Source organism: Nyctereutes procyonoides, unplaced genomic scaffold (assembly GCF_905146905.1).
Source record: "Nyctereutes procyonoides isolate TBG_1078 unplaced genomic scaffold, NYPRO_anot_genome, whole genome shotgun sequence".
In the NCBI taxonomy this organism is placed as follows: Eukaryota; Metazoa; Chordata; class Mammalia; order Carnivora; family Canidae; genus Nyctereutes; species Nyctereutes procyonoides.
In genome coordinates, this window is record NW_026575128.1 from 18841680 (window position 1) to 18913768 (window position 72089).

The following is a 72089-nucleotide window of genomic DNA, read 5'->3' on the forward strand; positions in this document are numbered from 1 at the left end:
ATAGCATAGACCATTGCCAAGATTCCAATATCATATATATGTTTTTCTACATATTTTAATTGTACATCCAGGGCTTTCCTTAAGACCATCTGGCAACACTTATTTTCTCTCCTTTCTTTTCATCAACACTAAATTGTGCTGCTTCCTATTTCCCTGGCCATGTGCCACCTTAAAGAACTAATTCAAGGTCTCAGGGCTTAACATGATACTCCTTCTAGATTACATTTGTTTTTGTTTTTCTAGATTACATCTGTGTTGTAAAAGTTGCCTATGGAGCTGACATCAAGGATTAACTAGGAGAGGGAATTACCAGCACAAAAACTCACCAAGGGAAGTGTTTCCTGGAGCCTCTCAAATCCACCAAGTTTGATGAATGGAGCTAGAAGAGGTTTTGTTTTGTTTGTTTTTTTTTTTTGAAAAACAAATTGTAAGTGTAAAAAAAAAGCCATAGGAGAAAAGTTAGAATTCTATAGAATACAGACATGCTCCAAAATGATGATAGCCCTGACATTTTGAGATTCAATAGAATGAGGATGAGGGGAGATGAATTAAGTTTTACTGACTTACTAAAAGTAATTTCAAGAAAAAAATTCCCTGAAAATGTCCTTTAACATACACCCAACAACACACACATTGCTTAGAAAGATTGCAGAGGTTAATGACACCAGATGGTGGTGAGATGAGGAAGTTTTTCAATATAGCCATTAGCAAAGCAATTAAGAGTTGAAGTCAGGTTGGCCTTCTGGTTAACAGATGTACTGTACAAATGACTGTTAAGCTGTTAAAAAAAGAAAAGAAAAGAAAAGAATAATGGAGGTCCTCCCATGATATAGAATCTCTCAATGTAAATGGTACTGATAATTTAATGTCTTAAATACACATTGTGAGAACAACTTCTTAGTGGCAAGGCACAATGTACTTGAGAAATTACCAAAAATAATAAGCTCAATGGTGACTTCAACAGATTGGGTTCTTATGAATCCTCTGAAGTCATGAAATAGTCAGGAGACCACATAAGTGAATTAAAATTTTAAAAAAAATTATTTATGAGAGAGCAAGAGAGAGAGTATGTGCTGGGGGAGAGGCAGAGGGAAAGAACCTCAAGCAGACTCCCTATTGAGCATGGAGCCTGTCTCAGGGCTCCACCCCATGACCCTGAGACCATGACCTGAGCCAAAATCAAGAGCCAGACTCTTAACTGACTGGGCCACCCAGGCATCCCCAAATTTTAAAATTTTAAAAAGAGGATGGGTTGAATGAATGGAGCTTAATGGCAAAATCATAGGGTCAATCTCTCATTCTCACTGCAGCTGAACACTGGTAAGAACACTCCTTTAAGTTTTTTTTTTTTTTCTCATTTTCCAGAATATACACAGGCTTTCTCAATGTTTCTCACTGAATTAGGAGATCATTAACATTCCAGATTCATACTGACACACACAATTAGATTATTAATCCAGTGAAATATTTTTGTAATGAAAGGAAATCTACAGACACGCCAGCGAGAATTATGTCCTTGAATTGCTTAAAGACTAGCAGGAAATATCTGGTGTGCTCAGAAATACATTTGTATAGGCGGAACTGCCAGGTAGGGTCGGGTAAGTTGTGGGGTCAAACCTGCACTGTCATCTGGTCAGTCTGTAAATGGAGTGATGAACAATAGGAGTACAAGGGGGAGAGAAGTTTGTCTCATGTGGAAGACCAGGAAGGGCTTCCTGGAAGAAGTATTGTTTAAGTTCTACGCTGGTGGGAAGGATTTCGTTATACACATGTTGGAATGATTGGGAGAGGCATTTGGCCAAAGGAAACAGGCTGTTTTCTGACACCAGTGGCCCAAACTCCTGCACTGATCACAGTCCTGTGTGGCATGGTGAGTGTATTGTCATTCTCTGTGGGACTCCTTCACATACCTACTGCTTCCTTTGCCTCACACTCCCTCCAACCACACCCCCCACCCAGCCCTGCCCCAACACTTTGCTCAGCTAATTTACCTGCCCATCACCTACCCTCCATCCCAGCCTGGGGAAGGCATTACTCCAAATGAAACATTCTTTGTAGAACTCTGGGCAGATCTGTTATCACACTTCTCATACATGTTTCATACAGGTTTTCTGTACAATACAGCTTCTTTCAAAAGTGCCTTGATGTTTATAAAAGAGAGATCATAGATAGTGAGATTGCATATCTCTTTAGTTTTTTAAACTTTGCTTTTAGAACTTTAGGGTGTTATCTGGTTAAATAAATATGTCAAATCTGGCCTGCTCTGCCATTCATCTCCATATAGTGAGGATATAAAAACGTATAAGTTTCTGTTATTTTGAAATATACGGTGAGTATATGACAAGCCAAGGCGCTTGGACATTATCCACCCATCCATCCATTCAAAAACTATTCTCTTCATGCCAGGATCATTCCAGGCATTGGGGGTACAGTTGGAAACAAGACAGAAAAGATCTTGCAGGGTTAGCAGGGGGGAGATAAACATGTAAACAAACAAATAATCAAAAATATTTGGAGATGGTAGGTGCTATTGACAAAATAAAATGGAGTTTGTGGTAAGAGATGGGAATATGAGATGACTTATTTTAGGTGGTTTGAGAAGGCATCTCTAAGAAAAGGGCATTTAGGTAGAGAAACAGATGGCAAGAAGGAAGCAAGAATGAGAACTGAGAAAGAATGTGTGGGGACCAATAATACAAAATTTTAGAAGACAGTATTCAGATATTTCACTTCAGGGAGGAGTAGATCCACTGAATATTAGTGATACATATCATCCAGACTTCTACAGAGATCCCCCTTCCCTGCCTCCCTTTCCTCCTACCCCCAGAATCAACAACTCCTAATTAGAGGAGCAGGTCCTTGAAACTGGAGAGGTGAGATAAAGTTCATTTTAATTTCATTTCCCATTTCCTACTTAAATAACTCCAAAGAGTACCTCTTTGTTCTCTTCCCAGCCCTGAGCCTGTCAGGCTTCTTGCTCGCAAAACAGTGAAATTGACTCTGGTTAATTTAAGATGAAAATAGGTTATTAGAAGGTAATGGGGATTTCCTTCATCTGATGAAAATGCTGGAGAGTCAGCTTTAAAAACTGAGAGGAAACAAGGGGACCTAGCCAGCAGAGAACATAGCTAAATCCCCAAAAGGAGCATTTGCTTAGGGCACAGAGCTGGGCTCTGCCCTACATGACCTAAGGTCTTCTCACAGTGCTCTTGTCAGGATTAAATTTTAAGATAATACCACAATAGCTGTTGTTTATGTTGTTTTCAATTGGCCAACTGGATCTCTCCCTCCAGATTCAGATTCCTTGGCAGAAACCAAGGAATCTAGTCAGCTGATTCTAACTCCATATGTCAACATTTGGGTTTTCTCATCTGGAAATTGGATACACTGGTATCCATCTCACAGTGCTATTGTCAGGATTAAAATTTAAGATTATACAGACTACCACAATAGCTGTTGTTCCTATTTTGAGCCCTTGGGACACCCGTTCTTTGAGGTAACTAAAGTCCCCATTTACACCTTGATTCTGATTCTAATTGTTCCTGTTACCATCACAGGTTTCCATCCAGTTCCATCTTGCCAATTTATTGCTCTTTTCCTCCTTTATTTTCTCTTCTATCTCCTATCTCATATTCTGTGGGGAATCTCAATTTTCAAAATTACATATTGGTGTTTTTAAAACATTACTGGCCCATCTGAGAATTTTTTTCATTTTATGAGGGAAAAGAATGTTTCAGGGAGAAGTGTCAGGACTTTGGTTCTTCTCTGCCATATTTCAAAATTATGGCTTTGTTTTGTTCTTGGAGACAAATAAGTATTTTATCCCCGTTTTTCTTCTCTAAGTCCAGATTCGGCCTAAAAAATGAGGTTGCAGAGGATTATTCACTAGAACACAGTTTTTGAATCTTAGCACTACCGACATTGTGGGCTGCGTAGTTCTTTGTTTGGGTTGGTGTCTTGTGCACTGAAAGAGTTTAGCGGCATTTCTGGCTGCAATTATATCTCTCTCCTTTCCCCCACTCCAGTGTCACAACTAAAAATGTGTTTTGGGAGGTAAAATCATCTTGGTGGAGAGCAATATTCAAATGTCTTGCCCAAACTTAGGTGACTTGGATCACTTCCTTGAACAAACAAACTAAATTATTCCAGACCTAACCATAGGCTACATCTCAAACCTCATGCCTTGGTGATAAGACAAAATTAGCTTAGAGGGTATATATGGATCATGCCCACATAGTTTTTTTTTTTTTTAATGCCCATATAGCTCTATTAAGAACCTTCATTAAGCGACTGAAATGCATCCTTTTTATATATGACTTGTAAGCTCAGTGTCATTAAAATATCGTAGTTCTTTCATTGTAAAATATCATTGGCTGGAGGATTCATCTTAACTCTCTTTTTACTTGTAAAACATTATATGGAATGTTCACAATTTTCTTTTTAGCTTAATTAACCATAAATAGTACATAAATTTGCATTCCGCCTTATTGAGATTTTCAGGATTGCACTCAAACTATGAATCTAAGAGTAGTCTTCAAATGTTAAAATACATCAGAATCATTGTGGGAGCTTGTTAAAATGCATTATTCCTGGTTGTGCTCTTTATATTATAACTTCAAGGATAAGCAGTAGAGCCCAGGGATACAGTCAATTCTAGACAAGCCTCTCAGTGAATCCTGATGCAAGTAGTCCATCAACATACATTGAGAAAGATTGGTCTAACTGTTCTTCACTTTTAGAATATAAAGATTTTTCTAAATCACCCTTGGCCCTCTAAAGCCACATATACCATCCATTTTTACCATACCAATAACACACTGCTTTTCGTAGTCTTGATCATGATCTCAAGACATCCTAAATAGTACCAGGGATTCATCTGAACTTTCTATTTAGCTAAATTTGTAGTTTTGCTTCAGGTAATTAAATTATGTACCACTGGGAGTTAAATAGCTTATTTTATAAGCCAACTGGGACTTTTCAACAGATGGATGTTGGATGCTGTGGTGCTAGACTTTCCTGATGCTTGCATTGGCTAGACCAATCTTTGCTATCTTAGAAAATTCTCTATTCCCCCTAATATGACACTTTCTACCGCCTTTCAATTTATCACCTGGGGCAAAGCAGATGATCTTCTGGATATAAAATAATTTTCATTTCAAGACTGCATAATAATATCAGTTTTAGAAGAAATTTTAGCTGACAGTTGGAGATTTGAGTTTAATTTAAAATTCACCCGACTGTGATATTACTAATGCAAAGTGCTTATTGAGGTGACAATGGATTGATCAATAGCTCATACACGTGTCTGGTCATTGACACTACTTATCAACTTGCTTTCTCCCTGGTGGCTGGACAATTTCACTTGATATTGACTTTAAGATGCATCTGGATTTTAGAGCCAATCAAATATGATAAAAGGCATTTTGCCATAAAGAAGCAATTCCTGTGATTAGGATTTTAAGTCTAAGCTTCACATTGTTAATCAGTGTACTTTTAAAGAATATTAAAATGGTCAGGCAGCTTCATCTGAATTGGGGAATTGTGTCTCTTATAGAATTTTTTTAAAACAAGAAATTTTACTTTTGCATGAAAGAAATAGTAAAATTTCTGAGTTAATGAAGCTTCTGTTTATATCACACATATTAGTATATATGAATGATTGGCACATTCTTAGTAAGTGTGCTTTTTTCTAATTAAAAAAAGCATAAGCTAATTCAATAAGCATCAGTCAGAAGATACAGAAACAGGTTTATCAGACAGAAAGCTACAGAATTAAGTCTGTAAACAAAGTTAATAAGAAATTGGTTGGCTGTATTTGACTTTAGAAACGTGTGTTCCACGCTGGTAACCCAAGAATATATTCCAAAATGGATTATTTCTATCTATACTATGTGCCAGTGCTTCTTTTATTCAGTAGGTTAAGAACCATCTGACAACTTGCTTTTACTCCACAGAGAGTACAAATCAGAGGCACAGAAGAAAGCGCACAGGTTTCCTTACTCTGGACTGCTCATCTTATAAACCATCATCATCATTATTATTATTATTATTATTATTATTATTATTATTTATGATAGTCACACACACACACACACACACACAGAGAGAGAGAGATAGAGAGGCAGAGACACAGGCAGAGGGATAAGCAGGCTCCATGCACCGGGAGCCCGACGTGGGATTCGATCCCGGGTCTCCAGGATCGCGCCCTGGGCCAAAGGCAGGCGCCAAACCACTGCGCCACCCAGGGATCCCCCATCATTATTTATCCACCCAAGCTCTCTGAAAAGTGTTACTAGAGAACATAGGTCGACAAGAAAGCTGAGAGTAACGGACTTCAAAGGATGCTCATGAAACATCTCTGAAGGCGATTAGGTAAGTGGTATCATAGTTTCATTAGGAGCGGCCCGTCTATATCGGAAAACATTTCTTCTGATCTGGCCAAACTACAAGAAGGCGGCAGAACCTCCACCTTGCAGAACCCCAGCAACACCAAGAAGTCTTCTGTGTGTGTTGTTTTTCCATAGAGTCTGGCCTCTAAGGTGTCATGATCAAGTGAGCATGGGATTTTGTCAAGTTCAGAGGCTCCTGAGATTTATCTTGGACTTGGAAAGCCTCGGTGCATCTGTAGCAGGAGGGTCGTGGAGCTGAGGGCCACAGCCATGGGTGATGGAGGTGAGAGCTCCAGCACAGCCTCTCTAGTGGCAGTGAGCATCCCCCTCACAGACCATAGCCTAAATGTAGCTAATGAGGGTCAAAACGATGGTGGTGAAAACTAGAATAAGAAAGAGAGAACAAATAAGAAGGAGGGACAAAATTGCTAAGAAAGGCTAGCTGGAACTTGTCAATTTTTAAAATGGGAAGGGAAAGAAAGGCAAGAAACAAAACAAAACTAAACAAAAAAATGCTTCCTGTTTCTATGCCTGGGAGACTGTGAAGATAGCAGTGGCATGAATAGCACTTGGAGAGTCAAGAGGATAAGCATTTGGGAGCTCAAAGATGTGGGAAGCTTTTGATTTATTAAATTTGAAGGGCAAGTGTAGTTGGAAATGTCCATTTGGCTCCTGAATAGAAATAAAACTCAAAGGAAGACTTGGGAATTTGCACAAAGATGTCAGTGGAAACTCCAGGGACAAAGTATAGGGATTAACGAAGAGGTGGCTAAGGAAAAAAAGGTTCCAAAATACTCACATTTAGCACACGGGGGGAAGGAAAGCAGGCCTCTTGAAAAGACAATTCCGAAAGTATGTTCAGAAAGTTGCATGTCAGAGAATCCCATTTCAAGGAAAGGGCTGGTCAGCTGTGTCAGTGATGGGAAAATCTAAGGCAGGTGACGATGATGAACACAGTAGAAAGGAATTAAAGCAGCTTGTGATTAGTTGAAGGCAAAGTTGGAGGAAGTTCATTTGGTGACAGTCCTCCAGGGATTGTGCCAATGACACCTTATATTTCATCTCCAGTTCAGCCTGAACAGATGGCACAAATGAGAAGCTCTTCATATGCAGGTTTCATCTGGATTTATAGCCCAGTTAGTCCCATTTCCTTATTTGCCTCCAGAAGGGCTGGAAGCAAAACCTGTCTGCATTCCCAGAGGAGGCAGCGTAAGGCTCATTTTTTTTAATTAAATTTTTATTTATTATTATTTATGATAGTCACAGAGAGAGAGAGAGAGAGAGAGAGAGAGGCAGAGACACAGGCAGAGGGAGAAGCAGGCTCCATGCACCGGGAGCCCGATGTGGGATTTGATCCCGGGTCTCCAGGATCGCGCCCTGGGCCAAAGGCAGGCGCCGAACCGCTGCGCCACCCAGGGATCCCCAGCGTAAGGCTCATTAACAAGATGTTTGAGATGGCTTTGCCTGCAGTTTTATGAAGAAACTTTATGAATTAGCAATGTAATATGTAGTGTAGTACATGCTCTTACCACTACAGATCCACATTTTGGTGCTTTATTTTATAGCTATATTTTAAATGAAATATAATTGGCTCTGAACTGTCAGATGTCAGTATCTTAAAGTAAGCTATTGAAAGTAAGATTGATAAAGTTACCTTCATCTCGAATATTAGGATATGGTTTCCTGTGAATAATACAAATATGGCACTTTCTTAATTTCTAAATCTAGCGAATCCCAAATACTACACTGACATCCCCTCTAGTCCATGCCAGAGGTTTGAAATAAAGTCTGAAATAAACACTTAATTCATTTCTATAAAAATATTTCAGGTTTCCTTTTTGATGTATGGCACTCCTCTGATTTTATGCATATGTCCTGAATGTTAATATTGCTATTTCAAATGTCTTATCATATTTTACTATATTGCATGATGTAGTGACAATTTATGAAAAATAGGACTACAGTTTGATTAATTATAGTCCACCAGTTATACTTCTGCCTTTGAATTAATCAGTGATTTCTTTTATAATAACCTCAGTATTCCTTTTACAGATTTTTTTTAATGGATCACTAATATTCCTACATTCCATTGAGTTATATCTAGTTGCAAATAATAGAACACTACATTGAATTAACCCCAGCATTCTTTTTTTTTTTTTTATTTTATTTATTTGAGAGAGAGGGAGAGAGATCACAGAGGGAGAGGAAGAAGCAGACTCACTGCTGTTAGGGGAGCCTGATGTGGGACTCTATCCCCGGACCCTGATATCATGACCTGAGACAAAGGCAGATGCTTAACCAACTGAGCCATCCAGGCATCCCAACCTCAGCATTCTTTAAAAGTCAGCAACAGAACCCAGCACAGGAATCTGGCTGGGCTCCCAGAATGATCTAGAACAAGGGCTTTGTCCTTTTCTATTCCACAGTTTTTTTCTGAGGACTAACTTCCTTTGCCACAGTCAACACAGGAAACATGGGGATCAATAGTGCCCTGATTTATGTGTTGTAATTCAGCCATCTAGAGAGAAAGTAATCTTTCTCTCTCTCAGTTCCAATTTTACAATTCTGAGGCAAAAGACTGGCTATTTTTTATCAGCTGTTATTCAGTCTTAGGTGAATCAACTGTGGCCAAAAAGTGGGGTCCAGAGAAGAGACTGGGATTTTTGACCCAACCTGTCCACTGTGGACAGGAGCCAGAGATATGTTGGACAAAATGGTTGCCCTGAATCTATAGCCATTATGACCATGAAGGGAAAGTACCTAGAAAAGTAGTATATGCTGTAAGAGTCTGTACTTACAAAGTGATGAGATAACCTGTTGATTCAGTCACTTAAATTTTTAAAAAATTGGCTGATTTGCCTGGAAGAAAACTATAACCGTAACTATCATTTTAGTCTGTTTAAATAAATTTATTTTGGAATATTTGTCATTTGGGGCACATGTGAACATACTGCAGTTAATTTTAATTTATTATTGGGGGACTCTTTTGGAAAGTTGGGAGAGCAGGGGGATGGATTTTTAAAAACACAAGACACCCAGTCTTATCCAGTCACTGTGATAAGCATGGGGAAGGGTGTAAGTGGAAGTCTATTAGCACTGCCTCTTCTGCTTTGCTTTTTCATGCCTGGAAACCTGGTAGGACACCTATGGTGCCTCAGTCACCCCTACAGATAGAGCAGGAAAAGAGAAACCTTTGCCTGGACTTCTTGTTGTATGACAGATAATCTCCTGACCTAATTTAAGCTGCCCTGTCATATTCTTCTGGCATTCACAGCTGACACAACCAATGGATGTAGCTATCACAACATTAAGAAAGTATAAAATACTGTAAGTCTGTACCTTGGTACCTAAAGGTTGCTATTTTCTACTATAAATCTTTGTGGCCCTTTAGGAGGTAATGGCCCCTCAAAGATGTCCACATCCTATCCCCAGAACCTGTAAATATGATATCTTACCTGGCAAAAGAGATCATGCAAGTGTGATAAGGTTAAGGATGTTAAGATGGGGAGATTATCCAGGTGGGCCCAATGTGATCAGAAGAGTCCTTTTAAGCAGGAGGTGGGAGGATTAGAGTCAGAGAGCTGTGCCTAAGGAAGCAGACAGAGGTCAGAGGAAAGATGTGACCCTGTTGGCTTTAAAGATGGAGGAAGGGACCACAGGTCAAGAAGTGTAGACAACTTCTAAAGACTGGAAACGGCAAGAAAATAGATTTTCCCCTGACATCGTCAGAAATGATATAACCCTATAGACACATTTTAGACTTCTGACCTACAGAATCGTAAAACAATAAACTTTTATCATTATACCACTTCGTTGGTGGCAATTTGTCACAGAAATGGTAGCAAACTAACACAGAGGCTTTAATGAACAGCAGTACAAACACACCGGACCCCTTCAAGAGTTCCCAAAGACTTGCCCAGCCTCCTGTCACCCGCCGATTCATTCGGGACACTGCAGGGGCCGTGTGAGGCTGTGTCCTTTCACTAGATTGAAATTTTCCTCTCTGATCTAATAAGATTGACATTATAGACCTGGAGGCAAATGTGGCTTCTTTTTATCCATAATTGGTTTTTGAACTCCGTTTCCTAGACGTTTTTGTGACGAGGTTGTATCTACTGAGTGGAAATTTCACTCATGTGACATTTAATAAAGAACTCTCTGAATGCATGATTAATTTTTGCATACCAGATATTACCTCATTATCAGATTTACAGAGAGTAGCAATGTAATTATAAAGCAGCTATTTTCAGCACACTCTGCCAGGTTATTGCTCTGCCAAATTATTATGCCCTGTGAAACAACACGTGGTACCATCGAAAACAAGTTGAGTCTCGTGAGCAATCAGTTCAGGTAATTGCATCCTTATTATTGACGGTTCCCTTAGGACTCTAGGGTCTTGCGATCTGCCCTGCTCTGGGACTGCAATTCATTAAGGTTTCCATCCCGAGCCAGTTTTAATTAAACTGTCCGCCTTTTCTCTTTAGCTCCCCACAGCTCATTTTTCTTAGCAGGTCTTAGTTGGTATAGAAATACGGCTGTTGAGTTAATCTGAGACCCCTCCTATCTGTCATTTTGAGGAATCTCTTCTCAGCTTATAAATTCAGCAGTTTATTTAGCTGAATGAGCATAAAATGTACCCGCTTCCACAAAAAGAAAACAAAAAGGAAAAGAAGAAGAACAAAGAAGAAGAAGAAGAAGACGACGACGAAGAAGACGACGACGACAACGACGACGTAGGAGAAGAGGAGGAGAAAGAGGAGATGGAGAAAATACCATTTAGTATCTCAGCTTGTATCTTTTAGAAAATAAAACAGGTACTTGGAGACATTCATAAGCTGATACCATGTTTGTGCCAACAATACTAGACGATGAATATAATATCCTGAGTATAGATCAACTTTTAGTCTCTTTGTTCTGAAATTAAACTGCCTGTGATTGATATGATATGACATATATGATAGATTTCTGGAAGATTCATAATTTTTCATCCTTTTTCCCATAGGATTCTCTTGACTGGCTATAATTATCCTTTATTTTATGCACAAAGAGGAATAGATTTGTTTGTTGCTTGTTCATTTTCACTGAGAAGCAGTAACATATAATGCATCTCTTGTTAGTTGCCATTATCAGTTTTCAGAAAATAACTTTGTTTTAGCAACACAGGTTCTCCTTCATTGTGGGTAAGAAAAAACAGTTTCTTTGTTCATTCAACAATCTAATAAATATTCATTGAGCATCTTCTTTGTGCAAAGCCCAATACAAGGCAATGCATAGAATATAAAATTGTCGAAAATAGGCTCGACTTTCAGGCAATTCACTGAGTTAGGTTATACATGTTAACTTTCTTCTCAGATTGTACAGGGACTCCTCGTTGCTACTGCATTCCTTATTACAGTGTTTGGGAGAGAAGATCTGTGAACAGGGAGTCTGAAGGAAAGGTGATTAGATAGAAGACATTCTCTAGCCATAAGGTACTATGAAGACAAAATTAATAAATTAAAAAAATTTTAAATACTCATGAATCAAAAATTGAAACATTGCCTTATAGGATTTAGGAACAAATATTAATTAAGTACATATGGAAACTATAGAATAAAGGATTGAACGGAATAAAATTACAAAATTGCTACATAATGTGAAGTGGTACAATATTTTAACTAAGATGTGAAAAGTTAAGGGTATCCATTCTAATTCCTGCAGCAACCAATTAAAAATTAATGCAAAGAGGTAGAGCTAAAAAGTCAATAGGTAAATTCAAATAGGATTCTAAAAATTATTCAGGAAAACAGAAGGACATACAGATAGTCAAAAATAAAATGGTAGACCCAGTCCAACTATGTCAATCATTTATTTTAAATGTTAAAGGATCCCATTGGGTAATGACAAATTTTATTGGGTAATGAAAACAACTGGATATGCATATGGAACACACCAAACTTCATTCTCTATTTCACATTATACACAAATATTAATTTGAGGCACATCATAAACCTACATGTAGAACCTAACATCACAAAGCTTTTAGAAGAAAAGATAGGAGAATACAGATGGGCCACAGAACGCATTATCAATTAAATAAAACTGTTAAGTTATACTGCATCAAAAACTTATGTTTATCAAAGGCACTATTAAGAAATGAATAGGTGGGCAGCCCGGGTGGCTCAGTGGTTTAGTGCTGCCTTCGGCCTGGGACCTGATCCTGGAGACCCAGGATTGAGTCCTGTGTTGGGCTCTCTGAATGGAGCCTGCTTCTCTCTCTGCCTGTGTCTCTGCCTCTCTCTCTTTCTCTCTCTCTCTCACTGTCTCTCACGAATAAATAAATAAAAAATCTTAAAAAAAAAGAAGAAACAAATAGGCAACCTATGTACTGGAAGAAAACATCTCCAAAACTGACCTCTAGGATATATAAACAGATTTTCTCAGTAATAAGAAGGCATACACCCCAATTTAAAAAATGGACAAAAGATTTGGATAGACAATTCATAACACTAGATATACAAATGGCCAATAAATACATGAAAATGCTCTTGACATCATTATTCATCAGAGAAATGCAAATTGAAGCCACAATGAAATTTCATTATATGACCACCAGAATGGCAAAAATTAAAAAAACTGACAACACCGAATGTTGGTGAGGATTTGGAACAACTGGAATCTTCACAGATTGTTGGTGGAAATATAAGTCTAAAATGTTAAAGAGTACACTTACCATGATGAGCACTAAATAGTGTACTGATTGGATGTCTATATTGTACACCTGAAACTGATGTAACACAGCATGTCAACTCCAGTGGAATTAAAATTAAAAACTTAACAAAAGGAGAAAAACAAGATTGGAGGATTTGTTTTACTGGATAGCAAAAATTATTGTAAAGCTCCACTAGTGAAGGGGAAAAAATTGACAAACATACCAACAAAACAGAAAAGAAAAAAACCTTGTATTTATGGACTCGATATTCAACAAAGTAGGCATTAAGAACACTAGAGAAAGTTCAATATTTTGAATAAATGATTCTGGGTAAATTAGACATCCACTTGGAAACAAAACAGAATTTTAACTTTCTGCCTCTCACCATACATAAAAATCAGTTCCAAATAGACTATAGATCTAAATATGACAGAGAATACAACAAAGTTTCTGTAAGAGAATATGTTCATGATCTAGGTTATTAAGTAGGAAATAAAAAATAGTAACCATGTAGGAAGAAATGAAAAATTTGGATCAAAATTACTTCCTTTCAACAAAAGACTTCCAGAACATGAAAATAAGGGAATATATTTGCAAAACAAGTAAGTTAAAAAGGGGTTGTTTCAAGATTATGATGAATTCTATAAAGCAATAAGAAAAGAATTAGGCAACAACATGGAAAAGTGAGTAAAAGACTTAAATAAAGAGAGTATTTCCAACAACATGGAAAAGTGAGTAAGAGAGTATTTCACTAAATAAGATATTCAAATGATCATAAACACATGATAACCTCATTAGTTGTCAGGAAAACACAGTTAGTATCATATTGGGCATCCTTGCAAACCCATCAAAATGCCAACATGAATACGACTGGTGATACCAGGTGTTCACAAGGAACGGGAACAATGGGAGCACACACAGTGCTGGGGAGTGTACACTGATACACCCAACTTCGGAAGACTATTTGCCATTATCCACTAAAGTTGAAAATATGTAACAACCAATGACTCAGCACTTCCACTTTCAGATATGTACCCAATATAAATACGTGCACATACATGGCTAGAGATGTATAGAATAAAGTTCACAGCAGCATCATTTATAATAGGAAAAAATTAGAAACCTCTCAAAGGTTCACCTATGGTAGAACAGTAGACTATGTGATATATTCATGTAGTGAAATAGTCTGTAGTGATAAAAAAGGAAGTAACTATAGCTGTATGCAACAATGACATGGATGTCAAAAATATAATGTTGAGCAAAAGAAGCTGTATACAAGAAATTGCATACTGTAGGCATTTATATAGCTTTCAAAAACAGACCATCCCTTCCTGGAGGTAGCCTGTATCCAGTGACTAGTCCATGCTGGACACCAAAGGACCCTTCCAATTCCAGAGCTTTCCACTGAATGAAGTGAAGCTTTGGTTGTGATTGTCACCAAGCTTCTCCTTCTACCCTAGGCTTTCTCAAGCTCAGCATTACCGTGTTTTTGAGCTGGATAATTCTTTTTTAGAGAGTCTACCCAATGTGTTACAGGATATTTAACACTATCCTTGGCTTCCACCCACTAGATGCCAGTATATTTCACATGTTGCTAAATATATCCTGGGGTGCAAAATCTTCCCCAGTTGAGACCCATGGTGCAAACCCCACAGATGTTGATTCTGAGAGCACCCCCCAATAAACTTCCTGTGTGCAAATCATTGAATCTCTGGCACACTCTGATAAGTTCTGTTCATTTAATAAACCATTTGCACATGTGTTTATTGGTAAATTATACCTGTACTATGTAATTACACATCACACATTATAGAATATAATTATAAAACATAAACAAAAACAATTGAAGAGAAGATAAAAGACATATAATTAGTAGTTCTAGTATTTTCCCTGCTCCCCAAAAGAATGTTCATGGAACCTCCTAGAAAGCTCAGACCTAGAGACCAGTGCCCTGGGAGGTGGGAGGGAACAGCAAAAAGAAATATAAGTAGAGGGATTAGTTTTAGTAGCCCTCTGAGGTAGGGGGAAAAAGGAGAGAATAGTTACAATAAAAACTTGCCAGGGTTGGGGGCAACAGATACATGGTACGTGGAAAAGTGCTCAACATCACTAATCATCAGGGAAATGCAAATCAAAATACAACGACATAGCACCTTGTATCTGTTGGAATGGCTATTGCCAAAAAGACAAGAAATAATAAGTGCTGGCAAGGATGTGAAAAAAAGGAACCTTTGTGCACTGTTGGTAGGAATGTAAATTGATACAGTTACCACAGAAAACATGGAGGTTCCTCAAAAAATTAAAAATAGAACTACCATATGATCCAGCAATTCCTCTTCTGCGACTTTATCTGTAGAAAATGCAAACACTCACTCAAAAACATACCCGCACCCCTCTGTTCACTGCAGCACCACATACCACAGCCAAAATATGGAAACAGCCTGTGTCCATCAATGAATGGATAAAGAAAATGTGGTATATGTGTGTATGAGTGTACACAGTGCACTATTATTCAATTATTACAAAAAAGGAAATCTTGCCATTTGCAACAACATGAATGGACCTCGAGGGTATTATGCTAAGTGAAATAAATAAATCAGAGAGAGAAAGACAAATTCCATATGCTCTTACTTACATGTGGAACCAAAACAGAAAACAAAATGCCCCTGAGCTCACAGACAGCCCAGTACCAGAAGTGACTGGATTGGGAGGTAGAGGTAATTATATTTAAACAAGGCCATTGAAAAACAAACAAACAAACAAACAAAAAAACAAGGCCATTAGGGTGGGCCTTAATCCAATCTCACCGGTGACCTTATAAGAAGAAATGAGGACACCGAGAGACACGGGTGGGGGTGGGGGGGCACGGGGGCACACACCGTGCTGGATGACCATGTGAAGAGGCAGTAAGAGGGTAGCCACCTGCAGATCAAGGAGCCACAGATGAGACCGAAGCTATTGAGACCTTGATTTTGATTTCTAGCATCCAGAACTGGGATGTTTCTGTTGCTTAAGCCACTCAGCCTGCGGTAATTTGTTAAGGCAGTCCTAGTAAACTGACGAAAAGTGGGAGCTGCCCGCCTCAGTTCTTTTTTTTTCTTTAATTTCAATTCCAATATAATTAACATACAGTGTTATATTAGGTTCAGGTGTACAATATAGTGATTCAACAATTCTATACGTTATTCAGGGCTCACCATGCTGTCTCTATGTTTCTTTTATCAATGCATCCCTCAAATTCCACGGTGGATTTATAAAATATATAATATTATATCAAAAACAAAAACAAAGGAAAGGACCAAAAGAAAAACTTACGAGTAATTTGGTTTGATTTTTTTTTTCCAGGTAGGCCTAAGTGGGGGAGGGGAACAAGATTAATAAGCTTAACTACCTAAAACAACACAGCCACCAAAAAATGAATATTTATTGTAAGAAAATGCTAAGCAAAACTAAAAGCCAACTAAAACAGGAAAATTATTTAATCTCCAAAGAAATCTTTAAAAATCAGCTTTATGCCAGTAAAATGTAAACCATTTTAGATAAAGTTGTATATTCCTAGAAAAATAGAACTTACCAAAACTAAAAAAAATATCCTCTATGTATTATATCCATTGAGCAGAATATCCATCTAGAAAAATAGAACTCACCAAAACTAAAAAAAATCTTCTATGTATTATATCCATTAAGCAAAATCCATTGTAAAATCTACATACAAAAAATAAATCAGCGGAAATGGATTTACAGGTGAATTCTTAGCAAACCAGATCGAAGAAAAACCTACTCAAAGAAAAACCCTTCAATAAAATTTGAAAAGAGGAAGCAAACATTCTCCAACTCAAATTAGTAGGAAAAAGCCAAAAAACATGAGAGGCCAACTTACAGAAGAAATGCAAAGAGCAAATAAACATATTTAAAAAGCTAGTAAGCTAAAATTCAAATTAAAACCATAATTAAATGCCATTTTTGCTTCTCAAATTTGCAGTTATTTTGTGGGTGTAGCGTGTTGAAGACGGGTAAGAGAACAAATTGTTACAAGTTTTATGGAGAGCGACCAGAGAAATTTGGCAAGATGTATTAAAAACATTTTTAAAAATATGTGTTTTAAACACAGTGATTTTTCTACTTACAGGAATGTATTTTCAGCAAGTAATCACAAAAGGGGGGCAAACAGGTATGTCTATTATATTAAGAAAGGAAAAGTTAAGATTATAATATTCTTGTATGAGAGAATGATTAGATGTATTTTAGTAAATCCATTCAAAAGGGTGGTTTGCACCATATAAATATTACATTTTCAAAGGATATTTGGTGAACTAGAAAAAAAGATGATGATACAATAACAGATAAACCCGGTAGAAAATGAAACTAGAGATGAAATGTAATCCCCACTTTGTATGAAAAATACTGAAGAGAAAGACATTAACCACAACAACACCTTTATGGAAGTTATTTTTATGTTCCAAGAACATATGATGTTTACTTTTTAAAATTCCTCTGTGGTTCCCAAGTTTTCTGCGAGTATATGTATTACTTTCACAATCAGAAGAAAAGCAAATATTTTTTAAGGTGTCAGGTGCACTTAGCCATAGTGTGAAAGGTTCTAACTGGAGTGGAGTGGGGCAGGAATAATGGGAAAAGTTGGACTGAACTACTGAAGGAACTCTGCAGGAGGACTAACAAGAAGCTATAGAAAGCACAAAATATTTATTGAGAGACATAGATTTTAATCTTGGTTCAGCCACTCATTAGGTAGGTCTCTCTTTGAAGCTGCTTTATCTATAGGTTAAAAAGTCTTCTTTGCAGGGCTCTTGTCTTAAATAGAGGAGCTTATATATTGTATATGCCTAGCACAATATCTAACATTGTGTATATTTTCCAAAAAACTTAGATCCTGTCCCTTTACTAATACCTGAATCTTATCTTTTGATCTCTTAGTTTTGATCTTTTGCCTAAGATCAAGTTGATGTCACCACTATTTCCACTATGGCCAATTAAAACTTAGTTCCATAAGGCCCTATCCTTGTAAGGTAAATTTAAAATGACATTTCACACAGCTAATTACAAAAATACAACTCCATCAGGCATAATTAAATGAGAGGAAATAATTCAGGCAAAAAGGACTAAAAAAATATATTAGCTGAGTGGACAATTATTTGACTGATCTTGCTAATCATTTCAAAGTCAAACCAGTTATACATGCAGACAAAGTGAATCAATTTATTAAATAGATAATATCCTAATTATCCATCTTGTCCATCAGTAATTTTTAAAATCACCAAAAAATTCCTAATGTTGTGAAAGGCAAAATGAGAATATTTTTTTTGTTGTTGAATTATTTCATAAACTGTTCTTACATGCTCCTATTTTATTCAAGATTAGGAATAGTTTCACAGAAGTATTAATAGAATCAATAAATAGTGATAAGTAATCAGTATTTGCTGTTGATAATTTTTTGTATTAGTCTTATGGAGTTAGTTATAAAGAACTTGAGGGAACACCAGGCACCATGTTTCTAAAATATCTGGCTTGTTTAAATATACACAAAACAGTATTATACATTTATACATAAATATTTTAGATTAAGGCAACTGTTTGTATGATGACTTTGACCAGCCTATATTTCTACAGTTTTAAACAAACCTGCTTTGTCATGAAACCTTGAATTAACCAAGAAAACAACTCAATGTGAGGAAAATGAATTCTGGTTTTGGGCGCATTATGTTCTGTTTTTCTCTATCACAAAGCTGAAGAATTGAGCTGCGATGTTTGCCTGACTGTTCTTTTCAGCTGAATGAAATGGAAAATCACACAAATTTAAACAAAGGAACAGCCTTGACTTTCTCAATTGCTTGGAAATGGAAGTGTTTATTCAAGCATTACATGGTGGCCCTGGCCCACAGAGCCCTTGATTAACATAAACTATTTCCCGGAGGTGTAAGAGAAGCAGCTGGAGGTGCACCTTTCTTGAATTGTCCCTGCTAAACTTCTCCATCCAGTCTGGATCTGCACCCAAAGGGTCTTATGGCTTCCACCCTGGTCTTCCCATGATCCGGCCATCTTTGTAGAATATGAATTAATTTCTTTCACTTCCTTACCTAAAATCCTCAAATGGTGGCCTATTGGGCTTAGAATAAAATCAGAATCCGTAGCCATAACCTACAAGGCCCTATAAGCTCTGGCCTCTGACTTCATCTCACAATCCTCCCTGCTTCTTCAGTGGGCTCTACTCATATCTCCCTTTTTTCTTACCGTTGCTCCAACACATCAAATTTATTCCCCCCTCAGGACACTTGCTCCTGCAGTTCCCTCCACCTGGAATGTCTTGCCCTGAGACTTACCTATTACTGTTTTGTTGTTGCTGCTGTTGTTTTTCGTTTTTCATTCAGGTCTGAGGTCAAATATCATCTCCTCAGACAGATGTTCTGAAACCTCCCAATCCAAAGTGGAACAGCCCTGTGGCCTAGGTACTTTCCCCTAGGCCCAGCCTTTTTTTCTCCGTAATACTTGTCACTAGCTGATATTACTTGATTCATTCATTTATTTTCTTATTTATGGTCTTTCTACTGCTAACTAAAATCTCATCTTCATAAAAGCAAGTATCTCGTTGGTCATATTCACTGCTGTGTCCTTAATATCTGGGGTAGTGATAAGCACATATTACTCAGTCCATAGATACTTGTGAAGTGAACAAATAAATTGAGCTGTGCAACGCAGCAACTGGCATTTTTTTATTTGCAAACAATAGAAACTAACTCCAGCCAATTTAGGCAGAAAGGCATTTACTGAAAGGCTATCAGATGGCTCACAGAAGAGTCAGGAGAGCTGGAGAAATAGGCTTAGAAGATAGGAAGCACAGGTACAAGCCCTGAATCACAATGAAAGGGACACCAAGCAGACCAGAACGATGCCACCCTCAACCCTACTAGTCTCGCCCACCAGATGTTCTACTATGGTTGTCCTCACCGTTGCTGCTACTGGATGTTGCTGCTGCTCTGAGCCCCAGACTGCACCCTCCTGCCTATGCTTCCTTACTTCTTTTCCATGCTTAATTTCCTTGCGGCAACAATCTTGGCTACCTGTCTACAGCGACAGTTGAAGGCAGACTATGAAAAAAATAGTTTCTAGCCTTTGGGATCTTTGTAGCAGAAGGTGGGTCTTTTCACCATAAAAATCAAAACGTGTGAGAGGCAAATCATTGCTTTTTATATGTTACAATGTGCCGTGACCTGGATACATGCATCTTGCTATGTAGATAGCCGGTCTTTCAATTTATTCAATAATCATATATTGAATGTCTTCTATTTTCTCTTTTGATAAATAATTATCGAGTCGATGAATGGTTAGGAAAGGTGACGACAATCTCAAGACTGGTTATAATTAATCCTACGAAATATAAAGAGCCAGGCAAAGGCCTAATGATCTCAGGTATCTATAGGTAATTTTAAACACTGATGAAAGGACATACCTCCATTGCAAGGCCACGGGTTCGTAACTATGTGATCTCCCTTTGTGAAAAGTCATCAGAGCAGAGAAAGAGATTGGGACTCTAGATCTAGAAGTTGTACACCCTCACTGAGTGATTATGGGCAGGTCTCTAAGCCTTGTTTCTTTACCTGTAAAATGAGAATATTAATAAAATTATATTTATTTTTCTATTACTACTTCACTAAATTTTTCTGAGGCTTGTACAGGACAATACACAAGTGTACCTCAAAGAACAAAGGATATGCAAAACGCATGTAAAGTATCAGTATTATAAATAACAACATCTATTGCAATTGGGGGTCATATGTGTCCTAATTACAAGAGCTGCCCCTTATTTATCCTTTGCTGGGTACTCCAAACATGCATGGCCCCTCATTCTCTCAATCTATCTGCCCCTGCCAGCCTGTCTGAGGACAAGTATCTTTCTTAGGTCTTTTCCAGGTCCTCTCAAGGAGCCCCCTCCTTCCTTCTTAGTCTCCTGCTTAGTCTCCTGCTATGGGGAGATTTCAGTTAAACTAGACATACTCTTGGTCTCCTTCCGTAGGGAGGGATTTAATTGATGAGTTTGGGGTAAGAACGTGATCTTTAAGACTGTTAAGTACTAATAAGTTGTTTTTGCCCTATATATCATGTTGGCCATTTTGTCCTATACTTGACAACATCCCTGCGGATAACATGCTCATTGTAATGTTTATTATCTATGTGGATGATTTTATTTATTGTAAAATCTTAGATCTTAGAGATTTGATTTGTTCATGCTATGGCTGGCTATATCACATAAGGAATGTTTTATGTATATTAAATCTAGGCAAATTTACCCTGAGAATATTTTAGTAGATCTACCTTTATTCATTATCAAAGGAATAAAGACCTTCCACTTGTGAACACTTTAAAATGTGCATTAATTTTAACTTGCTAACACGGTAAAACATGGGAAACGTGATATATAAAGAATGAAAACACAAGTCATGGTGCTTACAACACAAGAGAAGCACAGTGGGCAGATTTTTTTTTTTTTTAAAGGCTCAGCTCAACAGGGAATAGAAAAAAGAAAACACAAATGTCTCTGGTGGCTCAGGAAAGCCTGGCCTTTGTGTGTGATTCGGCAGATGAAAAGGGAAACTCCAGGCCACACAGCTCCCCTGGGATTTGAAGGAACAAAAGGAAAGCAAACACTCCTCTGCTTCCAGGAAGGACAGGCAGGCGAAAATAGTCTGTCTTTTCTTTTTGTTTCTTCTTCTCCCTTATTATTAAACCAAAAAAATAAATAAAAATAAATAAAGATTGGTGATGAAATAGAAATCCTTTTTAAAATTATTTTTGTTTGGGGTCAGAGTTTAGCATCTTTTAGGAGAATTACAGGAGAATTGATTTTGTTCCCCTCTTTTGAACATTCAGTAGTTAATCCCCAAGCAGATTTTGCTTCTTTCATGCTGCACTCGAAACCCCGAAGCCCCCCATTTCTTCTTCGGGTCACCTCTCCTACTGAGTAGCCTTGGTGGCCGCTGATGTGGAGTCACTTCCTTGTGTGACCCGAGGGCTCTCCAAGTCTTGTTCCAAGGCCCTCAAGTGCTCTCACCTGCCCACCCCCAAAGGGTGACCCAAGGCCCAGGAAGCATCACCCTGCCCTGCCCCACCTCAGCTCTGGGCCAGGCTCCTGGGCCTGCAGTGACAGGGCCTCTGAGATGCCAGGGGATGGCCGCCCATGCGCTCAAGGCCTCAGTCTCCAGCCCCCCGGACACAGAAGCTTCCGTCCCTGCTTCTGTCTCTCGGGCCTCACTCTAAGTAGCAGGACATGTGTGTGGGAGCCACATTCTCGTTCCATCCAAAGACACCTCTGCCAAAACAATGCCAGCTACTGTGTTCAGTCCCCTCCCTTCCTAAGCCGTGGCATGTGGTGACAGGCCCCTCTGCAAAATTCTTTATTTATGCCTCTTCCTGATGGCGCGAATCAGACGTTGAGATGAATCATCTAGAGAGAGCAGGCTCTTCTTGGGAAGTTCTGTCAACTGGATCCAATGCCTTTGACTGAAGAGCAACCATTCAGCCTGAATTGGCTGCTCTTGACCCCTCATGTCCTCAACATCCTATTCTTAGGCTTTGCTCTTAACCCTCTAGTTGTTCCTTTTTAGTATCCCTCTGGGCTCCTTTCCCTTTGTCTCTTGTTGTGGGTGTTGGCCAGTCTTCCATCCTTGACGCAGCCGTTAGCACGCTGTACTATGAATCATGAAACGCTCACAGGGATCTGAAGGTAGCATGAATAACTGAAGCAGGCTATATGCGACAAAAATATGTGGTTCTCTTGCTCTTTGATACGGCAGTTGCCTTTTCTCTCATAAGGAAGTAACAACAGAAAGAACATAAGCACGACCTTAAATGGCAGCTGATGTTCAGAGTCTTGGAGACCCCGGTTAGGAGTGCTTGAGTCTGAGGGGTAGAGGGGGGCAGCTGCTTCTCAGCTATAGTCAATGTCTGGCAGCAGATAATATGACCACTAGAAAAAAATTTCCCTTTCTCAAAAGAATTTGGAAATCCAGATTCTCTTATATAATCTTTTATGTGAAATCTCCAATATTTAAAATTTTGCTCAAGCATACCATATCCATATGCTAGAAATGAGCATGCGGGCCGAAGAGGACACATCTCCATGCCAAATGCAGTCAGTGGGTCACCGGTTGGCAGCTTCTTCACCACAGATTAGCAAAGGCAGTAGTTTTCAAACTGCAGAGTGTAACCCATTATTGGATCATGTAATCGAGCCTAATGGATCGCAGTAGCATTTTCCAATGAAATAGAATTGCATAGAAGAAAACAATTTAAAATGATAAAATATATCTCATTTAATAAATATGGGTATTATTACAGGAGACACACATACACATGCAATTTTTTTTTTTGTTTTTTGTTTTGGTTTTTTGAAAATAAACCTTTATTTTATACTTTATAAAAAGCAACGCAGTACCCCATAGACTGGTGTTAAATGTTGTCTACAGTGCAAAATCCATGTTCTAACATATATAATAATTGCCAGGAGTACAGTGCTCTTGTTGATCTTGTATTCAGTCAGGTTAAAACAATGGACAATAAAAGAATGAACACATTCTCATGTGCGTGATTCACTCTCGTCTGAATGCCGCAACTTGTGACTTCTTTGCTTTCTGTACTGCTAGTTATCCAAGATCTTGAAGAAATACTGAACCTCTAAGAGGCCATCGTCTGGTAGATCAGTACAGTGAACGGCATTCTGGATCTTAGTTTTACCAAAGATTGCTCTGAGGGTTCCAGAGCGTAAATGCCGGGCAATTTCAGGATCAGCAGGTCCACAGAATTCTCAAAATGTCTTTGTAGGATTATTTTGTTGAATCTCCATTGCTACACAAGGGCCAGAATATATTTCTGTCACCATCTCGTTATACTCAGATACTACTCCTTTATAAACTTCATAAAACTCCTCAACATTAACTCGATCCATGTTGAACATCTGCATAGCTGAGATTTCAAAACCTGCATCCCAGATAGCCATGAGGATCTTTCCTAGCAGTCCTTCACTGATGGCATGGGGCTTAATAATGCAACAGGTACAATTGGTAAATTTAGCGGTGTTTGCTGGTCCACAAACTCCACTTGAAGGAAAAAATAACTCCATTTCTCTGGCAGCAGAAGCAAAAGAATCAGGGCCATGATGCTGTCACTATTGAAAAAATTTTTTATGATTAGGTTTGAAGGTCACTGCCCAGGTGATGTTATTCCACTCCTTTACCTTCTATTTAAATGCTGAAATGATTGTAAAATGTGCATCTGCATGCTAGATTTTTTCTTGAACTTTAGCCATTTTTTAAAAAATGTTTTATTTACTTGAGAGAGAGAGACCACAAGCAGGGAGGAGGGGCAGAGGGAGAGGGAGAAGCAGACTCTGCTGAACAGAGGACCCTGGGATTATGACCTGAGCCTAAGGCAGATGCTTAACCCACTGAACCACCCAGGTGCTCCTTTAGCCACTTATTTTTAATTATCTGCTGGATATTATCACTTGGATAATCCACAGATCCCACAAACACAGTATAACAGAACGGTTAAAATAATGTGCCTTGTAGTCAGATCTCAGTTTGAATCTTAGGATTTCTTGGTCTGTTTCGTCATCTTTAAAATCAGGATAATCAAACCACCTGCATAGGGTTTATTATAAGAATTTGTCCTTAGAACAGTGCCGGCACATACAAAAAAAAAAATATTGTTTGAGCACCAAGCATATTCCAGACATTGCTGTAGACACTAGAGATTGATGAAAAAACTCTGCTCTTCCAAAATTAGACAGTGCTGCTTTTCAGTAGTTCAAGAAAGGAAGTTAAAATTAACAAAACATCTCCTTAATGTTTTACCCGATATGGACAATAATCCTTTTATAATGTAAACTATAAATACCCTTTTCAAATAGCCTCTGAAGTGTACTACCTCCTGACCACGAGGATGACTTCTCCCCATGGCATGTCAGGAGGTGTCCTCTCCTCCTGAGTGTCATGAGCTTCGGCTGTAATTTTGCTCTGTTAGAGAACTCGGGTGCAGAACAAGATGATGCCTGTCTTAGTCCATTAGGGCAGCCAGAACAAAGCACCGAAGAACTAGGTGGCTTATGAACAACGGAAATTTCTTTCTCACAGTTCTGGGGACTGGGAAATCCAAGATCAAGGTGCCATCAGATTCAGTGTCCTGAGAGCCTGCTTCCCGGTTGATCTTCTCGCTGTGTCCTTGTAGGACAGGAGGGGCAAAGGAACTCTCTGGAATTTCTTTCTTAAGCACATTTTCTCATTCATGAGGGCTTTTCTTTCATGACCTAATTACCTCCTAAAGGCCCTACCTCCTAATACCATCACACTGGGTATTAGGTTTAACATATGAATTTGGGGGTTGGGAGAGGACACACATACTCCGCCAAAGCAATATCCTTTCCCTTTGAGAAGCCTGCTGACGGTGAACACATACACAATCTGCGGTAACCTCCTGATGGAACTCCCTGCTTCCAGATCCATTCCCTTTTAAAACATCCATCACACTGAAACCACTGACTCCCTATAAAATAGATTCTGGCCATGACCCGTCACTTTCTAACCTTTTAATGATCCTGCACTGTCATCTGTAGAAGGGCTGGGCTCCTAGTGGGATTTGTCAGGCCCTTTAGGACTGTATCCTCACCTCTTAAGCATCATCTGATTTCGGAATTGGTCTTGTTGTCAATTAGGACAACTTGCAGTTTTCAGGACATTTAGCACTCTCCGTCAATTGGTATTGTCAGGAAGCCAAGCCTGTGATTGCGGTTGTTATGGTTATAGATCAGCTTCTGCTCCTCCAGGCCTCCTTCCACCTTCCAGATAGAAAGAGTAAGACGGTTGAGAAATGCTGCCCAGGGCTTGGACTGTGTCACATAGATATCTCTAACGGAGAGGGATACTGTGTACTTTCATTTCCTGATTTCTAGTAGTGGAAGAAGAGAGAAAGGATTGGAATTTGGGTGCTGAGTGGACACTTGTTTACACAACTGGAATGTTTGGAGCTGATTCACCCCTAATAAATCCTCAACTCTTTTTTTTTTTTAATTTTTATTAATTTATGATAGTCACACACAGAGAGAGAGAGAGAGGCAGAGACACAAGCAGAGGGAGAAGCAGGCTCCATGCACTGGGAGCCTGACGTGGGATTTGATCCCGGGTCTCCAGGATCGCGCCCTGGGCCAAAGGCAGGCACCAAACCGCTGCGCCACCCAGGGATCCCTAAATCCTCAACTCTTGAGAGTGTTTGTTCCTGCACTGAATCCACTTCGGGTCCTGAGATGTTCTGGTTCCTGGTATTTCTTCAGCCTGTCTCTTAAAGTTTTTCTTTTCATTCTCTGAGCTATGCTGTCTTTCCAATAAATTCAGTAAGAGTTAATTTTCATTGCTTGCTACCAACAAACCCTAAATTGATACCGTTTAATAAATAATTCCAGGTGTTTAAAAGTCCAGGCAGTATCAAGCTTATGAATATTCCTCTTTTTATAGTTGAGAATCTACTGAGCACTTAGTCCTGTCCATAGAATATCTCAGTGACATTTTAGGATCAAAATTTTAAAAGACTATTTTGCAGTTGTTGAAGTATCCAAAATAAATTTATGGAAATGTAAATATTCACTCAATGGAATATTCAGGTAAAATAAGTTTTCCCATTCCTGAGATCTACTCTTATTTGTACAAATTTAACCAGTGCTAGTGATAGCACTGGTTAAAAGATGGTGCAAATGGGTTACCAACACTTTGTTAAATGAAACTGATCATTATTTAAATAGTCATTTCATTAATCAACTGTCATTGACCATAAGATCCTTTTGATGATTTCTTCAACAAATCCAGTAGAAAAGTATTAGAAAAAGAAAAAAAAAATCGATGAGCTAAAATGTTTCAGAATATAAAATGGGACCAAAGAAAAATAGTAGAAGAGTATAGACTCTCAGTAAAAACTGCATTTGTAAAAATGATAACAGAAGATATCATAATGATAATGATGTCTGTAATAATACTGCTATTACTAGTTTAGGTAAATAAAGTCCTGTTAAAGTTGAATTTTAGAATCATAGAATCTGCTGCCTTGTTTCAGAGCTGAGAAAAGTGAGAGCCAACAAGGTAATCAAATGGACACTGTCGCTCAGCTAGTTAGCAGCAGAGCCAGGAAGCAAATCAAAGCAGTAACATGAATATGTGAATCTGGGGTATAAAGGAAGAAGCTCCAGATCTAAACAATAAGATTATTGAAAATCATCATTTTCCTCCTACTGAGGCCAATCTGCAAAAATCTTTGTCATTTATTAAGAATTGAATAAGAACTGAGCAACAGATTATTTCAGGTGAAAAATATTTAATGAGTGTATCTTTTGTACATGTATGTGTGTGAGCATATATTGTGTGTATGTTTAACGATAAGATTATTTATCATTAGGGGTAGAATATTTTCGATTAAAAACTAAAATTGAAAATTGGGCATATAACAGATGTAAATGTTACTATGGTGGCTATAAACAAAAACAGTAAACTCTGATCAGGTTAAAAGTATATGAAAGAAAATGCAGCATTTTTGTCTAATCTAAGTTGTTTACAAGAAAGCCTACAGCTATTCATGTTTTTTTCTACTGGAATTTAGAATGTAATTAATCACACACGATAAGCTGAAAAGAAAAACTGCAAGTATAGTAAAAATATAATCTTGTGTCTAGAATTTTGAAAATAATAACAGTTTCATACAAGAATTAAGCATGAATAATTAGCGGTTGTCAGTCAACATGAAACATATGCAAATATTTTACCAGAGGAACATTTTAAGGTAAAGTATAGTCAGTTATGACTCTTCTAAAAAAAAATTTTAATACCTCAAGCTTAACAACCAGGGCAGATAGCACAAAACTGAGTAATAGTGATTCATTTATCTCTCAAATGTTATTAGTGTGACTGAGGGAAGAGTGGTGACATGAAATGATGGGAAAGCTAGGGGCTTTTTTTTAAGTCAGAGATATAATTCAGGCATAATTACTTTCATGTTGGTTTTATAAAAAAACTTATAGGTACATTATAAGTAGTCATGTTCCAGGAAATGCAAATAGGAAAGAAATAATAAATATACAACACTTTAGTAAGTTGCAGACTTTTTTTTTGCAGGGAAAAATATTCTAATTGAATCTCACCTTGTTAGAAAGACATTATTTTGTGCAGTCATAGGTGTTCACAGGGAATAATGTTAGGAGTTGCATCAACTGGGGCTATTAGTTGTAAGCAACACAACTTACTGCAGCTAGCATAGAAAATGAATCTGTTGAGAGCTAATAATACATTCTATCTAATAAATATTGATTTTATTACATATCTCAGAGAATTGTTGGGGAAGCTGGAGAAACAGACTCAAAACTGGCCTCCAGGAACAATTCCTAGAACTGCACAGTAGAACGGGCCTGAGCAGAAGTCACCGCAGCCATAGCACCCCCGCAGCAGCAGAATGGATGAGCCAACCCAATAGGCTTCCTCCTTTGGTCATCTCCCAAGTTCAGTCCCATTTAGGGGAATCTGGTTCACAAAACCAAGGTCACATGCCTGCAGTTTAGCCACAAGGGAGTCTGAGAACGCAGGAAATTTTTGCAAATTGCCCTGGAAACAAGGAGCTCACAGTGTGGATAACTATCACATAGAGAGAGGGTGTTCAAAACATGTGGAAGTTTGGTTCACAGAATTCTAAGATGAATAGAGGTTGGAAGTTAATTTTAGCTTCTTATCCACTTGGTGCTTAATGATTTCTTTTGAGAATAGAATTATTTATGGCCACTGTTTCTAAGCAAGTTGAAGATTACTGTATCTCTAGATGTATGAATATCTGTGTATTTGCTCTCAGGAGACTTTATTACTACACTGTCCCAAGACTAGCCACCAAAACTATGTCGTCACTGGCAACATGCAGCTAGGGAGCACTTGAAGGCTGAAAATGTATTTTTTATATATTACTTAAATAAAATATTAATAAAATGAATTTCACCTGTTTAGTTTTTCTTCTTCTTCTCCTTCTTGCTCCTCCTCCTCCAAAGAAGAATCTTTGTCTTTTGCATATCATCAGTCTTGCTGTTTTGAGAATGCATATGTTGTTGTTTGAGGCCAATGAGAATTAGAATTGGCATTTGTTCCCACCTATTAGGAAATTCTCTTTTCTACCACAGTTGTTGAGAAGGTTAGGTGTATGTCTGAAGCTCTCAAAAGCCATCTTCTGAATTAAGAGATGAATTCGCCTGAGAAGGGGGACAATTGATCGGATAAATGGAACACTGAGGTCATTTCAAGCCCTGAACTCATACCAAAACTAGCTTTACTTCTGGGCTTTTTAGGAATGTGAATCAATAAATCCCTTAGGCCAGCTGGGGTTTAATGTTCTCATTTGCAATTAAAAACATCCTAACTAAAAAAAAAAAAACAAAAAACAAAACAAAACATCCTAACTGATACAATTATCAAAATCTCTATAGTGGCCTTACTGTATATTCAAATCATTACCAAAAGAATCTAGGAAGTAAAGCTCTTCTAAGTGTAAACCTATATGTATAAACTACTGTGAGTATTTTGAAAAGAAAGCACAGTTTCCAGGAATTTAGAATAAAATCTAACACATACAGCAAAATGAGTCTAATTTTATTTCTTTAAGCTATTAGAATACCAGAACATGATAACAGATTATTGAACAAGTCAAATAAATAGATTCAGCATACTGTTATTATTGAAGCAATTCCAGTCATTTATATTAGGGACTTTTCAACTTTTCAGCCATGAAATATTGTATTCAAAATAAATGTATGTGAAAGCATAATATACGAAAACAGAATGAATGTTAGTGACGTTAAACATCGCTCATCACAGATATTTATTTATTGTAGTATATTATTTGAAAGTTCAAGGTCAACATTTTAAAGCAATACACCAGCAGTTGCTAGAAAAAAAGCCAGAAATCTTTTGAAATTTTTTGCAAGACTCAGCTTGAAGTATTATTAGGGAGTTTGCCAATTTAAAAAGTCAGAGCAAAAATAGTAAGTAAACTACTCATTGTTATTACAGAAACATGGAGCCAATATTTCATTTACTATACTTAAAGAAGGAAAAGAGGAAAATTTAATAAAGCAGAAGAAAATTCCCATATTACTTGCATTTCACTTTTGATACCCCTGACACAAAGTCTCTGTAATCACGCTGGCTCTACCCTAACCTCAGCAGCCTGGGAACAGTTTAGGAATGTGGAAGTGGAAGTTTGAGGTCATTACAGACCAATAGTGGGTACAGAGTTGCCTATTCACATTGATGTTAATTTCTTATAATTAGAGAGCTGAGAGCTCACATGGTCGGATGGTTATGTTTATTCTCTTTGACTGTCCTCTTACCTTCATCTCATCCTGTCCCTAGTCCTCACCCCTACCCCGCACCCCCATTGCAATCTCTTCCCTCTGTGTCATTTCCATTGCCCTTACCCTTTTTCCCACTAAACTCTTTTAGCCGTGAGATTGGAGTAGCTGACACGGTCAGAACAATTAAAAAAAATGAATTATTTTATTTCCTTCAAATTAAAGGCCTCCAGAAGTGCTTTCAGAGAGTCATACTCCTCTGCATGGTTGGGTACCCTAAAGATGGTGTGGACCTTCAATCAACCTGCCTGCATAACTTATGTTCCCCCTGACTCCAAGCACCAAAATACTTGTTAATACATAGGAAGGAGACTCATGTACCTAGATGTTAGGTAATATATAGATATTAAAAAGGAAAATACGATGAAATTAATTTCCAGGGATCTACCATATGGGGCCCTGGTTATCATTTCAATAGCTAAAAGTTTTCACATTACTTCTAACTCTTGGGCTACTAACACAGATGTGAACATTAAATGCCTCTTTAAAAAGTCAAGTGAAGGGATCCCTGGGTGGCGCAGCGGTTTGGCGCCTGCCTTTGGCCCAGGGCGCCATCTGGAGACTCCGGATCGAATCCCATGTCGGGCTCCTGGTGCATGGAGCCTGCTTCTCCCTCTGCCTGTGTCTCTGCCTCTCTCTCTCTCTCTCTCTGTGTGTGTGACTATCATAAAATAAATAAAAATTAAAAAAAAAATCTTTAAAAAAAAAAGTCAAGTGAAAAATTTACTTGTTAAACAACTTCAGTATTATTTGTACAAATTTCTCGAAGAGAAGATCAGTTGCAGCTAATCATCACCTAATATTTATTGTGGAGCCAGAATATGCAAAGTATAAAGGAGGAAATCATCTGAAAACACCCACTCCAAGGAACAAAATCAAATCCATGCATAGCAGAGAATGACACACATAAAGCTGTCTGGTTCAACAAGCAACACCACTAATTGAGGATCTACTATGAACCAAGCCTTGTACTAGGTGTTGAGAACTCACACAACAGGAACAAAGATCTCCCTGTGGGGCATACAAAGAGAATTTCCCAGTGGTCCAGCCTTGGGATTGTACTACATTCAAATCAAGAGAGAATTTGATCTTTTCTTTTACTACCCACAAAAGTCCTTGCCTGTTTCAATATATGATCTAGGAAAATTCTCATTTTCCTACTTGCTTCTTTACTATATTCAAGACACCCTAAAGCTTCCAGGAACATCTCACACTTTGTCCCTGTAGAACCCTCATTCATTCCTACTCTCCCATTCCCTGCCATCTCGGCCTCGTGATTGCCTTCTCTCCCATTCCATACCTCACCTATAATGGCAGGTTTCATCACTTGTTGATGATTGTTTTGTGTTTAAGCAGATCGCAATTTCCAGAATCCTCTGGTCTAATGAAGAAGTAAGAAATATAAATACATATTTCAATCCTGCGGGAAAAGCATCAAAACAGAGATAGGTACAAATTTCTAAGAAGTGTGAAGGGGAGAATAACTCATGGTAGGCTCAGAGAGAGGGAGGTTAGGGGCAGGGACAGAGAGGGCTTTATGATCCAGAAATGCTATTTGCCCAAGTGAAAATACTGATGGTTCCAGGAACCCCTCCTGAAAAAAGCCTAGATTAATACATATGAAAGGACCAATTTTTGTCTCCAATAAAAAAAGCATTGAGTTTTTATTGAACACTTTTTCCTTTAAAAACATGCTCACCAGTTCTTGACAGTATTTGATGATTACCATACACATAGTTTCTCTGTGTTTATATTGATTGTCATGCATTAAGGTAGCCTTTTTCTCCATTTGCTGTCCCCTTCCACCACTTCCTCCAAAAATATTTGCAAAAGAGTATGCCTCTGTTAGGAAGCACACACAGACACATACACACCTACCCCTCAAAATAAAAAGCCATAAAATCTGTAACATCAAAAATCATGAACTGATTAATTGTATAAGGAACTACAGCAATATATGAGGATGAACTTAAGATGTAAATTTATAAATCTTCAAGAAGTATTTAGGCTCATCTCTTTAGATTTTCACAATTCTTCTCTTATTATATTTGGAAAGAAATAAGTATGGATAAACAAACAAAAACCTCTAGGGGACTGTTCCCATTCTTAAGTCATATCTTAAAAGCTCTGAAATTTGACCCAAACATGGCTATGGAGCCAGAAGAATAAGTGATTTATCACAAGTAATGGCTGTATTTTCAAACGCACTAAAACCAGAAATTCAAGATGTAGATTATACTGTAATTTTCAAGACTAGTAAGAAACCCCTCCCAATGGAGCAACATAGTTATTCAATTAGTTAAGGTGAATAAATATTATCCTTTAATTGATATCTCAGTCTGACCCAGCTGGAGCACACTGTTCTTTATCACACAAGGTACATTTCTTGCTATAAAATAATAAATTTTAGGAGATAGGGCGTATAATGGAAAAGAAATTGTTCCAGAAGAGATGTGTATAACTTGTAATCTTAAAAATTAATTTTGCCTGGGCTACATTCCAGTATTCCAGAACAATTATTACTAAAGGAACGCCACCAAATGGTAGGAAACAAGAGAATATATGTCTCTGCACACCCACTCCCACGCACAGCCTGGAATTTTGTCGGGATCCCAAGAAACCTTTTTTCTCCTTTCTAAATAGTAATTTCATTAAAATACATGTTCTACATGAAGATGTGAATGGAAAAATGGGCAGTGGAAATAAAGAGGCCAAGAAATGGAGTTCTAGAAGTCATCTAGTAAACAACTGCTGAGAAATGTGAACATTCTGGGACAATTAAGATATTGTCAGAAAATATTTTTAAGATATTTTATTAATATACTTCTGTGAAAGTTACAGATGCTGAAACCTAATTCATCCTTGAGATTTTATGGTTAGCTTATTATTCTATTTAAGAATCTAGCAAATAGGGCAGCCCTGGTGGCTCAGCGGTTTAGCGCCGCCTACAGCCCGGGGCCTGATTCTGGAGACCCAGGATCGAGTCCCATGTCAGGCTCCCTGTATGGAGCCTGCTTCTCCCTCTGCCTGTGTCTCTGCCTCTCTCTCTCTCTTCTCTGTGTATTCTCATGAATAAATAAATAAAATCTTAAAAAAATTAAAAAAAAAAGAATCTAGCAAATATTTACATTCACTTGCTAAGGGGATTTACACAGTCCTGCTTGGTTCCCACTTATCAACTTGATAAACACCTTCAAGTATTGTGAACATCGTTTATAAATGTAACATATTCTATTTCCTTTTCAGTTAAAAAGATCTGTTTGACAAACCCTTCCAAATACTTAAGGAATTCAGACAAGTTAAATTAACTTCATGAATACAATAAAACTTGAGTCCTTTTAAAATTCTAAAGATGTAGCCTTAGTAATATCCAGCAAATCAATTATTCAATTACCCATTGAAAACTAAAATTATAAGATTGTCACTCTAAGATCCTAGATTTTTCTCAAATATATAAAATACTTATTATGCATAAATTCTTAACAAAATGATATCAGTACTATGGTTCTGATTATTTTAAACTAATCCTAAATATTTCCAAAATTAAATGATGCTTCTTTCTCAGGAGACAACTGCATCCTCAGTTCACTTGGTTACTTTTGAGCAGTAATTCTGACTGAGAGTGAGATTTGCAATTTGAGAAACCCAGGACAATTATCATCAGCCACTATTTAGGTGGTTATTATTTGAGAAGACTTCTCAGCACGCTTAGGATTACTCAATGGCTAGTGATTTTGACCAAATGTAATTTTCATACAAAAATTCCTACAATCCACTTCTCACTGTACATATCTCCATGATTCAAGATACAAATAGTGTCTCTATAACCCCTAGTGGGTCCTATGCAATCCCCAACCCCCATCCACACCCATTTCCTCTCCTCTCTAGTCTCCTACTACTCTCTTTCTTTCTTTTATTTTCTCTTCTTCTTTTTTTTAGATTTATTTATCTATTTGAGAGAGAGAGAGAGAGAGAGCCAGAGGGGCAGAGGGAGAAGGAGAGACAATCTCAAGCAGACTCCAAGCTGAGCCCAGAGCCTGAAATGGGCTCAATCCCAGGATCTGGAGATCATGGCCTGAGCCCAAACCAAGAGTTGGACCCTAACTGACTGTGCCACCCAGACACCCTGAAAATATATATTGTTTTAAACAGGAAAAGGGAAGGAAGGAAAGAAGGAGGGAGAGAGAGAAAGAGATACTCTCTCTCTCTTATTCAATCCACACAAGTTCCCTTGTTACTTTTGCTACTTGCCCCATGTGCTCATGCTTTAGGACCTTTGTGTTGGCTCTTCCTTCTGCATGAAATAGTCACCTCCCAGATGTATATGTGACTTCCTGACTATCTTAGGTCTTTGCTCAGCTATCACCTCAAAGAGGCCTAGGCTGACCACCCTATTTAAAACCACAACACTCTTCCCTCTATATCTTTTCCATTTTTCCTTTTTCTCAATCACCAAACACATCTGACATACTCTACGGTGTAATTATTTACTCATTTATTTCCTGTTTGCCTGTTTCTCCAAAGCACCATGAGAGACAGGATTTTCTTCTTAGTCAGTGCTGAATTCCTGTCACCCAAAATGGTGCCTGACGCGTAGATGCTTCTCAAAAAAAATTTGTTGAACGAATGAATAAATGGAGTGAAGTAGCTGACTTCTGGGTGCCACAAAGAGAGTCTACATGGATACTATTTTTTTTGGAGAGAGGAGCTTTATCCTTTTTAAAGATGCACAGGTGGAGAGGCACTGGAACAATTGCTTCAACAAGTAACACGTAGGTGTGGAAATAGCCCCTGCCTGTTCCTCCAGCAAGCCTGCGATGATCTCTGCCTGTTTTTTTTTTTTTTAAAGATTACTTATTTATTTATTTTACAGAGAGAGAGCAAGAGACCCACAAGCAGGAGGAGCAGCAGAGGGAGAGGGAGAAGCAGACTCCCCACTGACAGAGAGCCCGATGTGGGGCTCCATCCCAGGACCCTGGGATCATGACCTGAGCTGAAGGTAGACACTTATAGGACTGAGCCCCCCCAGGAGCCCCCTCTGGCTGTTTTCTAAACACTGTTGGTAGCAATTATTCATGTTTGAAAGTAAGGTTACGTTTCTCTTAAAATATTCCTTCATTGGGATTTTCACTCTTTAAAATCAGTATCATCCTGGGCCCCCTGGGTGGCTCAGTGGTTGAGCGTCTGCCTTTGGCCCAGGGTGTGACCCTGGGGTTCAGGATCGAGTCCCACATCGGGCTTCCTGCATGGAGCCTGCTTCTCCCTCTGCCTGTGTCTCTGCCTCTCTCTCTCTCTCTCTCAGTGTCTCTCATGAATAAATAAATTAAAACAAAACAAAAAAAAATCAGTGTCATTCCTTAAATAGTCCAAAGCAGTAACTGAAGTTCACACCCCAGTGCAATTCATTCCATTTCTGTACTGGATTCTCCCTATTTCTAGTTTGTTCCATTAACCAGAAGGGGGGTTGAGAGACAAATTGTTTTCTCACGGTACAAGGTCTGAATAGAATAATTAGGCCAGTCAATTCCCAGAGTGCAATGGCTAAATTTTTCATTCTCAGAGTCACACTGCGTATCTGCAAGCCACAGCACTGTTGAGTATCAAATATTCCACAGGCGTTCCTGTGAGGAGCCCCCTCCGAGGGCTCAGGGCTGCCTGGTACAGATCAAAATGGATTTTGCCTCCAGGTTTATTGTGCAGGAGGGAACTGTGTGAGAGACCCCTCACTTCTTTTATCACTATTAATATGGGAGCAGAACAAAAGAAGAGCTGACTCTGGTTCTCTCTGTTCTGAGTGGTCATCTGCTTTATTTTATCTTTTGTATGGAAAGTACTGGAGTGGAGGGAGAAGTAAAGCCACTTGCCATCCATCCTTTTCGATCAATGTTCGTTGTATAGAAGTAAGATCATCTTGTCCTGACTTGCACTACCCCAGAGAACAACAATTAAACGCTCTTAATAAAGACAATTCCCAGATGTCCTATAGACTAGTCCAACCTGGCACTCCCGAAGCACATACTTGGACTCAGAGCAATGCCCAAAGGCACAAATGAAAAAAAAAAAAAAAAAAAGCAAAACAAACCACTTTCAGGCAGAATCTTGGAATTTCCCAGGCTATCCTTTCCTTGAATTCTGTTTGACTTAAATCAAAAGGTCAGCATGTACAGTTTGACAGCCTGTGGGCGCCATATTGGATGACAGGAATGCCTCCATTACCAGAAGAGGAGCTAAGCCAAAGAATGGACTACAACCTTGTGGATTATCTTTTTTTACAGTGGCTATTACCTGCTATATTTAGAAAAAAATGGGGTCCTTGTTTTTTTGAGGTTAACCCTAAGATTTTTTTAGAGATCTTGAAAGTTGGTTGCCACTAGGTAAGCAGGAGATTTACAGACAGATCTAGACAGATCACCCTTGTTTTAGAAAAACCATTTAAATGGACCCTTCAGTTTCACTGATGTAATTATAATACAGAGCCAAACCTTAGAGGAGAACTCAAGGTCATTATTTACCTGACTGCAGATGCTGAAAGGGAATCAGGTCATTACTTTTTCATCTGCTTTTTGCTTTTATGTATTATGGTTAAGAGTTACAGCTATCCCTTCATTTTATTGAGCATGGAGTTTCTGCTTCTCTTTACCATCTTTCTTATTGTTCTAGAATAACTTATGAGGATTATGTGGTAAAATGATTTTGTTATGTCATTTATTATTATGTCATTTATCATGTCAGACTGGAAGTAATATATCACATATTTTAGATGTTTGTGCTATCACTGTAGCAACTCCATAAGGTGGGTATACAGGGAAAGGCAAATTTTATTAAAATAGACAGAATTGAAGAGGCTTCCACCTTCTTGGGAAGGGACATAGTTCATCCCTGTTTAGATAAAAAATGATCTTGGAATTTTATAAATCTTTTGTTGGAAAAATATTTGCTAGGTATTGTCTGAATGACTGGGGACTAGTTGCAGAAGGTGCTGTACTTTCTGCCAACTACACATTGTGAGGGAGTTTGACTTTCTCTAGGAAGCCTGGAAGAAAAGGGATTAGCGGCCTGAAAACTGGGAAGAGGGGAATGGGAAAGGGAAAGATGCAAAGAAAGCGCAGAGGGGGAGAAAGGAGAAAGGGAAAGAGGAAGGGAGAGAAAAGAAAGGGAGAAAGAGAAAGAGAAGAAGGGGCTGTGTCTTTTAGAGCCTAGAATCAATAGGCATTGACCTGGAAAGAAAGTTGGCCAGCAAGAAATTCCTTGTGGCAGCAGTGGCTAATAAATTCTAGGACAGAGTTTATTCCAAGATTTCAGTTGTGTGCTGGGCTGTCTTATGATGCACCTGCTTCTCTGCTTCCATTATCATCTCCTTCACTACTTCACAACATAGAAGCTGTTCCTGGTGCTTTCTAAGGCTGATCCCTTCATCGGCTCTGGCATCACAGGAACTTTATCATATTTACAATCCCTCACTTTAATGTACTCAGTGTCTCCCATCTGGATCCTTTGGATTAGCTTTTAAAAATGAACTAATCCTCCCAATCCTGTCACTTTATCTTCCACCATATGCACAAATTTACTCAAAATGATCAAAAACTTAAATGTAAGAGCTAAAACTATAAAACTTTTAGAATAAAACATAGGGGGAAAATTTCATAACATTGGATTTGGTGATGATTTCTTGGGTAGGATACCAAAAACACAGGCAACAAAAACAAAAGGAGACAAGTGGAAGAACTCTTTCAAACTTAAAACATATTGCACATCAGGAAATACTCAACAGAAGAAAAGGTAGCCTACAAATGGGAAAAAATATTTGCAAGTCACCTGATAGAGGATTAATAATTAGAACATATAAATAACTCCTAAAACTCAACAATGAAAAAACAACCTGGTTAAAACACAGGCCAAGAATTTGAACAAACATTTCTCCAAAGAAGATATACAAAGTTCAGTAAGCACATGAAAGATGCTAAACATTAGGAATCATTGTGGACATGCAAATTAAAACCACAATGAGCTATCACCTCAAACTCATTAGGTTGGCCATTATGTATATAAGATAACCCCAGAAAATAATTGTTGGTGAGGATGTAGAGAATTTGGAACCTTTGTGTGTTGCTGATGGGAGTGTAAAAAGGTGCAGCCATTGTGGAAACCAGCATGGTGGTTTCTCAAAAACTTAAATATACAATGGCCATTCTATTGCAATTTCTCTTCTGGATATATAGTCAAAAGAAATGAAAGCCATGAACCAAACAAAGATCTTTACATACACCCATGCTCATAGCAGCATTATTCACAATAGCTAAAAGGCAGAAGCAACCCATACGTCCACTGATGGAAAAATAAATATACAATGTGTGGTATATGTCCGTGCAATGGAATATTATTGAGCCTCAAAAAGGAAGTTCTGACACAATGCTGCAACATGGATGAAATAAGAAACAAAAGGACAGATATTGCATGATTTCACTTATATGAGATAACTAGAATAGTCAAATGTATACAGACAAAAGATAGAATTGTGGCTCCTAGGGGCAGGTGGAAAGGAGGAATGGGGAGGTAGTGTATAATGGGTAGGGTATTTCAGTTTGGGAAAATAAAAGGTTCTTGGAGATGGATGGTGCTGATGGTTTCACAACAATGTGAATGTACTTAATGGAACAGAACTTAAAAATGGTTGAAATGGTAACTTTTATGATTTACCATACACACGCACACAATACCTCAACCATCTCGTTATTTCACTTCTCTTCTTCATAGTTGGCATCTAAAAAGCATATCTTTTCTTTGTCTTCCCATGTGCACCCTACCCATTCATCCCACAGCTCGCTACAATCTGACTTATTTTCTCCACACCATCTCTACAGCCCTAGCTGTAGATTGCCAATGATCTCAAGACCCTAAATCCAGCAGGTGTTTGTACTTCACCTTATTTGACTCTCATAAGTGTTTGATCAGTTCTTTTTTAATTAAATTCCATCTGCTCTTGGCCCCTGTGCACCTCCCTTGCCCCTGGTTTCCTCCAGCCCCTCCTGGAGTCTCTGTCTCCTTTGCAGACTTATCCTCCTCAGCAGCCTCAGCATGTGCCACATTTCTACTTCCTCTCCTGCAACATACAGCTCTCTTTTCAGCACCCACCCTTCCTGCCACAGGGCCCTGACATGTGCTATAACTTGAAATAGTTTTCAGCTTAATTTTCACTTTTTCAGGGACGCCATCTCTTAAGTCTCCAAATAGATTGATTTTTCCTTAGTATTCTTCTTGCACTGTGTACTTCTCCTTTATAACATCTTCAGATGCTCCTGCTCTATCTGCCTGAGCTATAATTTTACATATATTTTTTATGACTGTTGTATTGGTAATATCTGTTTCACCCAATAAATTATACTTCAGGAAGGTAGGGTCATATTTATTTTATTTTGTTTTTTGATTGTCAGGAGGTTATATTCTATTCTCACTGCATTGTCTGGCACAGAATGATTTTCAATATGTCCTTGTTGGATAAATACCTCCAGACTTTAGTAAACATCCATCCTAATGGATTTATTTATTTATTTATCTATTTATTTATTTATTTATTTTAGCACTGAGGGGCAGGTTGGGAGGGAGGAGGACAGCCCTGTAAGCCTGAAGACGGTCTAGAGAGTTTGAGGGAAAAGGCTCCAGCATGGAAAGACTCAGCCAAGCACAAGTGTTCCCTCAGGCCCTCCTAGAGATGTGGGGAAAGGATGCAAACCCTTTGACTTGGCCAGTAAGAGCAAGGATGACCCCTGAACACTGGACACTTAGGGACATCCAGATGGCAAACCCCATGTTTGCCAAGATGTTACTGTTATGGAGTGAGAAGGGTTTACAGACTCTAGATGAAGTCAAACTTCATTTGTGGGTCTAAACCCTGGCAGCCCAGCAGAAACAGTCACAACGCACCCAGATTCTCATGCAGTTGGTCTGGGATGGAGGTCAGGAGACTACATTCTAAAGTTACCCTGCCCCAATCCACCCTGTTTGATTTTGATATAAAGCCAGATTTGGGAATCATTAGACCAGGTAACTCTTATGGTATTTTTCTCCCTTGAATTTCTATGACTCTCAAAATATATAATTAGATTTTTCTTTCAGAGGCTGTATAATCTTCAAATCAAGTCAGAATACATGGGTTAGTTATTCATTCTTTCATGCAGTGGAGACTTGATGCAAACACTTTTACCCACAAGCCGCTATCAAGTACATGTGTGTTCATTAGGAGTGAGATGGGGTTGGGTGGATAGGAGCACTTCTGCACTTAATAAAATTACAGTTCAATACAGATAGAGAGATAAGGTGTTCAAGAAATAATTAGGGACACATAAAGCATCGTATCAATGAAAATTCCAGTTGTCTTTCTATCAACATTGCCAAGCATCCAGAAAATTTCCAAAACCACACGTAAAGGGTATGGACCTTACATGTCTTACCTTCCCACTTCTTTGTGAGATGAGACCTCTTTTCTCTTTCTTCTATATCTCCTACAACTCTGTATTTGTCTTTTTTTCCCTAGAACTTTGTGCAAAGTGCTTTTTCAATCTGGATGTGTATAACATGTGCTCTGTATACACTAGGAGGTTGATAGTTTTCCAATGAATCAATTATTAAACAGAAGGAGAATGGTTATTAGCTTCCACAAAATGGTTTGTTTTGTGCCAAAAGCAAGAGGGCACCAAAAAGGCAAGGGAAAAATAAATCAGAGGAAAGGAAGTTGCAGAGATGAAGGGCAGTCAGGGTGTCAGGAGTGCAGACATCAAGTGTGGTGGTATAAAGCAGCAACCTCATCGGTACCAAGTGGGGGTAGCAGTTGAGTCTTAGGAAGGTAAGAGACAGAGTTATAGCCTGAGTGGTATCTCCATGCCTTTGAAGACCAAGGTATGGGCCACCTCTAGCAAGTATAGAAAGTGGAAGATGAAACGAGGAGAAGGTGGAAGCAGAAATCCCTGTGGGCTAGAGGGTGGGGCCCACCTGTCACACAGGAATCAGATGATAACATCATCTATCCTGTACCCCATAGGACTTTGTGTCTTCCTATAACTATACCATCCTCACAGTGTGGTATTATTTCATGCTCCAAAGGAGCACCTTGAGTCAGTACTTAAAGATCATATGATGTTAAATATGTTCTTATTAACAAGTGGGGAAGGAGATAGTCATAGCCAAGATTCATCAACTGGTTTATGACGAGAGCTTGATTCTTTATATGGATTATGTCACTGTAACCTCTTACCAAGCTAATAACGTAGATGCTGCTGTCATTCCTATTTTACATTTGGAAAACCAGCCTTAGGAGGCTGGTAAATGTTTAATAACTGATAAAAAAATCCATGCTTTATAATGTTTGCCAATTTCTATGGTGATAATACTCCTGTACTGGCCAATTTTAAGCTACAAACATGACTTCCCTGAATGCAGAGTTGGCGAGAGTTAGCTGCACGGTATGCAACTTGCCCTTGTATAGTATCCACAAAGTGTACATATGTAGAGTGTAATATATGTAGTATGATACATGTATGATAGATGAAAATATGTAATTGTATTATTAGGAGTGAAATAGTAAAATAGTAAAATGTAATGAAATAATGAGGAAATGATGAGTTTGGTGTATATTTGTTTACTTTAAACATTGTTTAATTATAAATATATTTTAATTTTTAATTATGGTTATGCTTAACTAGCTCACAAAGTGCTTGAAAATTTAATGATCAGCTCTCATGAGCCAGTATGAACTGGTCTCAGCACACCTCTGTCAGCCCACTGTGATTTAGAATGCATTCGCAATTTCTAACTATTCCTAAAAACCAATGGATTTTTAAAAATCTGTCCCTTTAAATCAAGGACTGAATCTTTTTGTTAAACTCTTTCCCCAGAATCTCTAGGGGATCCAGGTAGTGAGTAATTGGAGTCCTATTATGGAAACGTCTAGGAAACCAAGATAAGCCGATGAGGCATGAGGGTCACCAGGAAGTAGATATTGGAATGAGAATCAGTATGGAGTCACAGAAATCAAACCCTTTTCAAGTACACCCAAACTTAATATAAAGACATATCGTGTATATCCAGACAAGGCTGAAATTAATCCTGGAGACGGAGAGTTCTTAACTTGTAGGGTAGGACGGGGAAAAGATTGCCCATGTCCAATGACATGGACCTCGAGGTTGCCTTTCCTCCATCCAGACCCCCTCTGTTACCCATATATTTGTCATGAGGGGCTGCCCATGCGCTTTGGGGATGCTGACTCCAACTCTGACTCCAAGGATGGGGCATACTATTGGGACCTAAGAAAGAAGAATAAGAGTATTCATACCACCTGGCGCTAACTACATTTTTTGATCAGCATCCAGGAAGGAGGGTTTGCTGGGTCTTTGGAGTAAATAGTAATTTGTTCTTTGGAAAGCGGAAGTATGTAGACCTGAGAGTTGTCAGCTGTCGTGCTGGGACCACGAAAGCAGAACAGCGTTACTATGAAATCGGTATCATTGAATGCTAGAAAGAAGGAAGGAAACCAGGTTCTTGGTGATGGAGTTAAATCCCTAGATCAAACCTATCCTGACCCCTATATACTTCTGGACTTCTAGTTATGTGAGCCAATACATCTTTAGGGCTTAAGCCAGTTTGACTTGTGTTTTCGGATACTGGTATGGAATGCATTATAAATGATAAAATCTGGAAAGTGATCAAGTAGGTGTTCATTGAGAGCCCAACCTGACAAAATGTGCCCGAGAGATCCGAGAAGTGAAAGGTCAGAGAGGGCTGGTGTGGCTCACGAAGATGACACTGGTATCTTTCCCCAGGAACTCTAGATGTGACAGCTGAAAAAGAGAAGAGACCTGCAAGGAAGGCAAGAGCAGCTGGGTAAGAATTCGCCAGGACCGGCTGAGCATGACCCTGCCCTTTCCCTGTCTGAGAGTTCTAGAAGGGAATTCACTCATTTCCTCATGAGCAGAGGCTCTGCCTGTTGCATTAGCTCCCCGCGCTGGCCTGGCACCCGCTCCTCCATCAGACATGGTAGCTAGAGGAAGTGAGTGCCAACTTGTAAACATAGAAGAACAGGTAACGGGAAGTTCTCTCTGATTTGCACCTGGAGGAATATAGGGAAGATGGAAGTGAGTAGGCCACATTGCCAGGTATATTACAGGGCCATGATCAACTTTCTTGGAAAATTTTGCTTTGTCAAATGTTATTTTTATGCGGGGGAGGAGGTGGGGGATGAGGGAAGGGGGGAGGTGGATTTGATAGCCTATAATTAGTTAAGAGAAATGCCTAGAATCCAAGTCAATGTACATAACAAATCAATCAAAATCAGAGCCATGTGATATGCTCTGACTGGGGACACTGCTCTTCGATAATTTTACAAGCTCGCCTTTGCCCCACAGTCAGTGGCACCACATAGACTCTTGTGTGAACATGGAAACAGAGCTAATGGAGCAAAAGGAAAGATAAAAATAATAGGTAGTAAAAATCTGGAACCTAAATGTCAGCTCCTCAGAAGTGTGCCCTCCTCCAGCTGCCCAGAAGAAATAAGGGAAAAGTGTCTGAAACTGTCCTTAGTAACCAAACTGGGGCCGCTCCTACCTTCTGGCCCTAACATGCTAGCAGCTCTGCAGGATTTCCTGAGGTAATGGCTTATAATTGCAGATACTCCAGCAGTAACCTTATTTTATTTTAAAATTATTTTTAATATGGTATATATTTCCATTTATTTAGTACTTAAAAATTTTTATTTGCATCAAAATGTTTTGAGTATAGTTGATGCACAGCATGACTTTAGTTTCAGGCGTACAACATAGTGAGTCAATGTCTCTGTATGTTATTCTATGTTCACAAGTGTAGCTATGTCAGTCACCAGACAATACTATTATAATGTCATTGACTATATTCTCTGCCAGCAATAATTTTAGGTATCACAGCCTCTGCTGACACTTTTCAGAAGTTTTCTTTATCCTTCATTTCTTTTTTTTCCCCATTAAATTTACTGCTCTGCTGGCTCTGGCCTCCTCTTCCAGCAGTCTGGAAATTCTCACACAAGCTTACATTAGAATCGGATCCACATGCTCTTCCTCCAGGAACATGGGACTATGACGAAAATTCATAGATGTGTTCCACAGAATAGTCATTGATGTCTGGGACCTGGGAGTCCCAAGGTCAAGGCCATTCAGAGCAGGATGAACCAAGACCAGAAACAGAATCTCCAGAATCACGGGGGCTCCAGAAACCAGCTGCCCCTGTGCTGCTTTGCACATCCAGGAAAACATTAGAAACATCTATAATCTACAAAATCCTTTTCTTATAAAAGTGGGGGGAACACTACTGTTTATCTTTTTACTTTATAACCTCCTTTTTTCTAATAAGAATGCAAGCAAACCTGTCACCCAAAGGCCTTTTCCAGGAGGAAGGGCACAAATGAGTGTGAATCTAAGTTCAGTCACTAACCGGCTCTGTGACTCCTAGCAAGTTACTTAATCCCTCTGTCACTTATTTCCACTTTTGCTGTAAAAAAGGGCTATTGATACTTGTACTTGGGTATATTGCATGAATTGGAAATAAGCTGTAGAAACCACACAGCACGGTGTCTGGTACAGGGTAGATACTGAACACATTATACTTATTACTAGTTCAAAGCAAACTAGTTGAAACATTTGGGAACCAACCTATGCTTCTAGATAACAGTATGAACCTAAAAGACTTTTCCTCCATAGAAAATTACTGTAATTGTATATATTGGCTGCGAATCAAGTTACAAATCAAGGATAACATTTAAATTAATCCCAAATATATTGTAATAATTTGCCTGAACAAAGGAAACAATCAAGATTCCCATTAGGACAAATTCAAGGGGTGCCTGGATGGCTCAGCGGTTGAGTGTCTGCCTTTGGCTCAGGCCATGACCCTGGGGTCCCAGGATGGAGTCCCACATCGGGCTCCCCACAGGGAGCCTGCTTCTCCCTCTGCCTGTGTCTCTGCCTCTCTTTCTGTGTCTCTCTGGAATAAATAAAATTTAAAAAGAAAAAAAAGACAAACTCAGTAATCACCAAAGCATACAGAACTAGACAAAAGAAGCTAGCACCATTCTTTCCATGAGTGGATCTCTCATTTTCAACTCAAAAATGGTGCAGAGGAAACAAATGCTCATTTACCCATAGACTGCCCAGAGCTGGGGATAGAGACCACACTCCAGTCATTTTTTTACATATTCAGGCAAAATGTTATGTCCTTCCTTACTGGACTCAGTCCCATTTTTGCAGGTGTAACTTTTCTAAGCAACATGAGAAAAAAAAGTGTCATTTGGGGTGTATTCGGGCCCACTAAGGGGACACATCCACCTGGGTTTCTCTTTAAACTTCAGGTTGCAGGGTGGCCTCCCAGCTATGCTAGGGAAGCCAGGGCAGAGAGCCAAAAGCAACAGAAAAAGAATATGATACTTCAAAATCATCTGAAAAGGACAGGTGTGCTTTTAAAGAAGACTTTCCCTCTGTGGCTTTAGCCTTTGCCCGCAGCCCGGATACAGCAGCTAAACGGAGGCTCCTGACTTTGCGGCCTGCTACATATAATTTTCATACCATGTTTGGGAAAATCATGCACACCGTGTATTGGACAGTCGTCCCTGTGGTATCAAGCAGCTCTGTTCTCTCATTTCACTAACAAATGTGCAGACACACATACCTTGTGGCAAATGCAAGGAAATCACTAGCCTGCGTTTGAAACTCAAGCCTCCTCATTCATTGTGGTGCAGCATTATTCAGGCCATAAGAGTCCATGGCACTGCGTTGCCCTTTCTCTCTAGACTCCTGGAAGACTCTGAAACACTACAATAGTGAATACGTTGCAGCGTATGAGTAATTCTGATCGCAGATAGACAATCATTGTGGAGGAACTGCCATGATAATGGTTCTCTCATTTAAAAAAGAAGAGCTCGTTGTAAAATAAAAATACTCAAAATGGCCACCTACAATTGGGAAAAAAAAAATCCTCTTCTTAACAAAGTAGAGGGCCAATAGATATCCATCGACTGAATGAATAAAAGGACAAAAGACTGTTTTCTGTGAATTCTGATGCCTTTCTGGAGAGATACTACCTTGATCATAGCTCATTCCTTTGGTGAGAATATTAGGACACAAAATCAGGCTAAGACACAAATGTCATAGTTATGAGCAGATTCAGGAATTCTCTCCTTTGCCTGTCTCTTCATGCAGTTCTTCTCTACTTTCTGAAAAAGAATAAAATAAAGAATCCTCTCTTCTTGCTGTTTCCACCCCTGAAATACTTTAGGCTGATGCCTCCTTTAGTCATCACTGAGCTAAGCTGCAGTCTTTTCATCCTTTTTCAGAACTCATTTTTGCCACTGGCTTAATCAGGGCATTTACTTCTGCCTCCACCCAATGTGTCTCCGTGTCCTAGACTTAAAGTCCTAAACATGGAGATAGGCTTCAAGGAAGCAGAGGGAGGCCTGGCAATATCAGGCCTTGACCACAGGACTTGCTCTGCTGTGGGATTCTCTCAGCTGTCCTGTCTCCCCTCCTGGGGAAGCTGCATCGCGTAGGAGAAGGGGCCCTGCTTGGCCAGCACCCCTGGGTCCCCGTCTCCGCTTTCCCACTCACTCCTATGCGGCCTGGTGCAAGGTATTTAGCCTCTCCAAGGTAGCTTCCTTGTCATGTGCAGTTTGGGGCAATACCAGCTGTGTCTGAGGACTCGTGTGAGAAATAGCTCAGGTAATCCATGTAAGTGGACTGAAGAAAGTATAGAGAGGTTTACCTGTACACCTCTATACACCTGTACGGGCTGGACCTCACACAGGGAGGCACGGCGCCCCTAAAGTCCCCCAAATCTACGAGTTAAGCCAATTCCTCTCTCACCACATTCCATTCATCTTACCAGGAATTTTTATTCACACTTGCTCCATTTTTTTCTGAATTTGTCCATTGCTTTCTACTGGTCGGAGTCATGCTTGGATCAGCTACCCGCTGACTGGACCCACCATCATGTCTTACCAGGACCATTGTAATAGCCTGCCTCCTGATGCGTCTCCCTGCTTTCAGTCTTACCCCTTATAACCCATTCTCTACATAGCGGTGATCTTATCTTTTTTTTTTTTCTTAAAGATTTCATTAATTTATTCATGAGAGACACAGAGAGGCAGAGACACAGGCAGAGGAGCCCAAAGCGGGATTCAATCCTGGGACCCCAGGATCACAACCTGAACCACCCAGGTAGGTGTTCCAGTGATGTTGTCTTTGTAGGATATTAATTAGATCAAGGTACTTCTTTGCATAAAACCCAGCATAGGTTTCCCATGATGCTTAGAAAAAAAATCCAAACTTTTTATATAAGCTATGGACCCTTATGGGATCCATCCCTGCCCGTATCTTTAAAGGTAGCCCTCTCCACTCTTCCATTCCTCACTCTGCTTTTAGCCACAGAGAACTTTTTATTTTTCAGGAACTGACTAAGCTTATCCCGGCCATAGGACCTTTGTTCTTACTTCCTTGAGACTTGAATGTTCTTTTTTTTTTTTTTTTTTTTGAGGCTTGAATGTTCTTTTCTCAGATCCTCAGATCTTCATATGGCTGATTCCTTCTCATCATTGAGGCCTACGGCCAGATATCACTAAGAGACCTTCTCTGATACCGAATCTCATGTTCTCTCTCCCCTGGACCCCAAGATAGTCACTGTCTAGCACATTACTTTGTCTTATTTTCGTTAAACCACTTACCACTATCTGAAGCTACTACGTTCGCTTATTTACTTGAAGAATGTCTGCCTCCATGAACACGATATTAGCCCCATAACAGAAAGACCCTTGTCTACCTTGCTTATCTCTGTACTGTCATCTTCTAAAATAGGGCCTGGTGGGGATGTAGATGCTCAATAAATGTTGGACAAATGAATAAATTGGTGTTTTTAAGCCTGTCCTGGAAGAACTGAGCTCTGTTATATTTTCTATAAATATGAAATCACCAAACAAGATATGGAGTCTTAAAGTGTTCTCACAAAAGTTTAATATCCAGGTCCTAAATTTTGCACTGCCAGAAAATTCTGGAGAACTACAAAGTGGTTCAAAACATGAGTATATTTTATTTTATTTTTGTTAAATATTATATATATATATATATATATATATATATATATATATATTATTGGAGTTCAATTTGCCAACATATAGCATAACACCCAGTGCTCATTCCATCAAGTGGGCGGGCGGTGGGGGTGACTGGGTGATGGGCACTGAGGGGGGCACCTCACAGAGCATATTTTAATCCTAGCTTTGTACTTCCCGTCTGTGTGACCTTGGACAAATCAGTTAACATATTAAAATTGATTTCCTCATCTAAAACAGTAAGGATGATAACACATACATTAGAGAATTTTGTGAGGAATAAATGAGCTAAGCCTCTAGCCCAGTTCCTGGAACATTGTGCACACTTAATAAACGGCAGTTATTATTGTTATGGTTATTGTTATTGCAGTAATTAATTCCGGCATCATACTTTACAAAGGACATTGACAAATTGGAGCTCATCCAGAGGAGAACAAACAATCTTGTGAAGGGTCTGGAAACCACAACTTGTGAGGAACAATGGAAATTGCTGAGGATGTTTACCTTGGAAAAGACAAATTTTAAGAGGAACATGATAGCTTTTTTCAAAACACTGAAAAGAACTGTCTCATGGAAGAGGGATTAAATTTAATCAGTGCTGTTCTAGAAGATACAGTTAGAGTCAAGGAGTGAAAGTTAAATCTTGAATGCTTCATAATCTAATAACCAAACTGTCCAAACCAAAATAGGATTGAATTCTACTTATACAAGGGAAAAATTAAGGCATGGTTATGGACATATTGATCCTAAAAATTATATACGAAGTCATTCGTAATAACCACAATGAAGACTTTGTGTCAATATAAAATATATGTTTGGTACGTAAATTGTAAAAAGGAGACTAAGGTATGCATATATGCCGTGATCCCCATTCCATATTTATCTGAGCAGAACACACAAACTCAGATACACGCAAATGAAATGGGCTGATTCATGACGTAGTCATGAAGGAGTCATGTCATTCCAAATGTCGAGGCAGAGGCCAAACCACCTCTAGAATAAATGGCATTCAAGAAGTGATGTGTCAGAGAAAGGGCTGGGTGGGGAGAACCCTGTAAAAGATTTGAAAGTTCCATGGGTCTATGATCCAATGGATTTATTGTTGAATTGTAGTAATGCAAAATAGTGCTTTTTTTTTTAAAGATTTTATTTATTTATTTATGAGAGAGAGAGAGAGAGAGAGAGAGAGAGAGAGAGAGGCAGAGACACAGGCAGAGGGAGAAGCAGGCTCCATGCAGGGAGCCCGACGTGGGACTCGATCCCAGGTCTCCAGGATCTTGCCCTGGGCTGAAGGCGGCACTAAACCACTGAGCCACCTGGGCTGCCCAATAGTGCTTTTTTTTAAGGAGTAAAGAGGTCCCTTTAAATATCTTCATTTTCTTCCAGTTAAACTAGGCAAAAAAACATCTAACCCTAAGTAACCCAGAGCACTGGGCTCTGTGGCCTAATGGGGACACTGCAGCAACAGGCAGTAGATGCTTGTGGCCACTGTTTCTTTTCTGCCCCAGCAAAAGCCTGTCAGTGTCTCTGAATCTCCTGTTCTGGATCCTTCCCTGAAAAGGAGGAAGTTGCATGCTTTCAAGGTCTGAAAGTCTATGATTCATCTTGATTATTTTGTTTGATAAATACGAACTTAGCCAAGAATTAGAAACCACCTGAACTTTGTAAATAAGAACGTCTAAGAATATGAACAAAGGAAAAACTTTAGGAGAATTTTGGTCCAAAAATCAAAGATGGTCCTTATCCTCTGCCAGGTTCAAAAAGCAATAACTGATTTGTTTTCTAATTCAGTGGGTGAAAAGTTGACCTCTAAGAGACAGGCATCCATGAATAGGGTATTCTGGTAATGTCTCTTTGTTTTATGTGTAAGAGGACATTACATAGTTCCCTACATTGGCTTCTTAGCCTTTGATGATAGAGGCACTCTTCTTCACCACTGCTAAAGTTCCAAACAGCTTTCAGACTGTCTACATCCTAGAAGGACCAGTAGGAAGAGGATTGCCGTTTTCAAGTGCTGAGGACACTGTCTGACCCCGTCTTGAGATCAACCTACCTCCCACTTTATACCTCAGATTATTTGCAGCGGTGGCAAAAATTCCTTTTCTTCTCACACTCAGTGATTAAGAGATGAGCTTCTTGAAATAGAGATATTACAAAGTAGTGACCCTAAAGAACTACTCAAGACATCATATAAGTTCCAGTTATAAAAAAAAGAAGACACTTTCATTCTCTTCAAGTCTTTGGTTATAATTCATATAGATGATCTTGTGGGAATGGAACAAAGTAAATCTTGTCGTGCCATGCCCTCTCAGTGAGAGTCCTGACTTATATTTCAGATGAAGAAAGCATTGAAAAATGTGCCAGTGGTCAGGAAGCCTCCTGCTTCCATGCCCAGAACTGACCTAGAGTCCTCAACACAATGACTTTAGCCTTAAATGATTACCATCTGAAGGAAGATAGCCTTCTCCTCCTAGAATTTAGAAATTTTTATTGTTAATTTTATAAATAACTGAATTGAAATTCACATTACATAAAATTAACCATTATAAAGTGAACAATTCCAAGAATTTAGTACATTCACCATTTCCCCCTTTCTGCAGTCTTGCCAACTCCCAATCTGCTTTCTATCTCTAAAGACTTACCTATTCTGGAGATTTCATAGAAATGGAATCTTATATGACCTTTTGATTTTGGGAGGATAGACTTTTAATCACTCCCAAATACACACTTAGGAAGAAACCACATTTGTATAAGGGAATATATAAGCATTATCATAACAATTTACCTAAACAAGCATTTTATTAAGACCCAGCATTTGCAAAACATCTGAGGTGCTTTTAAGAGCGCGTGCGCATGCACGCGCGCGCACACACACACACACACACACACACACACACATGATGCCTATTAATTGTTTTTGTACTCAGAAGACCCACAGTTTGGGAAGAGTGACAGAGAAAGAGGACTGGGAGCCAAATAGGAGAGGCCACCTTTTCTAGCAAGCAGGAGAGGCATGGCAAACAAGGGAAGCTTGGAGCTTTGAGGTCCTTCCTTGTCCATGCCAAGGAATGGTACCATATTAGAATTCTTGGTTGCAAAGTTCCAGAAATTCAATGGAATTAATTAACCTAAAACAGGGAAAATTTATTTATTTATTTATTTATTTATTTATTTATTTATTTATTTTTTTTTTAAATTTTTATTTATTTATGATAGTCACAGAGAGAGAGAGAGGCGCAGAGACACAGGCAGAGGGAGAAGCAGGCTCCATGCACCGGGAGCCCGATGTGGGATTCGATCCTGGGTCTCCAGGATCGCGCCCTGGGCCAAAGGCAGGCGCCAAACCGCTGCGCCACCCAGGGATCCCCAGGGAAAATTTATTAATGGTGCAGCAGGTAGTAGTAGAACAGAGCCTAGACTCAAAAGAGAGGCTCAGGAATCTTCCTTTCTCATGCTGGTTCCTTTTTGCATGTTAGTGCCAATTTATTCTTTGCTCTCTGCTCATGTGGGCAAAAGATGGCCATTCCACAGTTTCCAAGTTTCTCTCTTCTCTGTTCAAAATAGACCATACACGTAGAAGCTAAGAACATGGGCTCCAGACTCAGACTGGGGTGAGTCTAAATCCTAACTCTGCCATTTAGGCTCTGTGACATTGGACAAGTCATTTAACCTCTCTGATATCAGTTTCATCGATAGTAGTACTTATTTCATTAAGTTAATAAATTTAACTGAGAAAACATAAAGACCACTATCATATAAATCTTCAATAAATATTTATTACCTTTATTATTATAATATAATAAATGATTATTATTTATATAATAAATTATCATCATCATCATCATTAAAGAAGTCAGCCTTAACTGATTCTTGGTCACAAATCCAGATTTCTAAGAAAGAAACTGATTGATCTAGCTTGGATCTGGTGCTCATCTCTACTCCATCAGCTATAGCCAAAGGGTATAGTCACAACTGAGAAACACATTCCTGTGATAGAGTGAGGAGAGGATGGGCTATAGAACCCAAGAGAGAAGATGCCAGGAATTAGAGAGAAGGGGTATGGAGAGAAAAGTTAAGGCCCCTGCTCTGCCCAGAGAAACCCTGCCCATATTGCAGGGTGTTTTGACTTTAGTTTAAGGGACTCTTTCAGGTTGGTCTTTGGACCGTGTACTACTCTTTAGCTAATTCAACTGGTGTTGATTAGCTAACCTCTTGGGCTTTGAAATCACTGTTTACATTCCTCCTCCTCCTCCTCCTCCTCCTCCTCCTCCTCCTCTTCTTCTTCTTCTTCTTCTTCTTCTTCTTCTTCTTCTTCTTCTTCTTCTTCTTCTTCCTTCTTCTTCTTCTTCTTCTTCTTCTTCTTCTTCTTCTTCTTCTTCTTCTTCTTCCTTCTTCTTCTTCTTCTTCTTCTTCTTCTTCTTCTTCTTCTTCTTCTTCTTTCTTCTTCTTCTTCTTCTTCTTCATTTTTTAACACTTCAGCTTGTTTGGGTTATTTTATTCTTTCTGACCTTGGGTTTTAAATTGTATTTTATCTTAATTGCTCTTAGCTCATGGCTTGCTTGCTGCCTTCCAATTTCTTTAATCTCAGGTTTTCCCTTTTTTGTGGGGCAGGGGGCCACAGAGAAGGGGTCAATTATTTAACCTAGTTTCCTATATCATTTGATCTTTATTTAACTATTCTTACTTTTTATTCTAAGTTTTACTGTTGCTTTTAAATCTTTTTATTGTCTATAATTTTTGTTCTCACAAAGACTAACAGTAATACTTCTTTTTTTTACATCCTGAAAAACATGTAGGCTGATGGGTGTTCGTTTCCATTTACCATTTCAGTTACCCTCTAGAGGTTCTCAGCCCCCGAGGCTGATCTTTACAAACATCTCCAGCAAGCCACATAATTCCCCTTTATGGATTCTCTCTGCTGAGGTTTTACCTCAGGCTGTTTCTCACCCTACTTTGTTTCCATCCTCCCAGGAGAAAACGCCTCCCATCAGCTGACTGAGTAGGCAGGGAGCCCTCCTCCTCTGGAGAACCAAAAGTTTGTGGCTCTGCCAAGAATTGCTGAAATAGGATGTACCATTCCAATAGGAGGAGGCTTTCTCATCGCTGGGGAGCTGTAGAACTTGACCCCAGGACTCCTCTCTTCTCTGTCCACATTTAGTCCCTGGTTGATTTCCTAGATGCCATCCACATGCTGAGGACTCCCAAAGCTGCAGAACCCGAGCTCTCTCCTGAACTCCGTAAGGCCAACTTCCCACCTGAAATCTCAATTTAAATGTCCAAAAGGCATCTCAACTGTAGCATGTCCAAAACTAAGCTATTGATTCTCCCCACTGCTGAACCAGCTCCTCTCGAAGTCTTCCCCATCTCAGGTAATAATAACACCATTCTCCAGTCATCTAGGGCCGAAATCTAGCAGGCAGCTTTTATTACTCCCTTTTTCTGTATAAAGATTTTATTTGAGAGAGAGAGAGAGATCACAAGCAAGGAGGAAGGGTAGAGGGAGAAGCAGACTCCCCACTGAGCAGGGAGCCCAATGCAGGACTCGATTCCAGAACCCTGGGATCATGATCTGAGCCAAAGGGAGATGCTTACCCGACTGAGCCACGCAGAGGCCCACAATTCCTTTTTTCTCATAGCCCATATCCAATTAATCAGCAAACCTTATTGTTTCTACTTTAAATTTCCATCATCTTTACCTGGAGGTGTTGCAGTAGCCTTTTCACTGTTCTCTTTCCTTCCATCTCTACCTCCTAAATTCTACTCCTTATATAACAACTAGAGGGATCCTTTAGAAATATTTGTCAGACCATATGATTCTCCTGAGAACTCCAGTAGGTCCCTCTTTTACTAAAACTAAAGCCTTTGCCTTGACTATGAGCTACAAGGTTACATATGATCTGCTCTACCACCTAACTCTATCCCCAAGCTACTCACCTAACCTATTTCTTATCATTTCCCCATGGTTTATTCTATTCTAGCTCCACTGCCTTCCTTGCTGTTCCTTCAACAGCAATCATGCTCCCACCACAAGGTTTTTGTATTTGTTCTCACATCCTCCTGGAACTCTTCAATACCAGATACTCACCTGGTTTAATCCCTCACTTCCTTCAGGTTTATTTTTTTAAATTTAATTTTATTTATTTTTCCTTCAGATTTATATTGAAATGTCACTTTATCATTCTGTATAAAAGAGTACCCACATTCCCATTCTGTTCCCTTCCCCACTTTATTTTTCTTCATAGTACTTATTGCTTCAATTTGTTATTATCTGTTTCCCTTTATTTAAATGTAAGCTTCACTAAAAGAAAAGACATTCTTTTCAATTTGCTCACTGGTGTATTTCTAATACCTAGAATAATGCCTGGTATTGGAAGATTCCCAATAACTGAAAAATTAATGAATGATTAAAATAAATGATTTGACATATTGTATGATAATTCAAGTAGCATTTTCAAACTGTGTGTGGATGGGTGGGTTGGGAGTAATGTTAGGAATGAGAGAAAACAAAAGTAAAAAAGTAAAAAGGAAGGCATCAACCACTGACTGAGCTGAACCATTGACTGAACCATTGACTAAACTCCTCCTGTTAGGTGTCACTTCTGGGTTATTTCTTTTAATTCTAAATTTTGTAAGATAAATGACAATGTTTTTTCAACTCTAGTAGTTTCTCTGAAACTTATTTCCCATTATCTACGATCTTTTCACTCAAGCTATAGTACTATTTCCAAGAGACATAGCCTTTAGAGAATAAGCCTCAATCAAATAATCTTGATGTTAAATGTTTTTCCCTTTATCTAGAGGAAAACAATTATGACAGGTAACGGTGAACTGACCATATTTATCATGGTGAATTCAAAATAAAATGTGAGCATACAAGGTATTATGGGTTATGAATGAAAGGAGGATAACCTCAATATGTGGAATCAAAAAAGACTTTAATAAGAAGGTAGAATTTGATCTGGACCTCAAAGAATTGACAAGCTGTGTAAACTCAGAAGTCTGATATAAAGCAGGCTATTGTATAAAAAAAAAGAACTGTAAAGTGCATGGTGTACACAAAACCTTTCAGTGAATGTGGTAGGCAGTTTCCAAAATGGCCCCAGTGGTCCTCACCCCCTGGTATTTATGCCATTGTGTCATACTCTCCACTTGAATGTGATAGGACCAATGACTTACTTCTGCCCAATAGAACATGGCAAAGGTGTCACTTCCATGATTAGGTTACATGAGACTGTGACTTCTGTCTTGGTTGCAGATTCTACTGCCTTCTCAGCTTGTATGCCTTGATGAAACAAGCTTTCATGTTAGAGAAGCCCATGTGGCAAGTCTTTAGCCAACAAATAGCAAAGAACTGAGGCTCTCAGTTCAATGGCATCCCCCGGTCAAGCCTTCAGATAAGGTCTCAGCCCTCACCGACACCTTAGTTTTGATCTTGTGAGGCACTCTCACTCAGAGGACCCAATGAAGCTGTGCCAGGATTTCTGACTCACAGAAACTGTGAGACAATAACTGAGTGTTTCTTTAAGCTGCTAAGTTTTGTGATAATTTGCTATATAGCAACAAATTGCTAATTCAGTAAGGGACAAATGAAAATTTGCATTTTCTTCTGAATATTTTTTGTAACAAACCTTCTAATTGTTAATTCAAGTATTTATTTAATACATATTTATGATCAGTCTCCTTTATGCAATTACTATTGTTATAATTGCCATAAAGCCTGGAAAGATCAATCATAGAAAGACTCTATCCTCAAGAAGTCTAGTGCAGGTAGGTATGGTGTATTCATAAATAACTGTAAAACAAGGAGATAATGCTAAGCCACTAAGAGTAGCTGGACATGATACACATGGAACTCCTGTTGGGGTGGGTATTTGAGCTGGATCATAAGTAGGTTGGGTATGCAGAGATAGGCAATGGACTGCATATAAACACATACATGGAGGTGAGAATTGTGGAGTATGTACAACAGACAATACACAATTTCTCTTGTTTACAGAATGGGACACATTCAGGATGCAAGGCATATGCAGGCAAACAGAAATGGAGAAGTAGGCTTGGACCATCTTGTAAGGTTCTTTGAACATTGGGTAAAGGGTTAAGAGTTGGTACATTTTGGGGTGCTTGGGTGGTTCAGTTGGTTGAGTGGCTGATCTTGGGGTCTGGGATTGAGCCCTGCGTGGGGCTCCACACTCAGCAGGGAGTCTTCTTGAGGATTCTCTCTCTCCCTCTGCCCCTCTTCCCACTCACTCTCTTTCTCTCCAATAAATTAATAAATCTTAAAAAAAAGTTGGTATATTTTTGGGACTTATTCAAACGTTTCCAAAAACAATACAGTCCCAGTTTCCTTTATGAAACTTTCCTCATTCCATAGCTAATGCTTTTAAATATCAGGCCAAGGGCAAAGACTTCCTGTACTTTTATCATGTCATAGTTCATTCAAAATTACTTGTCCATTGAGTCTCTCTGAAATGAATGGCTCACTGCATTTTATAACACAATTTGAAGACCGATCATTAAAATTGAGAGATTAATAGCATCTATAAAGTATTGAATGTATTTTTACTGAGTGTGAATTATTTTGGTCAATGTCTTTATTTGTTTCCAGTACAAAAAAAAACTCTTTTATTTTCCCCTCAAATGACATTTACTTTAAGTATTTCTATTTATTCATCAGGGTTTGGAGGTAGGCCATATGGCTACAAAATATGTATTTATGTCTAATTTGTACACAGCTCTTCATGTAATTTAGTCAAAGGTAGCTGAGATGACACTTGAACTGACAATTTTCACTTGCACATTTATCAGCATCCAATCACTTTGAAAATCCCCAGAACATCTTGAAATTAATCTTCACTAGAGGCTCTCTCTACATCATCTCTGCTAGTTATAAAACTCTTTGTGGAGGTTCTCAATGTGCTTCAAAATCTTTCTTCTGCCCCAGCAGAATATGGCTCATTTTATAATCTTTCATACATTATTTTGGAAGATAGCACAAACTTACCACCTTGTTCCCCTAATAGTAAAAGTTATTTACAGACTGTTGTCATTATACACCAATATCTATTTAAATTCCCCAAAAACACATAACCAAGTATTTCCTAGACTTTCAAAGTGTCAAAATATTTTGACCTTGTCTCTCTCAGTTTTGCACTGTGTACATATCTAATAACACAGCACATATGATCCTAGGACAGTAACTGTCCGGTGATCATATTACCATCTCCATACTTTATCAGCTAAAAAACATTTATAATTCAGTGTCACAACTTTTTTTGAGTGGTGATGTTTTTAGGCAGCCTGGAGCATTAATAGGGTCCTAACCAGGGTTTGTCGTTGATATCTAGAAGGCTGCAGCCTTTTCCTTCTCAAGAGGCAGTCTCATTAGTGAGAGCTGCCTGTTGTGCAAAGCAGCAGGAGGAGAAGCCCTGATGTCCTCTCAGCGTTTGAAATTACGGGGCCCTTTCCCCATCAGAACAGTTCCACAGAAGCAAGAGAGGCACAGTGCCTCTAGGAAAGAAAGGCTCTTCAGACACAGTATTTACAATTTATTCATAAATTCTCCAACTAATGTTCAAAAGAATTTAGTGGTTTACTCCTCTAAATCTTGCTTATAATAAAACAAATTTACTCAAAATTAGTTTGAATTTACAACAGAATTCACTTTGGAGTATGTTTAAATAGTAATTTCTTTGACTCACTCAAAACTACTTTACAATATAATTGACACTGGAACTCTTTTTAATAATAAGTTCCTTTATGGACATGATTTTTAAAAATCATGATTTATACCCCTATGTTTTATATTTTGTATATACTTAATAACACGATACAATGTCTGAATGGTTCAGAGACCAGGTTTATATCAATTTTCTCCTGGAGACCAGGTTCAGGAAAGGAACAGAGAAGAGAGAAGTTTTTGAATTAGAAATGTAATAGAGCTCACAGAGCTATATGAACTTTTAAAGAATCATTAATGTTCTTTAATTTTTCCAATTTATCAGGCAGCTGATTTCATGAAAAGCTTGCTTTTTATAATTTTTTCCTTCTTCAAATACATATTTCTATTCTTTGATTTCCAAATGCACTGCTTAAAATCAAAATATTTACTTTTGGACTCTCTGTGAACTTGACTGCTGCAATTCTCTCTTAATCTCAGCCTGTCAAGGTCAAAAGAATATTTGCTTTTCCTTTTTGTTATGATAGCATAGACCTCAAATCTATTGAATGCTTCCCTTATGGTTTCTCTGTATATTAAATTGAAACTGCACTCATTTAAATATCTCCTACCAATCCCTTCTTCCATTCTTATATTTTATTTACTCCTCTACAGATAACATTTACCCACAATCTTACTTTCTATCCTTTTTACTTTAAGTTTCTATACATTATTCCCCCAACCGATTGCATAATAAATTAGTACATTCATATCCATTCATTCTAAGCATTTTAATTTGTTATCAGTGACCAGAGTCTAAATAATTCAGAAAATATAAATTCACTACTAAATTTAAAGTAAAATGGAATAAGATGGTCATCAGGAGATAACATTTTTTTGAGAGAGGGAGAGATAGAGAGAGTGGTGGTGATGGGGGTGGGTGGGAAGGGAGCAGCAGAGGAAGAGGGAAAGAGAATCTTAAGCAGACTCCATGCCCACCGTGGAGCCCCATTCAGGGCTCAATCTCAGGACCCTGAGATCATGACCTGAGCCAAAATCAAGAGTCTGGTACTTAACCAAGTGAGCCACCCAGGTGCCCCAGGAGACAACATTTCTATTCAAAACTATAAATTCCATTAAGGCAATGACCTTGTGGTGTTGTTAACCTTTTTATTCTGGGTGACGGGTGAGTTTTCTAGCACACAGATAATGTTCAATAAGTATTTGTAGAATGAATGAACTATAGGAGGTGAGTACTATCACTTTCCTCATTTTATTGATGAGGTAATATCATTATTAAGTGGTAAAGCCAAGATCCAGACCCACGTGGAGAAGTGTGAAGTTCACATTCTTAATTACTATGCAATTGTGCCTCTCTTAGCAAAAAAGATAGGCAACCATGAGTTCCCCTGTTAGAGTTAGGCTCTTTGAAATATATGAGAAATTAACTAAGCTAACCTTGAAGAACAAGAATTTTACACTTTTACAAGAAGAGTTTTTTTAAAAAGTAATATAGTATTCTCACACAATCTCACTCAAGCATGGAAAGCATTGCCAGAATATTAAATATTTAGATCTTGGAACATCATTAACATATAATTTCTGCTGTAGCATTTACTTTTACTCAAATATCAAAGCCTTATAATTGCAGGCTTGCAAAAGCAATAAATAAATGGAAGGCTATACTCCTAAGAGTATAAAAGATTGAGATCAATATTGTGCTATTAATGCTTGGTTTGCATGTCAGAAGAGACATGTGAGGCAAATACCATGGAAACACAATGGAGATCAGCATTCTCAGCAAACAGTTGGACTTATGTCTGAGAGGCCAGTAAGTAGGTCCTAAATTTTCTATCCAGAAAATCTGTGCAGCTAATTTTTCATTTTAAAAACTCAAATTCATCTTTGAACCCTAGACTGGGCTGCAGATTGCACAATGATCCATTATGCGCTGGTAGTTAAGAGTCTAGTACCACTTAGTTGTTTCTGAATGCCCATGGCTACCAACCCTTGACATTACTCTGTACAAATGATATGTTTGGTCAGGAAAGCCCCAGAAGGTGATGACATACAAAGTTGGCCAGAATCACTATGGAGAAGACACATAACAACCAGTTATTGTTCTAGTAGGCTGCATCTGGTTTCATGCGGATTTAGTTCAAGATTTGAAAGTCTTTTGAATGATGAAATCCTAGGGCTGTGGCACAGGATCTCTGGGGCATAAGTGCCCCCGCTGCAGTTCAGCCCTAGGGAGTGGGGGGGCGCTGGGGGTACCTCACCGAATCCTGGCAATAATCTCCATAATTATTTATAACTGTGCACTTTTGGAGCTTCGTTAAACTGCCCCCCCACCCAAATCTATGAGTAAGCATTCAAGCTCACTTTCTCAAGAGCTAATGAGATAATATTCAAAGCATTTTCAACTCTATGACGAGTATCAATTACAGAAAATCCTCATGAATTTAACAAAACAATTTGAAATTAGGTTTTGTATCTTATTTTCCTTTATGAAAAAAAATGCTGGCATTTTAAACAAAAAGAGTGGAAAGTTATAAGGCAAATATTTTCCTATTCCAAATACATAGAATAATTTACATAGAAGTAATACAACTGTATTGTAAGTACTACAGTCAGCTGTATTGATTTCATTAGTTACCATATATTTTTTTAAAGATTTATTTATTCATGAGAGACACACACACACAGAGAGGCAGAGACACAGGCAGAGGGCGAAGTGGGCTCCCTGCAAGGAGCCCAATGCGGGACTCAATCCCGGGACCCCAGGATCACACCCTGAGCCAAAGGCAGACACTCAACCGCTGAGCCACCTGGGCGTGCCCTATATTCATTTTATCTAAATCAGCAGAGATTTACTGTCATTGTTTATTCAGTCTGTAAATATTAAAATATATCTGACTTAACATTATTATCATTACTATCAGTCTGTGTTGATAAAATAGTATTTGTATATTACAAATATATAACATTTATTATATTCTGTATTATGTCATGGTTTTTATGTTCTCTCTTTTTATGTATAAACAGAATGATCATTAATTTGGAGGATCACCTAACTCCCAGGTATCTTTGGAAAATGAAAACACGGTTAATCAGGAATAGTAGAGCATGGCATTCCTCTCGCAGACGGGGAGAGAGTAAAGTTTAATAGAACTACTAAATTCAGAAGCTTTCTTACGGCCAAGGAATACAAGAGGTCATTTTTCTTTGTCACAGGATCAACTTTTTTTTTTTTTTTTTTTTTTTTTTTACTACCCAGTGTGATCAGTGAAACAGAGATAAGTGTCCACACTAGTCCTGAAAATTAAAAGCCAGAGTTCAGGGGCATCTTCCTTAAAAGATAGATTGCCACAGAAAAAAAGTTATAAACAAGAAGAGCCTTCAGTTCACCACGAAACCCTGTAGCCTTGTATTTCTTACAATGCAGTGTGTATGACTCTCTTGAAATACACTCTTGCTCTTGCTCCTTGTCTAAATACACTGAAGTGCTAATCAACAGCTATGTCCTGAGCACAAAGTGATGAGGTCTGAATTCCTGCAAACTGACTGCTTTCCACTTGGTCCACCTAAATACAATCTTACAACCTCCATGAGAACAATTGTAATAGAATGTTAAATTGACTTTCCTATTGTCATAGAATTTTATCAATAAAGGGCCCAAATGCTAAGTATAATTAGGCCAATACTAGTTGAATGGAATCATTAATTCAGGACTAAGACATTATTAATTTGATGTGTGAACCCCTGACACATACAAAGGTGAAATTTAACTTATCACCTCTACTTTAGGAATATGAGTGGTAATGATTTCCTTAGACAGACTTGTCAGTGGTTACGCAAGGAATACAATGTTGCCCCATTACTCGCAACAGTATACAGGAAGGAAAAGCATCTACTTCCCTACCAACCAAACCAAAAAAAGTGGGCTTCGGGCATACCCCTAGAAAGCTATACCTATGTCTCCTGAAACTTAGGTGACACAGGCTGTTGTAATCGTCTCACATCTGAAAAATTTAAGGTATGAAATTTTTTTTTTAATTTTTATTCATTTATGATAGTCACAGAGAGAGAGAGAGAGAGGCGCAGAGACATAGGCAGAGGGAGAAGCAGGCTCCATGCACCGGGAGCCCGATGTGGGATTCGATCCTGGGTCTCCAGGAAAGCGCCCTGGACCAAAGGCAGGCGCCAAACCGCTGCGCCACCCAGGGATCCCGGTATGAAAAATTTTAAACATGAATCTTGATTTCTCAGAAAGTAGAGTGAGCAGAGGGCCATAGTGGAAGTTAATTGTTCTCTTACCAATGGTGGGACAAAAATGTGTGTATTCTGAGAACCAGATATGGATTCTGTCAAAGGGAGCTGAGCTTTAATCATCGTTATAGGGACCTTGAACAGAAGGATACAGTGACACCCACAGAGAGAATCTGAGGAGTCAGAGGCTGAGGAGGAAACTAAATGACAGAGTGTAGGAGGCATCACTTGTGTCAGGGACTGGCAGATGGACAAGCCACAGCTGTGGGACACTCCTAACCACTCAGGAAATCCCACCATGAGCCAGTATTGGCATGTCTTCCATGGCAGAGACTGGAGAGCCAAGGGAGCTAGGGAAGACCTTTTCAGTATATTTCTCACATCAATCCTTCCCCTCCCCAATCACAGAGAATCCAGAGGAAGGCTAGTAAATGAGGAAGGGGTGTAAGAACTGGGAGGAAGGGGAACAGGGACCACCCAAGGCCACTTGTTTCCATTTTATTATTTATTTATTTATTTGTTTGTTTATTTGTTTATTCATTTATTTATTTATTTTTATTTTTTTTCACTTGTTTCCATTTTAGACAGAATTGAGAAGAGATGCATGAGATGAGAGATTAAGGCTTAAGTATTAAGTATACTAGACTGTTTAATTACCTACAAATGATACTCACATGACATTGAAAAGCTATGGAATCTTCTGGATTTCACCCAAGGGAAGGGAAGAACAACACAGCAGAATGGGTTTACAGGGATAGCTAGCCGTGGGAAAGAATGAAGTTGCTTGCTTCCTCTAAGTCCAGTTCATTTAATAAAGTGTTACATGGTGTTTATGCACACATTTTGTGACTAGTACTTTGGGGCTAAAAGTTACATTTCTATGAATAATAATAGTAATGATGACTTGTTGACAGATTCTAAATGCCAGACATTGTGCTTAGTATTTTTACAAACATTTCCTCATTTGAGCTTAACCATCGCATTAAGAAATCCATTAAATGAATTTTGCAATTCAGGAAATGAGGGCCTACGTTAAATAACGTGCCCAAGATCACACAGATAGGAAATGATGAAGGCAGGACCTGAATTCAGACACCTTATCTCCAAAACTTAGATTCTCAATCACTAGTTTCTTCTGTAAAACACTGAGCTAGATACTATGTAAAATAATGAAATAACTAATGTTTTAAAAATGTCTATGTCCATATCCATTTTATCATACTCTTCTCCATTTTGATATTAAAAAATTCTCACATATTAGATGCTTTTATCTAGATGGCACAAATGAAGTCCAAGGGCAATATTGTTCCATAGAATTTTCTGCGATGAAGGAAATGCTCTATATTTGTACTGTTCATTACAATAGTCCTAGCCACATGTGACTGTTGGGCATTTAAAAGTGATCAGTGAAATGGAGAAATTGATTTTTTTTTAAAGATTTAATTTATTTAACTGTGAGAGAGAGATTGAGAGAGAGTGAGAAAGCAGGAGCAGGGGGAGGGGCAGAAGGAAAGGGAGAAGCAGACTCCCTGCTGAGCAGGGGCTCAATCCCAGGACCAGGACCCTGGAATCATGACCTGAGCTGAGGGCAGATGCTTAACTGACTGAGCCACCTGGGCACCCCAAGAAACTGAATCTTTAATTCAATTTTAATTTAACTTCAAATTTAAATGGCTATATAAGTCTAGTGGCTACAATATTGGAATGATCAAAGATAATACTGCAGGCATATCTTGACAAATCTGTCAGTTGACGGAACCAGGTGCATTTTATAACATGGGCACATAATGGAGACTCTAGGTTACCTAAAGGAAAGAGCTCTAGATCAAGGAGGAGGTAGGTGACTCATGTGAGCCAAAAGTCTCCCAACAAAATCTACCTAACATCTGGGATGACACTGAAGTTTCAAAGATTCTTGTGGACTAAGGATTTCTAATAAATTTTGGGATGCTCTCACAGAATCCAATAAAAATCCAATGATTTTTATTTTCAGCACAAAAAATAACAGAAACAACTCTCATTTCCCAGTAGTTAGACTCCGAGTAAGCTAAAAATATACTGTCTGAAAATCAAGGCATTTCCGCCATTGTAATTGTTCCCGGCAATGTTTTAAGAAAGACATTGTGAAAATGATTCAGAAGACAATGGTCAGGATGGAGAAGGGTCCGGAAGGGTCTCTCATATGAAAGAACATGGGATTATTAGCCAATAAAAGAGAAGGCACAGAGTTGGTATAGGATTTTCAACCAATTGGATGCTTGTCATGTAGAAGAAGGAGTCATGTTATTTTGCAGTGTTCCAAAGGGCAGAACTAAGATCAAAAGGAAAAATTTAAAAGATCAAGTGGCCCCAATGGAAACAAGAGCAGGAAATTGAGCTGTTCTGTCTGAGAATTCGCTATTTAAAAAGTGATGGACTCCAGTTGCTAATTATGTTTAAGTAGATTCTAGAAAATCTAAAATTCCAAAACTTAAAATTAGAGTTACCATAGAGCCCTTACACCTCAGTGGTACTTAATGAGAAGCTATCATGGGAGCCTTGAGAACACAAACCTTGGGGTTAGTCATTTCTTTCTGTTCAAAAAGAAAATAAGGATGCTCAGTGAATATTTATATATTAGTTACCATAAAATTTAAGTTATATCCATATCTATTCTATATCTTATTAAAATTTCAGTTTCTGTTTAAGTACATTTCCAGAAAGGGCAAAGAACTGCTGTTTTAGACTATTGATGGGACACCTGGGTGGCTCAGCGGTTGAGCGTCTACCTTAGGCTCAGGTCATGATCCTAGAGTTCTGGTATCAAGTCCTGCGTCAGGCTCCCTGCATGAAGCCTGCTTCTCCCTCTGCCTGTGTCTCTGCCTCCCTCTCTTTGTCTCTTATGAATAAATAAATAAAATCTTTTTTTTAAATAAATAAAATCTTAAAAAAAGATTAGGACCATTGATGTGTAACTTTAGGACTATATTTCTATTATAAGACATTTGTTGGAATTTGTAAAAAATTCAGTGTGTTCTAGTAAAGTTCTAAATTATGTTTCTATAGGAGGCAAAGTTTGCTCACCAATCTTGTGGAAATTAACTAAGACATCACTGACATATTTCTAGTTAACTCAACCTATAGAAAGTGCTAAGCAAATTCTCTTAGAATTAAAAACATATCAAGGGTCACCTGGGTGGCTCAGTCGGTTAGGCAACCAACTCTTCATTTTGGCTCAGGTTGTAATCTCAGGGTTGTGGGATCGAGCCCCTTGTGGATTCTGTGCTCAGCTCAGAGTCTGCTTGAGAGTCTCTCTCTCTCCCTCTGCCCCTCCTCCCACTCATGTTTTCTCTCTCTCTAAATAAATAAATAAATAGATAGATAGATAGATAGATAAATAATAAAATCTTAAAAAAGGAAACATATCGAAAAGCATTCTTTTAAAAATATTATTTTGCTAGCAAGATACATAAACTCTAACAGGTTAATTTTAAGTTACAGTGAATCTAATTTTTTCCCTCAAAACCTTATTTTTTCACATATTTGCTAGGAATTCTCTCTTCTCCCTTTTCTATTTATCCATTTCCCACCTATTCTTCAAGGCCATGTGCAAGCCTCTTCTTTACCATGAAGACTTCCCTTGCCTCCGCCCAAAGTGGAGTCTGGTTTTAATGTTTACTATGGCCATCTCTAGATTGTTCTATGCTACATAGCTCTTATTATATGGTTCCTATAACACTTTTTATCCTTGTGATTATTTTCTGTTTGACTATGTTGGCTTATTCATATCCCAGCATGGTGTCTTGTATAAAGAGCCACATGGTAAATGATGATTAATTGTTTGAAAAGAATTGGAACATGCATAATGGGAGAACTAGCCAAACGAGCAAGAATTTCTATCTCAGTTATCTTTGCTGTGTAACAAATTACCCCAAATTACCCATGATCCCAAAACTTAATGGCTTAAAACGACCATTTTATTATGCTCAAAGATCCTACTGGTCAGGAATTTGCAAAGAGCACAGTGAGGCTGGCATCTCTCTGTTCCATGATGTCTGAGGTCTCAACTGGGAAGGCGAAGGCTAGGAGTAACTCAATGGCTCAGGTTTAGAATCATCTGACTTGCTCAACTGTATGCCTAGTGTTTGGGTGGGAATGACTCAGAGCTTAAGACTGCCCACCGGAGTACCTATCTGTGACTTTTGCATGTGGCTTGGCTTCTTCACAGCATGGCAGCCTCAAGGAAGCCATTCGCAGCTCCCAGCATGAGCATGCCAGCCAACCAGCTGAAAGTTGTATTGCCGTTTCTAATCTGGCCTCTGAGGTGCACAGTGTCACAGGTACCACACTGTATTGGTTAAAATGGTTACAAGTCCACTCATGTTCAAGGGGAAAAGACAGACCCCACCTTTTAATGTGAGAAATGGCAAAAACACACTACAAAGAGCAAGTGGGAGGGGAAACACTGTTGCAGCCATTTTGGAAAGTGTAACTTTCAATCTTTAACGTCTTTGGAAGATGCAATTTCTGTGCCAGTTCCAGACTATCAAAGACTATAGTATTTGGATCGTTCAATCTGTGACCAAATGCTCTGGAAGCACAGAGTCCAGGCCAAGGTACAACAACAGCAACAGTACATGCCATTTATTGACACATATTATTGAATACTTACTGAGTGCCTGACAAGCTTTATCTAATTCCATCCTCAAAACAGCTTTAGGAGAAAGAGCTTACTCTTATCCCATTTTACAAACAAGAAAACTGGGGCACAAGTCGCTTGCCCAGAGCCTGATATCAGCCATGTTTGTCTGACTCTGGAGTCCAGGTTCTTAGCCCTGAAGCTATATTGCCTCCTTACAGGAAATGACTCCCCTTAAGGCTTCAGAGCCTTTCATCCCTACAGCTCTTTGTAAATATTTGAGTCTATCTAAGGAGTGTCACTTTCATCACTTACTTGTCCTGCAGCATATTCCATTGTTCCCTGGTTGTGCGTGGCTTGCACAAACCTTTCTGGAAACTTTATAAAATTATTTCTCAGTCTGTCTTTCTAACCACAACCTGGTTACAATTGCTTGTGGCATCTGTTTTCATCAGCTCACAGCCTCATTTCTTCCCTTGTTCTTGCCTATGATTGTAGTGTCAAGGCAGCCAGCAAGAACACATCCATAGAGTTTTATTCTGGAATAGTGATGTTAGTTTCTATGCTTGAATCATACATTAGGGCTCATACCCTGCTCTGAAGTGAATATCTTATTGCATGAATTTGAAAAAAGGTTACCTTGAGTGCCTGGGTGATGGTTTCTTTGATTTATGGGGCAGATGAAGGTTCCTGCTGCCGCCAGTTTTTTTCCCATCTAGTTAAACACAGATCGGTAAAATCTGAGATACCTCAAAGGACTAATTAAAGAAAAACTGCCAAGCGGGTAGAAAATAGGATTTTCACATAGATTTCTTTATAGCTATGCTTATCAGTTTGTAGGAAACCAAGAACAAAGATTCCAATAGCGACTGTGCACCTGTACAAAAGAGCCCATTTGATAAACCAATAATGGAAGGCACAGTTGTGGACGAGCTCCTCCACATTTCTCTCCTTAGAGGGTCAAATGCAGAAATGAAACCTGTTAAGGTACTTGAATGAAGTGATTTTTTTTTCCCTCTGAAAAGGAATCATGTTTCAGCCCTACTTTCTAAATTCCTTTTTGTCTTGTCAGGCATCTGTCTCTTTATTGCACAAGAATAGAAAGCCACAAACTGCCTAAAGGCAGGTGGTCTAGCTTTGAAAGATGCTAATATTCACCATTCAATGAATCTCCCAGACTGTTTAATTGGAATTGGCCTTTTTTGTTTAGCATTAGCAGGGGAACCAAGAGCTGGCTTTCCTTCAGGCTGAGCACTGGGGAATAGGTGCTCTGAATATCAACTTAAAAGCCAGGAAATAAGAAAAAAATACTTCAGGTAACAGAACATCTACTGAGCGCTACAGAATATGATTATTAAAACCATCTTGGACAGCTGTGGAGGAAAACACGAAGAGCTTTTAGCAAGTACTTGTTCCTGGGTAAAATTTTAATCATTCTGTTCTAGGATATATCAAAGTAAAAGATGCATATCTGAAATGATCAGAAAATAACTGGATGGGAAAAAAAAGGAAAAACAACACCGCCTGCAGCAGCCACTGAACTACAGCAACCCGTGAAATGGAAGCACAGATTCAACAGCAATGAGATTCTTTAAGAAATTAAGTGAGATTGTGTATAGGATACTCATTTCAAGCTTCTTAGACTGACAATGTAAGAGTTAAAAGGAATCTGAAAATAACAGGCTGCCTAATGTTCTTATTTTGTGCTTTATTTTATTTGATAAGAGTGCATTGGGGTGGATGTCTGGGTGGCTCAGTGGATTAAGGGTCTGCCTTAGGCTCAGGTCATGATCCCAGGACCCCTGGAGCCCCACATCAGGCTTCCTGCTCAGCGGGGAGTCTGCTTCTCTCTCCCTCTGCCCCTCCTCTCCTTTCATGCTCTCACTCCTGTGCACTCTCTCTCAAATAAATAAATAAATAAATAATAATAAAATCTTTTAAAAAAGTGCATTGGGGTAAAAGTGGATAATTAATAGTATAAATAGGACTAGCTACAGGTCTCCTAATTCCTGGGCTCTTATCCTTCCATTCATACTTTTTACCATCTATATGTTGTAGGGTACTTACCGTGTTATCATATGTGTCATTTCAATACATTTTTACACAATGTAAGATGTTAGAAAAGGCATCAGTCATTTCAAAGATGATGAATTTACTTAAATGTAATTAGATAAAGAAAGTTTAATGTCCTAACATTAGCTACATAGGTAATGATACCAATAAGACCAAACCTCAGCCTCCAGCGTCCCAGTTTTATATTCTTCCTCCGGGTTCAGATGTAAACAGAAATACTGGTAATTCACAACATTCATGCGCTACCTACACTGGAGACCATGTGTAGTCTGATGACACGTGGAGTGGCTCTGCCCACTGAATGTTACCAAATACGAATGCTTTTACATTAATTCTATCCAGTGATACCTTGGACCAATTTTTTTTCATAACAAATCTTTTTGTAAAGAAGCTCATGAGAGAAAAGAAAACAAAACCGAGGCAACGAGCACCCCGATGTAAGCCTTCACAGGAAAAAACTAACCAACCCAAAAACCACTTACCAACTTTTTTTTTTTTTCAACTTTTTTTTTGGCCATGACTGTTTTAAGAAAAGTATAATGACCAAAGCTGAAATCTAAGATAGGGCAGAATGGGGAATAGAGGGAAAGGGCTTCTGATGGAGAAATAGGCATAAAGGTAGGTGGGGGGGGGGGGTAGGATGACAAAATGGTTCCCGTTAAAAGACCTGAAAGAAGATGGTTGGAGAAGGTGTGACTGGATTAGGAGGCTGGAGCCACATCCCCTGAGGGCTGCCAGCCCCGTCAAGACCTCAGACTCCATCTTAAGGGCAACCAGAGGGCAATGAAAGGACTCAATTGGGGAAGATACACAGAAATGTGAATTTCAGAAAAATCCCTCCGCTAGTGGACCAGTTAGGAGGTTGTTACTGTAATTCAGGTGAGAGATCAGAAGGTCCTAACAAGAATTGCGCAAACAATTGAACTCACAGGACATAGTTTTATGGCCTCAATTCCATACTTTGATTTTACATTATTTACCTCCTGTTTTTTTTCCCTGTTGAAAATGTTAAGATACAACCAATCAAATGGAGAGCTATTCCAGAACTACACGCTCCTTTGAATCCCGTGAGCCCTCTGGTTCCTGCAGATGTCATGCTGGGGGTTGGTCTGGCTGAGACACATCACTTTCATTCCATAACACCAACCCCCTCCTGTCCCAGTCCTTACCCCAGCCTAGGCCACTGCTTTGAAATCTTTTCCCTAAACCCCACAATAGTTTTCTTTTTCAGCTCTAAGTTCTCTGCGTATTTTCTTGACACAGGCTCCTTTCTGGTAGGATTCTTATTATTTTGACCTCTGCTTTCTGAAGAGGAAGTTTGACAGATATATATATTCTCCTCATTTACAAAAGAGCAACTGATCCTGAGTTTGTTGGTGCAAGATATTTAAAATTGCCCTTCGCAATATGTCCACAAGTTTATCCTCTTCTCTCAGGCTCCCACATTCGCTGTGTCCCCTGGAGAGTCTCAGCCTCTGTATCCCTACAGGAACAGCCTTGAGCAGCAGTTGCTTTCTGAGCTCCCAGTGCCCAGGATACCGCAGGAGGTTGAGAGTCAAGGAGAATGTAAAGCCTGAGCTCTCAGATTCTGTGCTCTCTGCTAGAGTGCTAGTTCCTAAAAATGCATCAGACCACACATCGCACACGCACATGCACACACGCACACACACACAGCATCATACTTTGAAGATTATGAAAGTAAATTTTGCCTGACTTTAACCAAATTCATACTCTACCACCAAAGAACGTGGAAACAGCTTTTTTTTTTTTTTTTTTAATTGTTGGATGACCAGAATGGTTTTTGGTAATATCTGAAATGTTTGGGGTGATTAACTTAGGTCCTGGGATTATTAAAGGTTACATGGGTAAAACTATGAACATGTCCCGCCTATACTAAACCTCCAGCGTTCCCAGGGTGGTGATATTTAATGACTACATTACTCTGACACTGGGAAAGGAATGTACCGGATAGAGCCACAGGGTCTTAATTCACTGCAGTGGTTGAGACTGAAGTCTCCCTGGGAAAAAAATAATTGATATTCACACTGTCAATCATCCCACAAAGAGATAAATCCTAAGACAAGGAAGGAGGGCTTGAGAGATCTATGTCAGTTGGTTCCTGAGGACAAAGAGAACCTTCCTGTTTTTTAGATTAGGGACTCATCTTGATGAACACTAAATAAAGCCTGAATACTGTAACAGCCACTCTAGCGACTGGGAGGGGATGAGCTACCTCCAGCTACCAGGAGAGAAGCAAAAACTTTTCCCATAAGACAGTCCAAGAAGGATCTGGAACTGAGGCAGTGATTTAACATGTTTTATATAGGTTTCACTTCCCTTCTTTTATCCTCAAACCTTACAATGCTCAAAATCCTAAAAATCTTAAAATGATAAAATGTAAGGGAAAGAATGGTGCCCACAGTGGAGGGCCCTGGTCCAGTAAAGTGGTCTACCTTTTTCCAAAGCCAACATGGCATTGGCAGCAGCAATCATAGTTGAAGAAAACCGTGCCCCCAGCGTGATGCTCTCACAGAAGCCGGGTAGCAACAGGGACCAGCTGTAGCTAGATTCCTAACAACTGGCATCTCAGCCTGGCTTCTGGTTGCCTGTGCCATGGGGGCCTGCAGCTAGCCGTCACCCGGCCAGCAAGCGGTGAGAACAAACTCATGTCTTGCTGAGAATGTCCAGTGAGCACGTACCATGGCTCCTCAGACCTTGCCCAGCACATCACCATCAGGACACCGTCCACAGGGCTGATGGTTAGCAGTTTTCCGTTGTTTTTGCTCTTAGTCATTGCTTAATTTTTATCTGTGGTGCATCACTGGTTAAAGATGGGAAGCTGAAGAACACT

At 38.9% G+C, this 72089-nt stretch overlaps 1 pseudogene; it reads right to left on the reverse strand.

Annotated features, from left to right (window-relative positions):
- Positions 1–23488: 23488 nt before the first annotated feature.
- Positions 23489–25592, reverse strand: LOC129520613 (nucleoside diphosphate kinase 7-like; annotated as a pseudogene).
- Between the last annotated feature and the right edge of the window lie 46497 nt (positions 25593–72089).